We start from the raw sequence: 71714 nt of genomic DNA on the forward strand, positions 1-71714 counted from the left end.
ACAAATATAAAAGATCAATATTATAGAAATAGATATTAAAAACATGTAAAACAAGGGTTTAATTGTTTTTTATTTGGTTAGAGGCTTAGAGGCAGGGCTTTTAAATGATTAATATAGAAATGAAAATATACACATCTATAATAAAGAAATGTATATAGGCTGATAGATAGGGAGATATATAGATAGGGAGATATAGAGATAGGGAGATAGATAGGGGGATAAATAGATAGGTAGATAGATAGATAGATAGATAGATAGATAGATAGATAGATAGATAGATAGATAGATAGATAGATAGAGAGAGCCATAAAAGAAGAAATGAATACCAGTAATCCAAATCTGGACAAGTTAATTAATGATCAGTATGAAAACTATATAGATAGATGGTTATGTGCTTTAATATCTGTTATGCATTATATCTGTGTGTATAAATATAGAAGGTCAATATTATAGGAAAATATATTAATTTTTTTATACAAGGGGCTTTTCTTTTTTTATTTAATTAAAGGCATGGCATTTAAATGAATAATATAGAAATGAAAATATACACATCTATAAGAAAGAAATATATGTAGTGAGATACATAGATAGATAGATAGATAGATAGATAGATAGATAGATAGATAGATAGATAGAGCCATAAAAGAAGAAATGAATTCCAGTAATCCAAATCTGGACAAGTAAATTAATGATCAGTATGAAAACTATATTGATAGATGGTGATCTACTTTAATATCTGTTATGCATTGTGTCTGTGTGTACAAATATAGAAGATTAATATTATAGAAATAGATATTAAAAACATTTAAAACAAGGGTTTAATTGTTTTTTATTTGGTTAGAGGCTTAGAGGCAGGGTTTTTAAATGATTAATATAGAAATGAAAATATACACATCTCTAATAAAGAAACGTATATAGGGTGATAGAGAGATATATTGATAGGGAGATACATAGATAGAGAGATAGATAGACAGATAGATAGATAGATAGATAGATAGATAGATAGATAGATAGATAGATAGACAGAGAGATAGAGAGATAGAGAGAGATATAGCCATAAATAAGAAATAAACACAAATTATCTATATCTAGACAAGCTGGTTAATATTCAATATGAAAAATATACGGATAGATGGTAATGTATTTTAATATCTGTTGTGCATTATATCTCTGTGTGTATAAATAAAGAAAATCAATATTATAGAAATAGATATTATAAATCTTTCAATCAAGGGAATTACTGGTTTTTATTTGGTTACAGGCATGGCATTTAAATGAATAATATAGAAATGAAAATATAAACATCTATAATAAAGAAATAAATATAGGGAGATAGATAGATAGATAGATAGATAGATAGATAGATAGATAGATAGATAGATAGATAGATAGAGCCATAAAAGAAGAAATGAATTCCAGTAATCCAAATCTGGACAAGTAAATTAATGATCAGTATGAAAACTATATAGATAGATGGTAATGTGCTTTAATATCTGTTATGCATTATATCTGTGTGTATAAATATAGAAGGTCAATATTATAGGAAAATATATTAATTTTTTTATACAAGGGCCTTTTCTTTTTTTATTTAATTAAAGGCATGGCATTTAAATGAATAATATAGAAATGAAAATATGCACATCTATAAGAAAGAAATATAGATAGATAGATAGATAGATAGATAGATAGATAGATAGATAGATAGATAGATAGATAGAGCCATAAAAGAAGAAATGAATTCCAGTAATCCAAATCTGGACAAGTAAATTTATGATCAGTATGAAAACTATAGGGATAGATGGTGATGTACTTTAATATCTGTTATGCATTGTGTCTGTGTGTACAAATATAGAAGATTAATATTATAGAAATAGATATTAAAAACTTGTAAAACAAGGGTTTAATTGTTTTTTATTTGGTTAGAGGCTTAGAGGCAGGGCTTTTAAATGATTAATATAGAAATGAAAATATACACATCTATAATAAAGAAACGTATATAGGGTGATAGAGAGATATATTGATAGGGAGATACATAGATAGATAGATAGATAGACAGACAGATAGATAGGTAGATAGATAGATTGATAGATAGATAGACAGAGAGATAGAGAGATAGAGAGAGATATAGCCATAAATAAGAAATAAACACAAATTATCTATATCTAGACAAGCTGGTTAATATTCAATTTGAAAAATATACGGATAGATGGTAATGTATTTTAATATCTGTAGTGCATTATATCTCTGTGTGTATAAATAAAGAAAATCAATATTATAGAAATAGATATTATAAATCTTTCAATCAAGGGAATTACTGGTTTTTATTTGGTTACAGGCATGGCATTTAAATGAATAATATAGAAATGAAAATATAAACATCTATAATAAAGAAATAAATATAGGGAGATAGATAGATAGATAGATAGATAGATAGATAGATAGATAGATAGATAGATAGATAGATAGAGCCATAAAAGAAGAAATGAATTCCAGTAATCCAAATCTGGACAAGTTAATTAATGATCAGTATGAAAACTATATAGATAGATGGTAATGTGCTTTAATATCTGTTATGCATTATATCTGTGTGTATAAATATAGAAGGTCAATATTATAGGAAAATATATTAATTTTTTTATACAAGGGGCTTTTCTATTTTTATTTAATTAAAGGCATGGCATTTAAATGAATAATATAGAAATGAAAATATACACATCTATAAGAAAGAAATTTATGTAGTGAGATAGATAGATAGATAGATAGATAGATAGATAGATAGATAGAGCCATAAAAGAAGAAATGAATTCCAGTAATCCAAATCTGGACAAGTAAATTAATGATCAGTATGAAAACTATAGGGATAGATGGTGATGTACTTTAATATCTGTTATGCATTGTGTCTGTGTGTACAAATATAAAAGATCAATATTATAGAAATAGATATTAAAAACATTTAAAACAAGGGTTTAATTGTTTTTTATTTGGTTAGAGGCTTAGAGGCAGGGCTTTTAAATGATTAATATAGAAATGAAAATATACACATCTATAATAAAGAAACGTATATAGGGTGATAGAGAGATATATTGATAGGGAGATACATAGATAGATAGATAGATAGATAGATAGATAGATAGATAGATAGACAGAGAGATAGAGAGATAGAGAGATAGAGAGATATAGCCATAAATAAGAAATAAACACAAATTATCTATATCTAGACAAGCTGGTTAATATTCAATATGAAAAATATACGGATAGATGGTAATGTATTTTAATATCTGTTGTGCATTATATCCCTGTGTGTATAAATAAAGAAAATCAATATTATAGAAATAGATATTATAAATCTTTCAATCAAGGGAATTACTGGTTTTTATTTGGTTACAGGCATGGCATTTAAATGAATAATATAGAAATGAAAATATACACATCTATAATAAAGAAATAAATATAGGGAGATAGATAGATAGATAGATAGATAGATAGATAGATAGATAGATAGATAGATAGATAGATAGAGCCATAAAAGAAGAAATGAATACCAGTAATCCAAATCTGGACAAGTTAATTAATGATCAGTATGAAAACTATATAGATAGATGGTAATGTGCTTTAATATCTGTTATGCATTATATCTGTGTGTATAAAGATAGAAGGTCAATATTATAGGAAAATATATTAATTTTTTTATACAAGGGGCTTTTCTTTTTTTATTTAATTAAAGGCATGGCATTTGAATGAATCATATAGAAATGAAAATATACACATCTATAAGAAAGAAATATATGTAGTGAGATAGATAGATAGATAGATAGATAGATAGATAGATAGATAGATGGATAGAGCCATAAAAGAAGAAATAAATACCAGTAATCTAAATCTGGACAAGTAAATTAATGATCAGTATGAAAACTATAGGGATAGATGGTGATGTACTTTAATATCTGTTATGCATTGTGTCTGTGTGTACAAATATAAAAGATCAATATTATAGAAATAGATATTAAAAACATTTAAAACAAGGGTTTAATTGTTTTTTATTTGGTTAGAGGCTTAGAGGCAGGGCTTTTAAATGATTAATATAGAAATGAAAATATACACATCTATAATAAAGAAACGTATATAGGGTGATAGAGAGATATATTGATAGGGAGATACATAGATAGATAGATAGATAGATAGATAGATAGATAGATAGATAGATAGAGATAGAGAGATAGAGAGAGAGATAGAGAGATATAGCCATAAATAAGAAATAAACACAAATTATCCATACCTAGACAAGCTGGTTAATATTCAATATGAAAAATATACGGATAGATGGTAATGTATTTTAATATCTGTTGTGCATTATATCTCTGTGTGTATAAATAAAGAAAATCAATATTATAGAAATAGATATTATAAATCTTTCAATCAAGGGAATTACTGGCTTTTATTTGGTTACAGGCATGGCATTTAAATGAATAATATAGAAATGAAAATATAAACATCTATAATAAAGAAATAAATATAGGGAGATATATAGATAGATAGATAGATAGATAGATAGATAGATAGATAGATAGATAGATAGAGCCATAAAAGAAGAAATGAATACCAGTAATCCAAATCTGGACAAGTTAATTAATGATCAGTATGAAAACTATATAGATAGATGGTAATGTGCTTTAATATCTGTTATGCATTATATCTGTGTGTATACATATAGAAGGTCAATATTATAGGAAAATATATTAATTTTTTTATACAAGGGGCTTTTCTTTTTTTATTTAATTAAAGGCATGGCATTTAAATGAATAATATAGAAATGAAAATATGCACATCTATAAGAAAGAAATATAGATAGATAGATAGATAGATAGATAGATAGATAGATAGATAGATAGATAGATAGATAGATAGATAGAGCCATAAAAGAAGAAATGAATTCCAGTAATCCAAATCTGGACAAGTAAATTAATGATCAGCATGAAAACTATAGGGATAGATGGTGATGTACTTTAATATCTGTTATGCATTGTGTCTGTGTGTACAATTATAAAAGATCAATATTATAGAAATAGATATTAAAAACATGTAAAACAAGGGTTTAATTGTTTTTTATTTGGTTAGAGGCTTAGAGGCAGGGCTTTTAAATGATTAATATAGAAATGAAAATATACACATCTATAATAAAGAAATAAATATAGGGAGATAGATAGGGAGATATATAGATAGGGAGATATATAGATAGGGAGATAGATAGGGGGATAAATAGATAGATAGATAGATAGATAGATAGATAGATAGATAGATAGATAGATAGATAGATAGATAGATAGAGCCATAAAAGAAGAAATGAATTCCAGTAATCCAAATCTGGACAAGTAAATTAATGATCAGTATGAAAACTATATAGATAGATGGTAATGTGCTTTAATATCTGTTATGCATTATATCTGTGTGTATAAATATAGAAGGTCAATATTATAGGAAAATATATTACTTTTTTTATACTAGGGGCTTTTCTTTTTTTATTTAATTAAAGGCATGGCATTTAAATGAATAATATAGAAATGAAAATATACACATCTATAAGAAAGAAATGTATGTAGTGAGATAGATAGATAGATAGATAGATAGATAGATAGATAGATAGATAGAGCCATAAAAGAAGAAATGAATTCCAGTAATCCAAATCTGGACAAGTAAATTAATGATCAGTATGAAAACTATAGGTATAGATGGTGATGTACTTTAATATCTGTTATGCATTGTGTCTGTGTGTACAAATATAAAAGATCAATATTATAGAAATAGATATTAAAAACATTTAAAACAAGGGTTTAATTGTTTTTTATTTGGTTAGAGGCTTAGAGGCAGGGCTTTTAAATGATTAATATAGAAATGAAAATATACACATCTATAATAAAGAAACGTATATAGGGTGATAGAGAGATATATTGATAGGGAGATACATAGATAGATAGATAGATAGATAGATAGATAGATAGATAGATAGATAGACAGAGAGATAGAGAGATAGAGAGATAGAGAGATATAGCCATAAATAAGAAATAAACACAAATTATCTATATCTAGATAAGCTGGTTAATATTCAATATGAAAAATATACGGATAGATGGTAATGTATTTTAATATCTGTTGTGCATTATATCCCTGTGTGTATAAATAAAGAAAATCAATATTATAGAAATAGATATTATAAATCTTTCAATCAAGGGAATTACTGGTTTTTATTTGGTTACAGGCATGGCATTTAAATGAATAATATAGAAATGAAAATATACACATCTATAATAAAGAAATAAATGTAGGGAGATAGAGAGATAGATAGATAGATAGATAGATAGATAGATAGATAGATAGATAGATAGATAGATAGAGCCATAAAAGAAGAAATGAATACCAGTAATCCAAATCTGGACAAGTTAATTAATGATCAGTATGAAAACTATATAGATAGATGGTAATGTGCTTTAATATCTGTTATGCATTATATCTGTGTGTATAAATATAGAAGGTCAATATTATAGGAAAATATATTAATTTTTTTATACAAGGGGCTTTTCTTTTTTTATTTAATTAAAGGCATGGCATTTGAATGAATCATATAGAAATGAAAATATACACATCTATAAGAAAGAAATATATGTAGTGAGATAGATAGATAGATAGATAGATAGATAGATAGATAGATGGATAGAGCCATAAAAGAAGAAATAAATACCAGTAATCTAAATCTGGACAAGTAAATTAATGATCAGTATGAAAACTATAGGGATAGATGGTGATGTACTTTAATATCTGTTATGCATTGTGTCTGTGTGTACAAATATAAAAGATCAATATTATAGAAATAGATATTAAAAACATTTAAAACAAGGGTTTAATTGTTTTTTATTTGGTTAGAGGCTTAGAGGCAGGGCTTTTAAATGATTAATATAGAAATGAAAATATACACATCTATAATAAAGAAACGTATATAGGGTGATAGAGAGATATATTGATAGGGAGATACATAGATAGATAGATAGATAGATAGATAGATAGATAGATAGATAGATAGATAGATAGAGATAGAGAGATAGAGAGAGAGATAGAGAGATATAGCCATAAATAAGAAATAAACACAAATTATCCATACCTAGACAAGCTGGTTAATATTCAATATGAAAAATATACGGATAGATGGTAATGTATTTTAATATCTGTTGTGCATTATATCTCTGTGTGTATAAATAAAGAAAATCAATATTATAGAAATAGATATTATAAATCTTTCAATCAAGGGAATTACTGGCTTTTATTTGGTTACAGGCATGGCATTTAAATGAATAATATAGAAATGAAAATATAAACATCTATAATAAAGAAATAAATATAGGGAGATATATAGATAGATAGATAGATAGATAGATAGATAGATAGATAGATAGATAGATAGAGCCATAAAAGAAGAAATGAATACCAGTAATCCAAATCTGGACAAGTAAATTAATGATCAGTATGAAAACTATATAGATAGATGGTAATGTGCTTTAATATCTGTTATGCATTATATCTGTGTGTATAAATATAGAAGGTCAATATTATAGGAAAATATATTACTTTTTTTATACTAGGGGCTTTTCTTTTTTTATTTAATTAAAGGCATGGCATTTAAATGAATAATATAGAAATGAAAATATACACATCTATAAGAAAGAAATGTATGTAGTGAGATAGATAGATAGATAGATAGATAGATAGATAGATAGATAGAGCCATAAAAGAAGAAATGAATTCCAGTAATCCAAATCTGGACAAGTAAATTAATGATCAGTATGAAAACTATAGGTATAGATGGTGATGTACTTTAATATCTGTTATGCATTGTGTCTGTGTGTACAAATATAAAAGATCAATATTATAGAAATAGATATTAAAAACATTTAAAACAAGGGTTTAATTGTTTTTTATTTGATTAGAGGCTTAGAGGCAGGGCTTTTAAATGATTAATATAGAAATGAAAATATACACATCTATAATAAAGAAACGTATATAGGGTGATAGAGAGATATATTGATAGGGAGATACATAGATAGATAGATAGATAGATAGATAGATAGATAGATAGATAGACAGAGAGATAGAGAGATAGAGAGATAGAGAGATATAGCCATAAATAAGAAATAAACACAAATTATCTATATCTAGATAAGCTGGTTAATATTCAATATGAAAAATATACGGATAGATGGTAATGTATTTTAATATCTGTTGTGCATTATATCCCTGTGTGTATAAATAAAGAAAATCAATATTATAGAAATAGATATTATAAATCTTTCAATCAAGGGAATTACTGGTTTTTATTTGGTTACAGGCATGGCATTTAAATGAATAATATAGAAATGAAAATATACACATCTATAATAAAGAAATAAATGTAGGGAGATAGAGAGATAGATAGATAGATAGATAGATAGATAGATAGATAGATAGATAGAGCCATAAAAGAAGAAATGAATACCAGTAATCCAAATCTGGACAAGTTAATTAATGATCAGTATGAAAACTATATAGATAGATGGTAATGTGCTTTAATATCTGTTATGCATTATATCTGTGTGTATAAATATAGAAGGTCAATATTATAGGAAAATATATTAATTTTTTTATACAAGGGGCTTTTCTTTTTTTATTTAATTAAAGGCATGGCATTTGAATGAATCATATAGAAATGAAAATATACACATCTATAAGAAAGAAATATATGTAGTGAGATAGATAGATAGATAGATAGATAGATAGATAGATAGATAGATAGATGGATAGAGCCATAAAAGAAGAAATAAATACCAGTAATCTAAATCTGGACAAGTAAATTAATGATCAGTATGAAAACTATAGGGATAGATGGTGATGTACTTTAATATCTGTTATGCATTGTGTCTGTGTGTACAAATATAAAAGATCAATATTATAGAAATAGATATTAAAAACATTTAAAACAAGGGTTTAATTGTTTTTTATTTGGTTAGAGGCTTAGAGGCAGGGCTTTTAAATGATTAATATAGAAATGAAAATATACACATCTATAATAAAGAAACGTATATAGGGTGATAGAGAGATATATTGATAGGGAGATACATAGATAGATAGATAGATAGATAGATAGATAGATAGATAGATAGATAGATAGAGATAGAGAGATAGAGAGAGAGATAGAGAGATATAGCCATAAATAAGAAATAAACACAAATTATCCATACCTAGACAAGCTGGTTAATATTCAATATGAAAAATATACGGATAGATGGTAATGTATTTTAATATCTGTTGTGCATTATATCTCTGTGTGTATAAATAAAGAAAATCAATATTATAGAAATAGATATTATAAATCTTTCAATCAAGGGAATTACTGGCTTTTATTTGGTTACAGGCATGGCATTTAAATGAATAATATAGAAATGAAAATATAAACATCTATAATAAAGAAATAAATATAGGGAGATATATAGATAGATAGATAGATAGATAGATAGATAGATAGATAGATAGATAGATAGATAGAGCCATAAAAGAAGAAATGAATACCAGTAATCCAAATCTGGACAAGTTAATTAATGATCAGTATGAAAACTATATAGATAGATGGTAATGTGCTTTAATATCTGTTATGCATTATATCTGTGTGTATAAATATAGAAGGTCAATATTATAGGAAAATATATTAATTTTTTTATACAAGGGGCTTTTCTTTTTTTATTTAATTAAAGGCATGGCATTTAAATGAATAATATAGAAATGAAAATATGCACATCTATAAGAAAGAAATATAGATAGATAGATAGATAGATAGATAGATAGATAGATAGATAGATAGAGCCATAAAAGAAGAAATGAATTCCAGTAATCCAAATCTGGACAAGTAAATTAATGATCAGCATGAAAACTATAGGGATAGATGGTGATGTACTTTAATATCTGTTATGCATTGTGTCTGTGTGTACAAATATAAAAGATCAATATTATAGAAATAGATATTAAAAACATGTAAAACAAGGGTTTAATTGTTTTTTATTTGGTTAGAGGCTTAGAGGCAGGGCTTTTAAATGATTAATATAGAAATGAAAATATACACATCTATAATAAAGAAATGTATATAGGGTGATAGATAGGGAGATATATAGATAGGGAGATATATAGATAGGGAGATAGATAGGGGGATAAATAGATAGATAGATAGATAGATAGATAGATAGATAGATAGATAGATAGATAGATAGATAGATAGATAGATAGATAGATAGAGCCATAAAAGAAGAAATGAATTCCAGTAATCCAAATCTGGACAAGTAAATTAATGATCAGTATGAAAACTATATAGATAGATGGTAATGTGCTTTAATATCTGTTATGCATTATATCTGTGTGTATAAATATAGAAGGTCAATATTATAGGAAAATATATTACTTTTTTTATACTAGGGGCTTTTCTTTTTTTATTTAATTAAAGGCATGGCATTTAAATGAATAATATAGAAATGAAAATATACACATCTATAAGAAAGAAATGTATGTAGTGAGATAGATAGATAGATAGATAGATAGATAGATAGATAGATAGATAGAGCCATAAAAGAAGAAATGAATTCCAGTAATCCAAATCTGGACAAGTAAATTAATGATCAGTATGAAAACTATAGGGATAGATGGTGATGTACTTTAATATCTGTTATGCATTGTGTCTGTGTGTACAAATATAAAAGATCAATATTATAGAAATAGATATTAAAAACATTTAAAACAAGGGTTTAATTGTTTTTTATTTGGTTAGAGGCTTAGAGGCAGGGCTTTTCAATGATTAATATAGAAATGAAAATATACACATCTATAATAAAGAAACGTATATAGGGTGATAGAGAGATATATTGATAGGGAGATACATAGATAGATAGATAGATAGATAGATAGATAGATAGATAGATAGACAGAGAGATAGAGAGATAGAGAGATAGAGAGATATAGCCATAAATAAGAAATAAACACAAATTATCTATATCTAGATAAGCTGGTTAATATTCAATATGAAAAATATACGGATAGATGGTAATGTATTTTAATATCTGTTGTGCATTATATCCCTGTGTGTATAAATAAAGAAAATCAATATTATAGAAATAGATATTATAAATCTTTCAATCAAGGGAATTACTGGTTTTTATTTGGTTACAGGCATGGCATTTAAATGAATAATATAGAAATGAAAATATACACATCTATAATAAAGAAATAAATATAGGGAGATAGAGAGATAGATAGATAGATAGATAGATAGATAGATAGATAGATAGATAGATAGATAGAGCCATAAAAGAAGAAATGAATACCAGTAATCCAAATCTGGACAAGTTAATTAATGATCAGTATGAAAACTATATAGATAGATGGTAATGTGCTTTAATATCTGTTATGCATTATATCTGTGTGTATAAATATAGAAGGTCAATATTATAGGAAAATATATTAATTTTTTTATACAAGGGGCTTTTCTTTTTTTATTTAATTAAAGGCATGGCATTTGAATGAATCATATAGAAATGAAAATATACACATCTATAAGAAAGAAATATATGTAGTGAGATAGATAGATAGATAGATAGATAGATAGATAGATAGATAGATAGATGGATAGAGCCATAACAGAAGAAATAAATACCAGTAATCTAAATCTGGACAAGTAAATTAATGATCAGTATGAAAACTATAGGGATAGATGGTGATGTACTTTAATATCTGTTATGCATTGTGTCTGTGTGTACAAATATAAAAGATCAATATTATAGAAATAGATATTAAAAACATTTAAAACAAGGGTTTAATTGTTTTTTATTTGGTTAGAGGCTTAGAGGCAGGGCTTTTAAATGATTAATATAGAAATGAAAATATACACATCTATAATAAAGAAACGTATATAGGGTGATAGAGAGATATATTGATAGGGAGATACATAGATAGATAGATAGATAGATAGATAGATAGATAGATAGATAGATAGAGATAGAGAGATAGAGAGAGAGATAGAGAGAGAGATAGAGAGATATAGCCATAAATAAGAAATAAACACAAATTATCTATACCTAGACAAGCTGGTTAATATTCAATATGAAAAATATACGGATAGATGGTAATGTATTTTAATATCTGTTGTGCATTATATCTCTGTGTGTATAAATAAAGAAAATCAATATTATAGAAATAGATATTATAAATCTTTCAATCAAGGGAATTACTGGTTTTTATTTGGTTACAGGCATGGCATTTAAATGAATAATATAGAAATGAAAATATACACATCTATAATAGAGAAATAAATATAGGGAGATATATAGATAGATAGATAGATAGATAGATAGATAGATAGATAGATAGATAGATAGATAGATAGATAGATAGAGCCATAAAAGAAGAAATGAATACCAGTAATCCAAATCTGGACAAGTAAATTAATGATCAGTATGAAAACTATATAGATAGATGGTAATGTGCTTTAATATCTGTTATGCATTATATCTGTGTGTATAAATATAGAAGGTCAATATTATAGGAAAATATATTAATTTTTTTATACTAGGGGCTTTTCTTTTTTTATTTAATTAAAGGCATGGCATTCAAATGAATAATATAGAAATGAAAATATACACATCTATAAGAAAGAAATATATGTAGTGAGATAGATAGATAGATAGATAGATAGATAGATAGATAGAGCCATAAAAGAAGAAATGAATTCCAGTAATCCAAATCTGGACAAGTAAATTAATGATCAGTATGAAAACTATAGGGATAGATGGTGATGTACTTTAATATCTGTTATGCATTGTGTCTGTGTGTACAAATATAAAAGATTAATATTATAGAAATAGATATTAAAAACATGTAAAACAAGGGTTTAATTGTTTTTTATTTGGTTAGTGGCTTAGAGGCAGGGCTTTTAAATTATTAATATAGAAATGAAAATATACACATCTATAATAAAGAAACGTATATAGGGTGATAGAGAGATATATAGATAGGGCGCTACATAGATAGATAGATAGATAGATAGATAGATAGATAGATAGATAGATAGATAGACAGAGAGATAGAGTGATAGAGAGATAGAGAGATATAGCCATAAATAAGAAATAAACACAAATTATCTATATCTAGACAAGCTGGTTAATATTCAATATGAAAAATATACGGATAGATGGTAATGTATTTTAATATCTGTTGTGCATTATATCTCTGTGTGTATAAATAAAGAAAATCAATATTATAGAAATAGATATTATAAATCTTTCAATCAAGGGAATTACTGGTTATTATTTGGTTACAGGCATGGCATTTAAATGAATAATATAGAAATGAAAATATACACATCTATAAGAAAGAAATGTATATAGGGTGATAGATAGGGAGATATATAGATAGGGAGATATAGAGATAGGGAGATAGATAGGGGGATAGATAGATAGATAGATAGATAGATAGATAGATAGATAGATAGATAGATAGATAGATAGATAGAGCCATAAAAGAAGAAATGAATTCCAGTAATCCAAATCTGGACAAGTAAATTAATGATCAGCATGAAAACTATAGGAATAGATGGTGATGTACTTTAATATCTGTTATGCATTGTGTCTGTGTGTACAAATATAAAAGATCAATATTATAGAAATAGATATTAAAAACATGTAAAACAAGGGTTTAATTGTTTTTTATTTGGTTAGAGGCTTAGAGGCAGGGCTTTTAAATGATTAATATAGAAATGAAAATATACACATCTATAATAAAGAAATGTATATAGGGTGATAGGGAGATATATAGATAGGGAGATATATAGATAGGGAGATAGATAGGGGGATAAATAGATAGATAGATAGATAGATAGATAGATAGATAGATAGATAGATAGATAGATAAATAGATAGATAGATAGATAGATAGATAGATAGATAGATAGATAGATAGATAGATAGATAGATAGATAGATAGATAGATAGATAGATAGATAGATAGAGCCATAAAAGAAGAAATGAATTCCAGTAATCCAAATCTGGACAAGTAAATTAATGATCAGTATGAAAACTATATAGATAGATGGTAATGTGCTTTAATATCTGTTATGCATTATATCTGTGTGTATAAATATAGAAGGTCAATATTATAGGAAAATATATTAATTTTTTTATACTAGGGGCTTTTCTTTTTTTATTTAATTAAAGGCATGGCATTTGAATGAATCATATAGAAATGAAAATATACACATCTATAAGAAAGAAATATATGTAGTGAGATAGATAGATAGATAGATAGATAGATAGATAGATAGATAGATAGATAGATGGATAGAGCCATAACAGAAGAAATAAATACCAGTAATCTAAATCTGGACAAGTAAATTAATGATCAGTATGAAAACTATAGGGATAGATGGTGATGTACTTTAATATCTGTTATGCATTGTGTCTGTGTGTACAAATATAAAAGATCAATATTATAGAAATAGATATTAAAAACATTTAAAACAAGGGTTTAATTGTTTTTTATTTGGTTAGAGGCTTAGAGGCAGGGCTTTTAAATGATTAATATAGAAATGAAAATATACACATCTATAATAAAGAAACGTATATAGGGTGATAGAGAGATATATTGATAGGGAGATACATAGATAGATAGATAGATAGATAGATAGATAGATAGATAGATAGATAGATAGAGATAGAGAGATAGAGATAGAGAGATAGAGAGAGAGAAAGAGAGATATAGCCATAAATAAGAAATAAACACAAATTATCTATACCTAGATAAGCTGGTTAATATTCAATATGAAAAATATACGGATAGATGGTAATGTATTTTAACATCTGTTGTGCATTATATCTCTGTGTGTATAAATAAAGAAAATCAATATTATAGAAATAGATATTATAAATCTTTCAATCAAGGGAATTACTGGTTTTTATTTGGTTACAGGCATGGCATTTAAATGAATAATATAGAAATGAAAATATACACATCTATAATAAAGAAATAAATATAGGGAGATATATAGATAGATAGATAGATAGATAGATAGATAGATAGATAGATAGATAGATAGATGGATAGATAAAGCCATAAAAGAAGAAATAAATACCAGTAATCTAAATCTGGACAAGTAAATTAATGATCAGTATGAAAACTATAGGGATAGATGGTGATGTACTTTAATATCTGTTATGCATTGTGTCTGTGTGTACAAATATAAAAGATCAATATTATAGAAGTAGATATTAAAAACATTTAAAACAAGGGTTTAATTGTTTTTTATTTGGTTAGCGGCTTAGAGGCAGGGCTTTTAAATGATTAATATAGAAATGAAAATATACACATCTATAATAAAGAAATGTATATAGGGTGATAGGGAGATATATAGATAGGGAGATATATAGATAGGGAGATAGATAGGGGGATAAATAGATAGATAGATAGATAGATAGATAGATAGATAGATAGATAGATAGATAAATAGATAGATAGATAGATAGATAGATAGATAGATAGATAGATAGATAGATAGATAGATAGATAGATAGATAGATAGAGCCATAAAAGAAGAAATGAATTCCAGTAATCCAAATCTGGACAAGTAAATTAATGATCAGTATGAAAACTATATAGATAGATGGTAATGTGCTTTAATATCTGTTATGCATTATATCTGTGTGTATAAATATAGAAGGTCAATATTATAGGAAAATATATTAATTTTTTTATACTAGGGGCTTTTCTTTTTTTATTTAATTAAAGGCATGGCATTTGAATGAATAATATAGAAATGAAAATATACACATCTATAAGAAAGAAATGTATGTAGTGAGATAGATAGATAGATAGATAGATAGATAGATAGATAGATAGATAGAGCCATAAAAGAAGAAATGAATTCCAGTAATCCAAATCTGGACAAGTAAATTAATGATCAGTATGAAAACTATAGGGATAGATGGTGATGTACTTTAATATCTGTTATGCATTGTGTCTGTGTGTACAAATATAAAAGATCAATATTATAGAAATAGATATTAAAAACATTTAAAACAAGGGTTTAATTGTTTTTTATTTGGTTAGAGGCTTAGAGGCAGGGCTTTTAAATGATTAATATAGAAATGAAAATATACACATCTATAATAAAGAAACGTATATAGGGTGATAGAGAGATATATTGATAGGGAGATACATAGATAGATAGATAGATAGATAGATAGATAGATAGATAGATAGATAGATAGACAGAGAGATAGAGAGATAGAGAGATAGAGAGATATAGCCATAAATAAGAAATAAACACAAATTATCTATATCTAGATAAGCTGGTTAATATTCAATATGAAAAATATACGGATAGATGGTAATGTATTTTAATATCTGTTGTGCATTATATCCCTGTGTGTATAAATAAAGAAAATCAATATTATAGAAATAGATATTATAAATCTTTCAATCAAGGGAATTACTGGTTTTTATTTGGTTACAGGCATGGCATTTAAATGAATAATATAGAAATGAAAATATACACATCTATAATAAAGAAATAAATATAGGGAGATAGAGAGATAGATAGATAGATAGATAGATAGATAGATAGATAGATAGATAGATAGATAGAGCCATAAAAGAAGAAATGAATACCAGTAATCCAAATCTGGACAAGTTAATTAATGATCAGTATGAAAACTATATAGATAGATGGTAATGTGCTTTAATATCTGTTATGCATTATATCTGTGTGTATAAATATAGAAGGTCAATATTATAGGAAAATATATTAATTTTTTTATACAAGGGGCTTTTCTTTTTTTATTTAATTAAAGGCATGGCATTTGAATGAATCATATAGAAATGAAAATATACACATCTATAAGAAAGAAATATATGTAGTGAGATAGATAGATAGATAGATAGATAGATAGATAGATAGATAGATAGATGGATAGAGCCATAACAGAAGAAATAAATACCAGTAATCTAAATCTGGACAAGTAAATTAATGATCAGTATGAAAACTATAGGGATAGATGGTGATGTACTTTAATATCTGTTATGCATTGTGTCTGTGTGTACAAATATAAAAGATCAATATTATAGAAATAGATATTAAAAACATTTAAAACAAGGGTTTAATTGTTTTTTATTTGGTTAGAGGCTTAGAGGCAGGGCTTTTAAATGATTAATATAGAAATGAAAATATACACATCTATAATAAAGAAACGTATATAGGGTGATAGAGAGATATATTGATAGGGAGATACATAGATAGATAGATAGATAGATAGATAGATAGATAGATAGATAGATAGATAGATAGATAGATAGAGATAGAGAGATAGAGATAGAGAGATAGAGAGAGAGAAAGAGAGATATAGCCATAAATAAGAAATAAACACAAATTATCTATACCTAGATAAGCTGGTTAATATTCAATATGAAAAATATACGGATAGATGGTAATGTATTTTAATATCTGTTGTGCATTATATCTCTGTGTGTATAAATAAAGAAAATCAATATTATAGAAATAGATATTATAAATCTTTCAATCAAGGGAATTACTGGTTTTTATTTGGTTACAGGCATGGCATTTAAATGAATAATATAGAAATGAAAATATACACATCTATAATAGAGAAATAAATATAGGGAGATATATAGATAGATAGATAGATAGATAGATAGATAGATAGATAGATAGATAGAGCCATAAAAGAAGAAATGAATACCAGTAATCCAAATCTGGACAAGTAAATTAATGATCAGTATGAAAACTATATTGATAGATGGTAATGTGCTTTAATATCTGTTATGCATTATATCTGTGTGTATAAATATAGAAGGTCAATATTATAGGAAAATATATTAATTTTTTTATACAAGGGGCTTTTCTTTTTTTATTTAATTAAAGGCATGGCATTCAAATGAATAATATAGAAATGAAAATATACACATCTATAAGAAAGAAATATATGTAGTGAGATAGATAGATAGATAGATAGATAGATAGATAGAGCCATAAAAGAAGAAATGAATTCCAGTAATCCAAATCTGGACAAGTAAATTAATGATCAGCATGAAAACTATAGGAATAGATGGTGATGTACTTTAATATCTGTTATGCATTGTGTCTGTGTGTACAAATATAAAAGATCAATATTATAGAAATAGATATTAAAAACATGTAAAACAAGGGTTTAATTGTTTTTTATTTGGTTAGTGGCTTAGAGGCAGGGCTTTTAAATGATTAATATAGAAATGAAAATATACACATCTATAATAAAGAAATGTATATAGGGTGATAGATAGGGAGATATATAGATAGGGAGATATAGAGATAGGGAGATAGATAGGGGGATAGATAGATAGATAGATAGATAGATAGATAGATAGATAGATAGATAGATAGATAGATAGATAGATAGATAGATGGAGCCATAAAAGAAGATATAAATACCAGTAATCCAAATCTGGACAAGTAAATTAATGATTAGTTTGAAAACTATAGGGATAGATGGTGATGTACTTTAATATCTGTTATGCATTGTATCTGTGTGTACAAATATAAAAGATCAATATTATAGAAATAGATATTAAAAACATTTAAAACAAGGGTTTAATTGTTTTTTATTTGGTTAGAGGCTGAGATGCAGGGCTTTTCAATGATTAATATAGAAATGAAAATATACACATCTATAAAAAAGAAATAAATATAGGGAGCTATATATATATAAATTGAAATAAAAACAAATAAATACAAGTAATCTAAAACTAGACAAGTAGATTAATATTCAATATGAAAAATATGTGGATAGACGTTCATTTTATATTTATATATAAATATATATAAATATTTACATTATTTATATTTTAATTTTTATATTGATTATGCATTATGTCTATGTGTATAAATATAGATCAATATGATAGAAATAAATATTAAATACAATTAAATGAGGGGGTATTTTGTTTTTTATTTGGTTAGCGGCAGGGCTTGCTAAGTTTCGATGCGGGGGTTTTTGGGGGAGTTCCTTGGAGAGGAGTTTTTGGAAGGGGGTTGCACACGTGGTTTCTTGCCTCGCTTCTCTGCACGTGCTGGGGCGCCCCCCCGCCCACCCCAGGCTGAGCTGTGCGGCAGTGCTGTTGCCTTGTGGGCACAGAGCGGTACTGCAGCTGTGCTCCTAGCCAGGTGGGACCGGGCGGGGCCGAGCCCAGCCGAAGCGTGCGGGCCCGAACCGAGCCGAAGCGGGCTGGAAAGAGCCGAACTGAGCGGAGCTGCGTCGGGACCCCACCCCGCAGGAGCCGGCCGGGAGGACCCCAGCAGAGGCGTTGACTCCAATGCCTGCCGCCGCAGGCGGGGCCGCCACCCAGCTACGGAGCCACTGAGCCCCGCTGCCATCATCCTCGCCCCGGGAAAGGCGGCGGAAAATCGGGCGGAGTGCTCGGAATCGGTCGGCGTCGGCAGGTTTTTCGTTCACACAAGTTAGACGTGCTGAGAGCAGCGGGGGCCTTAATTGTGCCATAACAAAGCTGGCCGCTCAGCCGGAAGTGGCTTCAGCCACAACAAAGATGGTGGCGAGGAAGGGCGGAAGTGATGTCATGACACACACAGGATGGCTGCCCGGTCGTGGCTGGCTTGACCTTCCAAGGATGGCGGCCAAAAAGGCGGGAAAATGGAAGGACCCTGGGCAGTGGGTGCATGCTTTCGACTGCCTGACAAACACCCCGGCGCCGACGCCGCTCCGGTGCAATTTTCCATGGCTTTTCTGGCCGTGCGGACACGGGCTGTGCGCTCGGCAGTGCCCGGGCCAGGCGCGAGCCGGTCGGGCACCGACAGGCAGCGGTGAAGACGCCTCTCTCTGCCGGGGTCCTTGCCGCGGCCGTGTTCTGGGGCTTCTGGCACTCGTGACGACCCGTACGTTGCTGCCGCTCCTCTCGCTCCGTTCTCTCCCCCACGGCCCGGGGAAATGGCGGAAACCCCAATGGCATCGGGACCGAACGGTCGCTCCCCGGCCCTGGCACCGAAGCAGCCCGAGGAGGCGGCTGCTCTGTGTGCCGGAACAGTGAGAGCGGCGGGTGGGGCGGGGGCAGGTTAGCAACCGAGTATATACCTGTAAGTATAAAGATGATCACAATAGATATTAAAAAATATTGAAGATAAAGGGGCTGCTTGGTTTTTATTTAGTTAGAGGCAGGGCTTTTAAATAAATAAGAAAAATACAAATAAATAAAATATTTAAAGAATGAATATATAAAGGTATAGAGAAATATATATATATAGACATATATATATATATGTAGGTGTAAAAATAAGTAATAGCAATATATACATATATATTGATTTATAATCTATAATATGATTTCTGTACGTATAGATGGTAATATGATATCTTTTAGGATATGTTATGTGTTATGTATATCAACAAGGTATATAAATATGATAAAAATTGTATATTAAAATATTTTTAAATACCGTTTAAGATAAAGGGACTGTTTGGTTTTTATTAGGTTAGCTTCGGGGCTTTTAAATAAATACAACAAAAATAAAAACATAGAAATGTATATTAAATATATAAAGATATAGACATACGTGCAACCAGAAAAGTAAAGATATATAAGTAATGCCAATATATACAAACAGATTTATATTTAATATATATTATTTATATTTATTTAATATATGTATTATATATATAATAAATATATATCATTAAAATGTATATAATATATTTAATATATAATAACATACGTATACATGTTAAAATAATATATTTTGATACTTTATATATTGCTTGTCATATATAAATGAATATAGTATATAAATTTAAACATGTGTGGTGGAAATAGATGTTAATTTGTTTTTTTTAAATTTTCATTGTTTTGATATGTTTCTCGGAGGCAATCCTCCCCTTGCAGCTGCTGACAGCACTGAAAACCTGTGTGCTTCGTGGTGTCTATTGCCCAGCTGTCTACAATTCCATTGTGTTTGGTGCATTAAGTCACACCCAGCTGTGTGGGATGGCAGGTGAGCACATTGCCCGACCCTTTTAGCTTTTCTGGCTCATGCACAACTTCCTTTCCTTTTGGATATGGAAAACAGGGAAGAGAGGGTAGTGTGACATTAGCACTAATTTCTAGCAGATTTTTAACTGCCCCTGATGCTCGTTCATCTTTGCAGTGTGGGTTTTCATGCTGACAAATCCTCTGCTTTGCCTTCTGCTCACAGTCAGCTGGGCCCTTTATTGAACAGATTTATCTGCTACAAGGCTACGCAGAAGGATGGAAAGGAGGAACACAGGGGGAAAAAAAATAGATTCAAGGCCGTGCATTGATCATCTGATGTACTCTAGAGACAAACGTGGCTATCAGGGGTAAAATGGAGCAGCCCTTCTGGCCTTTTCAGTTGTATTCAGAGAGATGTTTGTCTTCTGTGAATATCTGGGTGCTTGGAGTTCACTCTGATTTCAACAAGCCCATCAATAATAAAACATTGTATTGATAGAACAAGATCTACTTCTGTGAAGTTGTGGCTCCACAGAAAAGCGGCATAAAGAAGGTAGCTGGTTTATTTGTATGATATGTAGCTTTTTTAGGATGTTTTGTTCTTTATATGGCGTTAATTCCAAATACAAGCCTGTGAACTTTGTGTTCCCCTTTAGGGGCTGGTTCTGGGGTAATGAGGAAACACAAGGCCTAAACACCTCTGGCTTGTCTGTCCAAGGATCTGCCTCAATTGTGGCTTCCATCCTTCTGAAGAACTCTTCAGCACAGTGAGTTACCTTCTATAACTATTCATTGTTGTATTGTTGTTGTGAGACCTCATTGCTGGGTGAGAGGACCAGGGGAAATGAAAGGCTGTATGCCACTGTTACTTCATCACTGAATTCTTGCACTCTGTTAAAATCAAAACAAAAGGGATTTACACTGTTAGAAACACTTAACTGTAAGTTAAGGTAAAGGTCACAGTGCTAAAATGTAAGAGCAGATAGCGTTGAGCTCTTTTCTATTCCCTCTCCGGCCTCCAAGGTATCATCAGATATCCTCTAGATCTTGCAGTAGAAGAGATGCTGAACCATCAGCTGTTCCATATTCTACACCATGTGTCTTTTTACCATGCTCCTCTGAGAAGCATCTCTCCCTTCTCTGTTTCTTTGCAGACAAAAAGGGAGAAATTGGGATTGCCTTTGTTCTTTTGCCTGTTAATAAAATGGCCGCTTGTGGCTGTGTGCAGCGGCAACTGCATCACAGAATCTTAGAGGGGATTATTCACAGGTTAAGGAAATAATTCCTTTTTTTTGTCACTGCTGCACTGAATTTCATAGGCGTGTCTGTGGCTTGATGCCTAAGATATTTAGAGCAGGTTTTATTCTTACAGGGCTTTTGCACACTAAAGTGTGTGCCCAGGTTTTGTTTCCAAAAGTGAGGTATAGTGCTGGGTGTTTAATTTGGTATGTTACTTGTTCTGTTGTGTAAATAACTGCAGCTCCCTCCCTGTGCCTGTGTATTGCAGGGGCAGGTGAGCGCTGGTTCTAAAGGTGGTGATAATTAGGAATAAGCTGTTTAAGCTTGGATAAATGTTTAGAAATCATTGATTAGATATTGCTGTGTAAAATGCTCGCTTGCGGTGAGAGACTTCTCCAGGGTCAAGCTGTTCAGGTATAAGCAATTTATTATAAGGGTAAAGAGAGGGGACACCTCTGTCCACCACCAGCCTCGGCATCCACGTGGTCCAGGGGAGGGGGGAGAGCAGGGAGAGCAGGGGAGGAGAGGTTGGAAAAGGGGAGGGAGGGAGTAAGAGCAACAGAGGGAGAGCGGGGGAAACCAGGGAGGCTTAGGAGAGGGGGGAGACAAGAGAGGGGTAAGAGGGGAAAAACCAAGAGGGTAAGAGTAAGAGAGGGAAAGAGTGGAAGAGGTAAGAGAGGGGGAGAGGGGAGCTGAGAGAGGAGTAAAGGGGTAAGAGAGAAGAGCCAAGAGGTACGAGAGAGGTTAAGAGGTACGAGAGAGGTTAAGAGAGAGAGGTTTAAGAGTGAAAAGCTAAGAGAGCAAAGTTCTTGTCACAATCCAATGTATCTTTTTCTACAGTGAATATTCTAATTCCCAGTATCCAATCACTATGAGATACACCCACTAAAGACTTTACATACAGTGTTGCATTTGAGGCTCTACAAGCTTTACAAGTTCTTTCCTTGCTTCTTGGCCTTTGGGCTTTCTGTCAGCAGAAGGGCATTGTTTTATCAGCAGGGATTTTCCTTTAGCTGGCTTGGCTATTGTTCTCTGGTCATATAGTAACCAGTACTCTGTATCTTATGACTCAAAGCAGGCTTTCATTTCTACTTCGATTCTAGCCTTCTTTTTTCAGAATGTTCTGCCAAACAATCACATTCATAAGGTTTCTCTGTTTCACCCTCCTCAACAGGCAGCGAGTTGTGCTGCGCTCTGATAATTCCATACTCAACCTGTTCCTCATTTCTTAAAGGTTCACTTCAGCCTTGAATCAGCAGGTCCCTAGGTCCTGCTTCCACAGGATCATCTGGGCCCAGCACCAGAGAAAAGGACTCGTGCCACTCCCGGTCTTCGTTGGACACGATCTCCACCTTAAACATGATGTGGGCCACACCTGACAACAGTTCAGAGACACGGGGGTTACTGTGCAAGTCAGAGCCTCAGCCACCACGTCACCAGCTCGGCTCCCTTCGGCTCTGCTGGCACCAAGGGCAGAGTTTGCAGGGAGGGGAAGAAGCAAAGACGTGACTGAGAACATTCAGTCAGCATCTCAGTCCCCCCCTGCCCCGAGAGGAGGCAGATCCCTGTGAGCTCCCAAGGCCCTCTCCCATCCCTTCTCCTGCCTGACCTTCTTCCCTCCCTCCTGCACCACGAAGAGGGGGCTGGTGCCGTCGGAGACGGTGAGGGTGAAGCGGTCCCTGAGCGCGCTGCCGCCGCGGTGCCTGTAGCTGCCGCGCTTCTGGTAGATGTGAAGTCATCCATGGTGAAGGTGGTGGCCTGCAGAGGACGCTGCCCATGGCCGCTGCGTTCCATAAGCCCGTGCCGGGGTGGCTGCACCACCCCGAACGTCAGGGACTCCACCTGTGCCCGGACATGGAGGGGCAAAGCTGGGGACACGACCTCAGGACACTGCCCTTCCAGCTCAGGAGGCCCGGACAGGGATTCTGGCCAGGCCGCTCCCCTGCGTTGGTGTTCCCAACACAAGGGTTAGCACAGAACATTCCTGGTTCCCCCTAAGCCCCGCCCTGTCCTTGTCCCTCTCCCAAGGGATTTTGTTTTGTAGGTGTCTCCCTATAAAACAAGGCACATCCTACTGAATTCCTGCTTCAGCTGGTCTGAGACAGCTCCCACCCACCCCTGTGCCTGCTCCACGAACACAAGAGCAGCCCCCAGTCCTGCAGCCATTCTGGGCAGCGTGTCCCTTGCCACTTCTGCCAGGGCAAAAACCTTGGGGGCAGGATTTTGGCTCAGGCAGCCAGATCTCTTGCTGCAGGGGAAACAGCAGTGAGATAGAGCCAGTGTTAGACAGCTCAGCCTCTGGCCAGACCCAGGAAGAAGAGGAAGTGCCATTTCCATCCATGCTGAGCATAAATTCAGCGTTAAGTCTTTAAACACAAGCCCAGATGTGCAGCACAAGAGGGGAGCAAGGAGGCTGGGGGTGGTCCTGCCTTACCTCTGTGTCAGCATCTGTCGCTTTGAGCTCAAACTCCGTGATGGTTTTTCTCACCCCTTCCTGAACTGTCATCCCAAAGATTTGCACGATGGGCAAGGAGTCATCCACGGCGTTTATGGTGATGTCAAATGTCTGGCTCACCTCGGACAGGAAGAAAAGCTTCCCTTGCCGAATTCAGCCTTCCAAGAGTGTGACTTCATCGCAAGAGCACAGCGATCCCCAGTTTGGGTCTCTTCATTTCAGCCTTGTCTGAGCTGCTAAGCCCAGATCACTTCTTTATCCCTCCCCACTCATTAATTCTCCCTCTTTCTGTGATATTTACGGACATCCACTTTCCCTCCCTCTCTCACTCAGTTTTGCCCCTCTCCCTCTATGTGCAGCTAGACTTCTTCTCTTTCAGGAAGCAGGAAAAAGGCATTTCTCCAGGGGCTGGCTGTCGTCACTACGCTGTCAGTGCACTGGATCAAAGCCGAGCTCCAGCAACAGTTGGCAAGCAGCTGAAAACCAGGCACCCAGCTCTTGGTGAGCCCACAGGGCAGGTGGCTCCCTGTTCCCTGCACAGGCCTTCCTCCCTCCCTGACCTGAGCGATGTGGGAAATCCCACAGCAGGAGAAGGAGGAACAGCCACATCTGCCCACTCAGGCAAAAGTCAGGCTGGGACTGACCTCGTTTGTCCCATCAGACACAGAAAAGGTGAAGGCATCCGTGTGCTTTTCCTCCTCACTGGTGTGGACGTACTGGATGCTGCCAGAGGCCAAGTCTGCCTGGCTGAAGGAACTAATTCTTGTCCCTGGAAAATGAACAACAGGGAGGAAATGTGCAGCAGAAAGAGCAAGGCAGGGAAAAACTACAGGAAGCAGGACATATTTAGGCATGAAGACTCGGTTTTGGCTGGTTCTGATCCAAGGCAGGCTGCCCCGTGAACCCTCAGCTGAGCCAGGGATTTAGCTGGCACAGAGCCTCCTAAAATTTCCTTCTCAAAAAGAAGTCCAGGCTTCTTTTCATCTCCTCCTGTTGGGAGTGGGCCTCCTGGGGCAGAGAAGCTGGGAGAAAAACTGTCCATGTAACACTTGGATTGTCGCTGCTGGGCAGGACTAAGCCAACCGTGGCATCACTGGGGATGAACCGAAGGCCTCCTGGCCTCACAGCAGTTTTCCAAAATGCCTTCCAAGGATCTCTTCTCTCTGCCCTTCCTTATACCCCTGCATTTAGTACCCAGTCCCATTTTCAGCACTGATTTATAGTGACATCTTTACAGCCCATTAGGTGTGACATAGCCACAGAAAGGTACCTGACAAGCATTTTAAAAAACACTTGAGCATTTTTAAATCTCTTTGCTGCGTTCAACAGTTTTTACTGCTGCTGTCAACCAACATCCTGACAAGAAGTTTGACACCAATATATCACACTAAATGGCTGCTGACAAGTGCTGGCCACACTACAGAAGACACCAGGATCTGATTTAAATAAACGAGCCACAATGGAATGATCAGCTAATATTTCCTCCGAGCTCATCAGCTGGAAAGGTTTGGGTTCTCTTTTGAACACTTCAGTACTCTCTCCTTAGGCTTAGGTCATTTGAATCATTACAGCTACTTCTCAGTCTGTGACTCGGTAGCCTTATTGGTTCCTCACAGACATGAAAAAGCAGAGAAATCAGAATCATCATCAGATTTTAAATAACAGGAGGAATAAAGCCCTTAATTCAAGTCTCCAAAGTACAAGATTCGCTGGTTAGTTTGCAATTTAGACAAAGATACTGCAAGTTTTTAATTTACTCTCACAGCATGGAGTAGTTTGCTTATTATAACTCATTCACTATTCCTGCCCTTTCAACATGTTTTTGTGAGAAGATGAGGCAAACCACACACCCAAACTGAGCTGTACAGGGACCGTCTGCATCTTGAAAACACAGAGCAGATATTTCCGCTTTCATCTCACGTTAACGAGAAATCTAAAGCTAAGAAGAAATACAACCTTAGATGAATATAATAAAATCAGAAGAGCGTATTTTATGACACCGCAGATCAAGATTAATTCATCAGGGAGAGGCAGCACACTCACACAGTCAGCAGAATAACAGCAGGGTGGAGCTGCTCCCACTCCAAGGCAAGAGCCTGCAAGGCCCATCCTTTGGGGACTCGTCTTTTGTGTGAAGGCACATTGTCTAGCAGAGGAAGAGGTTGGTACCTGGTGGAGCAGGGCCAAGATTCCATTTTCCCCAGGCAGCTCCCTCCTCTGCCTGCTGTAGCGCTGGCCAGGGCTGGGAGAGGAGGGGGAGTGTGTTCAGCACTGCTGCTGGAACGGAGTGGCCCTCTCAGGAGGATCCCGGTTGCTTCAGGACCTTGCTTTTGCACTGGTTTGTGTCCACAAAGGAAAGGCATGCAGAAGGCAGCACCATCACCCCAGCCCTGCAGTCAGGAGTCCATCAGCTTTCCCCACAGTGAATGTGGTTAAGGTCTCCTTAACCAAAGGAAAACTCAGCACCACTACAGATGTACAGAACATGTTCTTGGTCAGGGTTCTAGATTATGGTTCTAGGTCAGGGTTCTAGGTCAGGGTTCTAGATTATGGTTCTAGGTCAGGGTTCTAGGTCAGGGTTCTAGGTCATAGTTCTAGGTCAGGGTTCTAGGTCATGGTTCTAGATTATGGTTCTAGGTCAGGGGTCTAGGTTATGGTTCTAGGTCAGGGTTCTAGGTCAGGGTTCTAGGTCAGGGTTCTAGATTATGGTTCTAGGTCACGGTTCTAGGTCATGGTTCTAGATTATGGTTCTAGGTCATGGTTCTAGATTATGGTTCTAGGTCAGGGTTCTAGATTATGGTTCTAGGTCAGGGTTCTAGATTATGGTTCTAGGTTATGGTTCTAGGTCAGGGTTCTAGGTCATGTTCTAGGTCAGGGTTCTAGATTATGGTTCTAGGTCAGGGTTCTAGGTCAGGGTTCTAGGTTATGGTTCTAGGTCAGGGTTCTAGGTCATGTTCTAGGTCAGGGTTCTAGGTGGCCAATCACTGCCGCCCTTTGAATCCAGGAGCGGTCTCGCCAAGCTCAGCCTGCTGAGTCGTGGCCCGTTCCCGCTCCCCCGTTTTGCTGGGGTGCCGCTCCGGCCGCTGTCGCTTTGGGAGCCGGCGGAGCCGAGCTGCCGCAGCCCCGAGAGGTGCTGCTGGGTCCCGGGAAGGGTGGGCGGGGGCTCCCCGTTCAGGTCCCGGCCGTAACTTCGCCCAAAGAAACGGGGAGAAGGGGGGGAGCGGGCGGGATCGCGGGAGCGAGGCCTGAGGGGACAGCGGGGGGTCGCGGAGACGAGCGCGGCGGGAACGGGCGGGCTGGGATTGGCGGGCCCGGCGCTGCCTCGGGCTGTGATTGGCTGGGCTGGCCGGTGTGGGCTATAAATAGTGTGAGCTGGAGGGGTGCGGGCCTTAGTTCGGCGGCGAGCGGTGGAGAGGCGGGCGGTAGCGGGAGGTGCGCGGGCGCGATCCAGGGAGCGCCGGTGCGCCAGGACGGGAGCCCTGCGCTCGCTGATCCGGGGAGCGCCGGTGAGGTCGGGTGCCATGCCCGCGTCTGCTGGGGCCAGCATCTGGGGGCCGGCGGTGTCCTGGGGCGGCGGGGCTGGTCGTGGCCAATTCTTTCTGCCACGTCCTGGGCTTTTCGGGCGGCCGGAGGCGGGTGCGGGGTCTGGAGTGGCACAGGGAGATGAGCTGTTGTTTCTGTGGGACAGAGAGGATCTGTTTTGTAGTTTCTGGATCGAAGATAATGTTTAAAATATCGAGAATAAAGCTGGGTTTTTTAGTTTTTATTATTTTAGTTTGATTTTATTTAAAATAATAACGATTTTCTTTATTACGTTGCTTTGTTTTGCTAGTTTTATTAAAATAATAAAATTATTATTAATTATAATTACTTTTAACAAGATATATTGTTATCCTTATATGTATTAGTTTAACTAAGTATTAATAAATAATGATTAAATATTATCTACTATTATTAAATACTATTTGTTAATCATTATTTAATTCAATATTTATTATTTATTAGTTTGTTATTTACTAATTATTTAATACTATTAAATAATAAATATTTATTAATAATTATTTAATTAAATATTTATTATTTATTAGTTAGCTAATATTTATTAGTTATTATTTATTGATTATTAATTAAATATTAAATAAATATAAATTATTAATTAGTAAAATATTGATTATTTACTAGTTCATTATTATTTATGATTTAATTATTAATTAAATGTTATTTATTAATTAATTCTTAAAATTAATTACTTTAGGGGCTTTTTTGCTGGATAGCTGATGTTAATTCAGTAGAGATTGTGGGGCTGGGGCTGAAACACCCATTGTGGGACCAGTGGAGACATAAAGCCCCAGAGTGTGGAATAAAGACCTTGGCACTTGAATCATGCCTAAACCAATGTGGGGCAATGGAAATACTGAGGCTGGAGCTGGATAAATGCCATGGGGGAAGGGGATGGAGCTGCAGCTCAGGGCCTGCAGGAGGTGCCTGGGGGATTAGCAGCCCCTGTCTGCTGGTACCAAGGAGAGTCTGAGGGTCTGGGGGCTGGGAGGGCCCAAGGGCACCTTTTGGGATGGGGGAGCAGGGGCCCAATGGCTATTCCCAGCCCCTGGTAATGCCTGGGGGGGGTGAGGGGGGGCCTTTGGGCAAGTGCTGGGCTGAGACCCAGGGGGAGGGGGAAGGTACCTGTTGGGCTAGAGGCCTCAAGTGTCCCCAAAGTTGGGCTCCCATTAGGGTGGGTAGGACAGTATCTAGAGACATTGAAGTGATAGTAATAACTGACTTGTGGCCTGATCAACAGCCCTGGGTTGCAGTGAGAAGCGGGAGCAACTTTCAGCCACCAGAAGTGGGAAGCTGAGGAGCAGGAACTCAGGAAGCAGAGCTGGAGCAGACAGAAACATGGTAGGGTTTAGGGTAAAACTGTTGTGGGGCTGGGATAAGGAATATGGAGCTGGGATGCGAACTGCGTGGCTGGAGCTGAAATCAGTGTAAGGGCGGGGATAGGGCCTTGCAGAGCTGTTCCTCCAGTAAGGATGGTCAGGTTGGGGCTGGAATGTGGGTTCAAGAGCTAAGCTCAAACCACAGAGAGCTAGAGCTAAAACAGAGATCCTGCCTGGAGAGCCAGAAAGCAGCATGATGTGGCACTGCTGGGAAGATGAGGAGGCAGAAGGATAGCACAAGAGCTGGCAGTCAAATAAAGCTTGTGGGACTGAAGCTGAAGTCACTGGGGCTGGGATGGGGACTGCTGCAAACACTGTTCTGAGGGGATAGTGACTGTACATGTGGGAAGCAAGCATAGAATGGTACACAACGGGGCAGGCTGTAAATACAGTAAAGATTGCTTTGGGGTTGGGATGGGGTTGGAGTGGCATTTCTCGGCCTTAAGGTGAAACCTCAGAGCTGGAACCAAGAACAAAAATCCTTTGTCTCAACCTGGAGCAGCTTCACCTAGCAGAGCGGAGGGAAAAGGAAGTGGATGTGGAGCTGGAAGAAGAGAGCTTGCAGTGAAATAAAGCTCGTGGGCCAAGAGCTGAAATCACTGGGGCAGGGAAGGGATCACTAGGGCTGGAGCTATAATCACTGGGGCTGGGATAGAGACTGATAGTGGTATTGACACGGCTGGGTGAGATAACTGTGGTAGCATTCATATGCTGAAATCACTGTAGGTCAGTAATATTGATGTTGGGGCAGGGTCAAAGGGCTGAGGTCAAGTGCAAAAGGTCAGGGGTCAATGGTTAAATTGGAAAGTCAGGGATTCAAACTTCAAGGGTCACATGTGAATGGTCAGTGTTCAAAGATCAAGAGTAAAGGGTCCCAGGTGCAATGTTATGGGTTAATTTTCCAAGGTTATGTGGTTCAAGGTCAATTATCAGGGAATCAAACTTCAGAGAGCTAAAGTCAAGAGTCAAAGGTCAAAATTCAGAGGTTAAGAGTAAAAGGTCAATGGGAGGTTGCCAGGGATTTGCAGGGAAGAGGAGTATTTATAAACTTTATCCATATTTCCCTGTAATTCTGGGTGTTTGGATTTCATTTGTGCTCGTCAGGATAAGCCATAAACAAGCCCCTGAACTCTGCATCCATGCGTCAAGCACTTCCACAGAAAGGCAAATCAGCAGTGATTCTAGAGGAAAAATTAGAGGTGATGGCTTATGATCCATGGGGAATTACATTGGGAATTGTGAAACTCAAACACATGGACTTGTGGAGGTGGAATTCCATTTTCAGCCTTGGGCACCAGGAGGAGAAGTGTCCTGATCCATAGCAAGGAAAGCCTGGTGCCCCAGTGTGTCAGGTGCAGACAATGTCCTGTCCAGGGAATGAGCGACAAGTCCCTTCTGCCCCTCCCCTCACCCGTAGGATGGCAACAGCACAAACTGAACTGTGAGGTTGATGAGCTCTCAGAGCAGCCCCAGGTGTGAGCAGTTATGGTAAAGAATGGGTGGGTCCTGCCCGGGGCTATTTTAGGGGGAGGGTTTCTGTCACTTCGCTTGAGCATGGAGTGTGGAGCAGTTGGAGCAGAGGGATTTTTGGTGAGCTCCTGGGGGGTATTTCATGGAATAATACTGGGAGTGTCTCATAGGATCTGGGAGAACAGCTGGATACACCTGGACATGGAGCATTGTTTAAAGCAGCATCTGAGCCAAGTAAGCCTGTGCGGGTTCGCAGGGATTTGCAAAAGGGATTTTCCCTTTTGATTTCATTTTGCCGTTTGCTCCCCAATTCCCCCCGGAAGAAATGGGTATTATGAGGACAAAAGGGGGGCATAAATTGAGGGAAGAAACTCCTGTTATTATCTATTTTTACACTGGGGGGGAGTCCACCTGTGAAAAATGAAGTTCACTCCTGTAAAATTTTAAAAATGTTTAATAAAGACAATAAGAGACATAAAGTAAAGCAAAGAGATACGGCCGGGTGCCTTGGCGCGCTGCCAAGAGCACACCTGGTATCTCAGGAGTGTCCTTTTTATCCCATCCTTGCTGCGAGAGGTTAATGCATATTCAAGCATGTCCCCTCCCTGGTTCCACCTTCTTGGATCATATTTTTTTTCAATTTTATTTTCTGTTGGTCAGCATAATTTTTGCTGGTCTAGCTGGTCAGCATTATTTCGGAGTTTTTGGTTTCCTTTCTGCTGCAGATGGTCACTTGTTGATAAGAGTCCAGGCCCCTTATACTTCCTCAGAGAGCAGATGGGCTTCATATCTTTCCCCCTTGCCAACGTCCTGGTACCGGCTTTTTGGTAACAGTTTGCTCTCCATTTCCTGCTGCTGATAACAGCCTGTTTTCCACAGCTTGATCCTCCCATTGTCTTGCCTGTTGGAGTTATCTTGCCTTCTCCAGATGAGACATATCCTTACCATTCAGAATTCCTATCTAAGCCTATAACTTGCTAAGAGAGAAAAGAATATAGTGAAAGCATATAATATATTTATCAGAATAATTGTGGAAAGCCAATATTTACAACATGAATTCACAACACACCTATGATTTAAAGGGTGCTGATTGGAGGAAAACCTGCCTTTTCCAGGGTGTTAGGGGTATCAGTGAACAGTGAATCCCCATGTTCCATTTTAAATGGAAGGGGGGAAATATTGTTGCTATTTTATGGGTTTGACTTGAGGGGAACCCCCCACTTTCCATCATCCTGAGGTTTAAATTGAGAAGGAAGCCTTATAGTCACTACTTTTTAAGGGTCTGATTGAGTGTTCCCCTTTTCCTATCATTTGAGAGATTTCAATCAAGGGAAAAACAACTTTTTACTTTTAGGGGATTAAATTGAAGGGGGGGAGCACTCATTTATTTGCTATCGTGTTGGTTTAAAAAGGCACGAACACCCCCCCCCCCCCCCCCCCCGTTGCCTCAGTTTCCGGGGTTCAATTGACAGAAACACCGGCTTTTCCAGCAGGGGTCACATGGAGCCGTGGCGCTGCTTTTGAGAGCGATTCTGACCCCTTACAGCCCTGCACGGCAGCGCTTCTGGCATTCCCTGGGGAATTTGGCGGCTGGGCAGCCCCCGAGGAGTGACAGAGCCGTGCTGAGGCCGGGCGGGCAGGCGGGAGCCGCGGCGCGGAGCTGTGTCTGTCCCGGCTGCTCTGTCCGCTCCGGGCGCGGGGCTCGGGCACCGCCGGGGCCCCTTCGGGCCGGTCCCGGTGCCGCTGGGCGGGCCGGGCTCTCCCGGGGCCGGAGCTGCCCCCGCCCGCCGGAGGAGCCGCTTTCCGGCCGGGAGCGTGGGGCCGCCCCCGGGTGCCGAGTGCCGCCGCTGCCGGGGCTCGCGTGGCTCCCCCGGTCCCCCCGCACCTGGAGCGGCGCCAGCCCGGGAGCGAGTCCCGGCGGGGGCCACTGGGGAACACTTGTGGCTTGTCAGCTTCCGAGTGCGCTGGCAAAAGCCGCTGGGAGGAGGGGAGGGGGAAAAGCCCGACCTGCCGGGCTTTTTGTCTCGGGGCTTTGTCGATATTGCTCTTTAGCCGAGCTGTGCCTTTAAATAACGATGTGGTGCCTTCTAGAAACTGTGTCCAATACCTTTTGTACCCTTGCAGGAGGGCTTCGAGCTCAGGTTTTTCCATTGCCGAGTTAACTGCAGGTCCGAGCTGGCAGCGTCCCGTGCATCTGGGGTGCGTGAATCTGTTTGTGATGTTCATTTCCCCTGGATGCAGAGCTGGGCTTTTCGGGCAGACTGTATTTCTCAAGCCTCGGGGTTTATTTAAGCCTTGCACGCGATTTTCTGGAGACGCGGGCCGAGTGAGAACTTTGTCTTGGTGCTGTACTGGGGAATGGAATGCAGGGGGTCCCCGCAATATCCCCGTGGAAGCTGGAATGTCCGAGGGAATGGATGTGACAATTCTCGGGGCTGAACCTGGCTCCCAGCGCTCTGCAGCGTAGGATGCGAGAGAGCAGGGCCGGGGGACAGCAGGGTAGGGACAGCGAGGGGCTTCGTGCTCTGGGTTTGGTGTTGATGTTTCCAGAGCCAGAGCAGGTTGATTTGGTTCAGGTGCACTGGAACAGGATCCAAACCTTGGAAAGGTCTGAGATCAATTGGGAGGAAATGTTTTAACATGAATGTGTTTCTTGATAGAAATCAGGTTTCAGTTAGTTTTTTAATAGATTTTAAAGGAAATTTTTTTTTGAGGAAAAGTGAAAAAAATGTTTATTTTAATAAGTAGGGCGTCGGAAGAAGAATGAATAACATTAGATAGTTTATTTGTTGTGGAGTAGAGATCAGGAGGTTTAGAAGGTTTTGTGTTTTTTTCACGTGTGTTTGGGATGTGGCGTGGGTCTTTTTGAGCCGTGGGGTGTTTTGGTGGTAGCTTGGGTTTTGGGATTGGAGTAAAGTTGAACAGTTTTAGAAGAAGTTACTATGGTTTTGGCAATTATTTTGTATTCACTAATCAATGATGTCAGGAAAATTAATCCACAAACACCAGAGGTTTATGTCCAAAAAGGAGACAGAGGAGTCCTTTTACTTTATTCGAATAAAGGGAGAGGCCATGGGGCATTCCCCTGGGGTTTCTCAAATTTTCGGAGGGCCGGCTGCTTGTCCCTTCTCCCTTTCCCCATAGGCTGAGGTACTTGAGAGGTACAGGCTTCCCGGAATGCCTGACACCTGGGGTACCTTTCCCCCCACCACGCATAATCCCTTCTTAATTCTTAGCTTTTGTGGAATTCATGATACTCTTTCAGTGCCTCTTTGATCTTTTAGTGGAATCCATCCCATTGTTTCTGTTGTCTCTCACTGATAGCTGCATCTTATCAGCAGACCCACAGCTTGTTTGTAAAGACAAACCCGTCATTCCTCTCTATGAGAAGTTATTTTCAAAAAAGTACAAAATGGATTTTTTGTTGTCTCGGTTAAACAATAGAGCTGAGAGAGAATTTGGGGTAGACTGCATTAGTATTGTATACAGATTGTACGTTAAAAGTTTTTTTTTTCTTTGTTAGTTTTGAAGTTACAGAATTTGCTTAAGCATAAAGCAGATGGTGGGGATATAATATAATGTAATTTTAGGACATCTTGATTTTTATTGTATATCTTTGGCTTAATGGTCAAATTATTTTTTACTTTTAGATATACTTTTATAGAGATACAGGTAAATATAAATAGTGGTAGTAATATCGAGTAAGCAGAGTTATTTATGTGGTTTTTATTCAATATTAGTTTTTGTGGTGGCACATAGTGTGTTGTTTCATTTTTTTGTGTTCACTACGTGAAATTTGGTTTTTGAATAAAGATGATTTTTATGAATGGGTTGGTTTGTATTTTAGGTAGAACCAATTAAAATAGATTTTGATATGTATTATTTGGTTTTGTTTATTGTATGTACGGGTTCAGATTGGGTAGGGTTTGTTTGGTTAGCTGAGTTTTGGGTGTTAATTAGGTGGCTTTTGTTAGATGCAGTTTTTAATTTTTGGCAGTTTTTTGAGTGGTTTTAAGGTGATTTTTAGTAATTGATTGTATCTTTTTTTTGGTTTGTAGTTGGTGTATAATAATGTATATGTTCTATTTATTTAATGTTGTGTTTTTTAGTTTAGGTGTTGATGATAAGTTTGGATTCCTTTCTGTTGTGGTGTTTCTTATTAGCTTCATTTCTGGGGACACAGGCATTTATATGGTGGCTTTTTATAGGTATATTTTTGGGGGTGGTGTTTTTTAACTTGTTGTAGTTTAGGTTGGTTTTTTGTTTTTAATTAGTTATTAAAATTTTTTATAGAGTCTTGGTAATTATTCAGGTATTACTATAAATGTAGAGCTTTGGGGTTTTTTTACTGATGTCTAGGGTTAGTTGAATGGCTTTGAGTTCAGTGACTTGGTTTGATTTTTTTTTTTAATAGTTGGTGTTGTCAGGAAAATTACTCCACGAACACCAGAGGTTTATATCCAAAAAGGAGACAGAGGAGTCCTTTTACTTTATTCAAATAAAGGGAGAGGCCATGGGGCATTCCCCTGGGGTTTCTCAAATTTTTGGAGGGCACAGCCTCCTTTTTTATCCTAATTCCCGGCCGCTTGTCCCTTCTCCCTTTCCCCATAGGCTGAGGTACTTGACAGGTACAGACTGCCCGGAACGCCTGACACCTGGGGTACCTTTTCCCCCTCCACCCCCAATGCATAATCCCTTCTTAACTTTTATGGAACTCATAGTGTTCTTTCAGTGCCTCTTTGATCTTCTACTGGAATTCATCCCATTGTTTCTGTCGTCTGTCACTGATAGCTACATCTTATCAACTGACCCACAGCTTGTTTGTAAAGACAAGCTCATCATTCCTTTCAGTGTGATGTGTGGAGTTCAATAGGGTTGCTTTTTATTTATGTTTAACTTTGCTGATGTGATAAGAACTGTTAGTGAAAGAGCATAGCATCTGTTTTTGCTGGTGGTTGTATGGCGTGGCTTTTGTTTGTTACCTGTTTTGGGTTTTTTTTTGTTAGTGAGATTAAACTTTATTTTGGGGTTAATTTGTGATTATTTTAAAGATTTTAGTGCAATTTAGGTTTTTGATTTGGGGGTGCTGTGATGAGACTGCTTTATTTGTTTTATGTGGTATTGGTGGTGTGGATAGAGGGAATACTTGTTTTTAAAATTTATTTTAGTATTGTTAGTTGAAGTGTTAGGATGCATTGTGTTTCAGTGTTGAATCTTTTTGAGGTGGTTTGGATTTTTTCTAGGTTAAGATTTTTTTCCCTTGGCTGGTTCTATTGATCATATGGGTGGGAATTTGATGCTGTTTGTTTTTTTGTTTTTGTTTTTTTTTTTAGGAATTGGATTTTTGCAGTACACCCGGAAGAATTTACTTTATTTCAAAACATACTAGTTTAATCACATAAAGATTCCCATATTAACTCGTCAGTCTTTTAGATTCTTTTTCTCATTTAGGTTTTCCAGAATTTACTGTTGATTTAGCAATCAAGCAGGGATGGCACTTCGTTCTTGAAAAGATGGCTATGGAAAAACCTGTGTCTAACAACATGTGCCTGACAGAGGGCAATGATTTTGCTGTTATTACAGGGCCAAATACGAGTGGCAAATCAACTTTGGCATGGAACTGCTGAAGGAGAGGAGTTTCTGGTGGGCTCCCAGTGGCATCTGATGGAGTGACGGTGAGAGCATCTCATAGGGTCTGGGGGAGCACGTGGATGCAACTGGACGTGGAGCACTGCTTAAAGGAGGTGGTGATGGACAAAGCTTTTTGCCAGGAAGCAGCACCTGAACAGCTGAGCCAGTGTGGAGTTGCAGGGGTGACCTTTCCCCTTTTGATTTAATCTTGACAGTCCCTCCCTGGTGCCCTCAATCTGTCACAAGAATTCCAAAAATAAAAAGGCTGAGTGAACAGTGAAAAGAAGGGGTATAGGTAAGGTGGAGTTCAGGTGTACCCCACCCCAAACCCTAAACAGCAGCCCTCACAGCGCTCCCGTTTCCTTGAGACAGCTGCAGGCAGGAACCCTAAAGCAGCAGAGTGCCAGAACCCACGAGAGGTGCAGGCAGTTCCCTGGTGCTAGGGCCAGCCAGGAAGAGATAGTGGGGGGACGATCCGCAGGGTTGGGGAAACAGGGGGTTTCCCGCCCCGCCCCACCCTGGGCTCTCTGTCCCTCCGCAGCCGGGGATTGCTCCCACCCCTCCTCGAGGCGGCGGTTGGTAAGGCTTCGTGCCTGGCCTCCGCAAAGAGTTCGGCTCTGTCAGCCTCTGCCCTGTCTCAGGGCCAAACTTAGGTAGGGTAGGGAGCAACTGTGGATTGCCTGGTCCGGGCTAAGGGACATCTCTTGGGGCCTATGGATAAGGAGCATCCCCGGTTGCAAGCGTAGGGTTGTAAGTTTGTAGGGTTCAGCGGGGCAGCTTGGCAGTGACACGGAGAGGCTGAGGGAGGGCTTCAGAGGTCAAGGGCTCGAGGGCTGGAGACAAACAGAGAAAATAAAAGGGGTATAGGTTGGGATATAAGGTAGAGTACAGGACTATTCAAACCCTAAACAGCAGCCCTAACAGCGCTCCCGTTTCCTTGAGACAGCTGCAGGCAGGAACCCGAAAGCAGCAGAGTGCCAGAACCCCCGAGAGGTGCAGGCAGTACCCCTGGTGCTAGGGCCAGCCAGGAAGCGATAGTGAGTGCTCGGGCCTACTGCTGTCGTATAAGCTGGGGTTTCTATCCTTGGGGTACCCTGGGCTCCCTGGCCCTCACTGACTGGAGAGTCTTCCTCCCCTCCTTGAGGTGGTGGTCATTTGGCTGTCAGCCAATACTGCTGTGAAGCAAGCCTCTGCCTCCCTGTGGGGTGAAGTGTGCAGCCCATGAACCTGGGCATTCTCTAGAGAAGGTAAGTGCTGGGTTTTCACAGATGTGCCACTAAGATCCTGCATTGATATTTGGTCTTCTTGGTTGTAGCTGACCAGGAGACGACATCCTGGCAATGGCAGGAGCTTCCCAGATGGCGAGGAGGCCTTCCTTCACGCCCCATGTGGATCCACCCCACCAAGCATCCGAGAGCTGAGTCGAAGGCTACCACCCGCAGAGGGGGGATGAAAGCGGGGTGCCGGGTCGGGGCTCGTGACCTGGGATTTTTGAGTCAGCTTTGGGGACGGGGAGGTCCAGGCTGTGGCCCCTTAGGCCACACGGTGGGAGAGCCTCACTTTTGTTCACAGTGCTGAGGTGTGCAGGACAGAGCAGCCTCGGGGCGTGGCGTGTCACTTGTCCGTCGTGCCTTTTGTGTCTTTTGTGCCTCTTGTGTTGTACGTGCCTTGCCCTATCTCTTCTGGGGGCTTACCAGAAACCCCAGCATCACTTATAGCATCTCCAATCTCTGGGCTCCTCGGCTTGGCTGCTCTCAGAGGCCTTGGAATCGCGTCTCTTTTGAAAAGCATCCGATCGGATGTCTTTTAGACCTCTTGTTCCGAGCTGTGTCAACAGCCGTGCGCCGCGAGGATCCATTGTTGCGGCTTAGGACTTGAAGAAACGCAAAGATAGGTAGGGGACTGCGGCCATAAGATTCTTGGGCCTCCGTCTTGGCGGTTCCTGGAGTTTGCCATTCCATCAGCATCTTCTTCCTCCCGGGTTCTGTGAGCTTCATCAGCTCGCCTTCATTCTCACCCGGCTCATCTCGTTCCGCATTCTCTCAGTCCTTGCGGCCGTCCTTGTGGCCCAGAGTTTTGTTTCCCCATTGTGTCCCCTCGTCGGGTGTCTGGTGTGTCACGGGTGTCTGGGTGTAGTTGTCCCGGAGCTGCTCTGCCCTGCTGCCCAGCCTGGCTGTAGGTGTACAAGGCCAAGTCCCAGGCCCCTGTAATTTGAACTTTGTGATGTAGGGTGTAGTTGGGGTCTAGAACATATTCCTCGATCAACACAAGATGTCTGGAGCTGTGAAGTTACCCTGCAGCACTTTGACTTTTGTCTCAGCTCTCTTTCAGATGCGGATGGATGAAATCAGTGGCAGAGCGCCCCATCCAGGGTAAGGGGGTTCCCCCGAGAAGGTAAGTCAGTGTTTGTCTTTGCAGGGCAACTGGAACCGGTCCCTGTGTTACAGGTCTCCTCTTTGTCTTTATTTTTAGGAAATAGAGCCATCTAGCAGCAGTCAAGGTGAAGCGGGCAAGGTGAGCGTTGACCGGTGGAGGGAGGCTGTTGTTATCGCTGGGCTCTCAGTTTCTGGTGCAACGCCAAGCGTCCCTCCTTGTTTGCGTGCTTTAGGCGGTCCAGTCGCGTTTCGTCGAGACCCCGTCGCCAGCCGGCCGGCACGCCTGCTTCGCCGCTCCGGTGAGCCCTGCGGAAGCGTCACAGGGACCGCGTGACGGAGCCTTTTCCACGTAAAGGGGCCTTGTGGCTGGCCTTCAGGAAGGGGCCGAGGGCTTCCCGTGAGTTGGGGATGTCGGGGGGAGGAGCGAGGGCCTGTTCAAGTCTCAGCAACGCCGCATCACTTTTTCTTCTCTTAACTCAGGCGTGCCCTGTGCTGATGGCGTCCGGCACCCGGCATGTCCGTAGCATGTGGCCTCAGGACACAGCCATTCATAGGAGACCGTGAGTAGCGGAATTGTCGGGTTTTGGCCGACGCCCTGCACAGATCAGCTGCTGATTTTCTGTTTTATTTTTTGTAGCTGACCTGGAGATGATATCCTGGAGATGGCAGGAACTTTCTGGATGGCGAGGCGGCCTTCCTTGGCGCTCCACATGGATCCTTCCCACCGGGCATTCGAGAGCATAGTCGATGACTGAGATCCGCAGAGTGGATGAAAGTTGGGACTCGTCGGGACTCGTGACCCGGGATATTTGAGTCAGCTTTGGGGACGGGGAGGTCCAGGCTGTGGCCCCTTAGGCCGCACGGTCGGAGAGCCTCACTTTTGTTCACAGTGCTGAGGTGTGCAGGACAGAGCAGCCTCGGGGTGCGTCGTTTCACTTGTCCGTCGTGCCTTCTGTGTCTTTTGTGCCTCTCGTGTTGTATGTGCCTTCCCTTATCCCTTCTGGGGGCTTACCAGAAACCCTGACGCCGTTCTTAACATCTCCAATCTCTGGGCTCCTCGGCTCGGCTGCTCTCAGAGGCCTTGGAATCGCGTCTCTTTTGAAAAACATCCGATCGGATGTCTTGGAGACGTCTTCTTCCGAGCTGTGTCAACAGCCGTGCGCCGCGAGGATCCATTGTTGCGGCTTAGGACTTGAAGAAACGCAAGGATAGGTAGGGGACTGCGGCCCTCAGGTTCTTGAGCATCTGTCTTGGCAGTTCCTGGAGTTAATTGTTCCATCAGCATCTTCTTCCTCCCGGGTTCTGTGAGCTTCATCAGCTCGCCTTCATTCTCACCCGGCTCATCTCGTTCCGCATTCTCTCAGTCCTTGCGGCCGTCCTTGTGGCCCAGAGTTTTGTCTCCCCATTGTGTCCCCTCGTCTGTTGTCTGGTGTGTCACGGGTGTCTGGGTGTAGTTGTCCCGGAGCTGCTCTGCCCTGCTGCCCAGCCTGGCTGTAGGTGTACAAGGCCAAGTCCCAGGCCCCTGTAATTTGAACTTTGTGATGTAGGGTGTAGTTGGGGTCTAGAACATATTCCTCGATCAACCAAGATGTCTGGAGCTGTGAAGTTACCCTGCAGCACTTTGACTTTTGTCTCAGCTCTCTTTCAGATGCGGATGGATGAAATCAGTGGCAGAGCGCCCCATCCAGGGTAAGGGGGTTCCCCCGAGAAGGTAAGTCAGTGTTTGTCTTTGCAGGGCAACTGGAACCGGTCCCTGTGTTACAGGTCTCCTCTTTGTCTTTATTTTTAGGAAATAGAGCCATCTAGCAGCAGTCAAGGTGAAGCGGGCAAGGTGAGCGTTGACCGGTGGAGGGAGGTTGTTGTTATCGCTGGGCTCTCAGTTTCTGGTGCAACGCCAAGCGTCCCTTCTTGTTTGCGTGCTTTAGGCGGTCCAGTCGCGTTTCGTCGAGACCCCGTCGCCAGCCGGCCGGCACGCCTGCTTCGCCGCTCCCGTGAGCCCTGCGGAAGCGTCACAGGGACCGCGTGACGGAGCCTTTTCCACGTAAAGGGGCCTTGTGGCTGGCCTTCAGGAAGGGGCCGAGGGCTTCCCGTGAGTTGGGGATGTCGGGGGGAGGAGCGAGGGCCTGTTCAAGTCTCAGCAATGCCTCATCACTTTTTCTTCTCTTAACTCAGGCGTGCCCTGCGACGACGCTGCCTGGTCCCGGCGTGGCCGTATTGTGCGGCCTCAGGACACGGCCGTTCGCAGGAGACCGTGAGTAGCGGAATTGTCGGGTTTTGGCCGACGCCCTGCACAGATCAGCTGCTGATTTTCTGTTTTATTTTTTGTAGCTGACGGAGAGACGACAGCCTGGCGATGGCAGGAACTTCCCGGATAGCCAGGTGGCCTTCCTTGGCTCTCCGTGTGGATCCTCCCCAGCGGGCATCCGAGAGCTGAGTCGAAGGCTACGACCCGCAGAGGGGATGAAAGTGGGGTGCCGGGTCGGGACTTGTGACCTGGGATATTTGAGTCAGCTTTGGGGACGGGGAGGTCCAGGCTGTGGCCCCTTAGGCCGCACGGTGGGAGAGCCTCACTTTTGTTCACAGTGCTGAGGTGTGCAGGACAGAGCAGCCTCGGGGCGTGGCGTGTCACTCGTCCATCGTGCCTTCTGTGTCTTTTGTGCCTCCTGTGTTGTATGTGCCTTCCCTTATCCCTTCTGGGGGCTTACCAGAAACCCCAGCGTCACTTATAGCATCTGCGATCTCTGGGCTCCTTGGCTCGGCTGCTCTCAGAGGCCTTGGAATCGCGTCTCTTTTGAAAAACATCCGATCGGATGTCTTGTAGATGTCTTCTTCCGAGCTGTGTCAACAGCCGTGCGCCGCGAGGATCCATTGTTGCGGCTTAGGACTTGAAGAAACGCAAAGATAGGTAGGGGACTGCGGCCCTCAGGTTCTTGAGCATCTGTCTTGGCAGTTCCTGGAGTTAATTGTTCCATCAGCATCTTCTTCCTCCCGGGTTCTGTGAGCTTCATCAGCTCGCCTTCATTCTCACCCGGCTCATCTCGTTCCGCATTCTCTCAGTCCTTGCGGCCGTCCTTGTGGCCCAGAGTTTTGTCTCCCCATTGTGTCCCCTCGTCTGTTGTCTGGTGTGTCACGGGTGTCTGGGTGTAGTTGCCCCGGAGCTGCTCTGCCCTGCTGCCCAGCCTGGCTGTAGGTGTAAAAGGCCAAGTCCCAGGCCCCTGTAATTTGAAATTTGTGACATAGGTTTTACTTTGGAATCTAGAGGCTTTTCCTAGATCAACACAAGATGTCTGCATCTGTGAAGTTATCCTGCAGTGCTTTGAGTTGTGTCTTAGCTTCCTAAGCATTTTATTATTTGCTGCCGAATGTGGGGTTCAGAAGAGTAAGGAAAACCCATGCTGATTATATTGTATTGGTGCTTACTGTGTGCTGGGATAAAGGACTTTGTAATGGTGTTACTTAAGTTCATGTCTCTCAGGGTGGAGGCCTTTATGTTGTTCTAGTCTCTGAGCTTTTTGGAGGTTTTAATGCCTTTCTTGTCCCTAAGTTTATTTTCTTATCCAAAAATAACTCCAATACTGTCCCTACTACATAACTTTCACAGTAAAAGAGAACAGATTACTATAGCTGTTATGCTAAGGTCAGTAATAATGATGGATAAAAACTTTATAAAAGTACTGAAATTTGTACCAAATAGCTTTAGTTTATTTTTTCTTTGGCCTACCCTACATCCCAATCCCAGTAACATGTTTTAAAAGTGTATTAGTAATTATACCCTGTTTATTAGAGGAGGAGCAAAAAAACCCCACTACACTCTTTTTACTAATAATTCATACCCCATCATAAAAGTAAAACAAAACACAAAAAGCTATATAAAACCTAACACAACCCAATCTGCTTAAAAAAACCTCAACAGCTTACTAAACTGAAAACCATTCAATGAGCCCTAAGCATTACTAAAAACAACCTAACCACATCTCTACCTTCTAATTCATAAATAATAATCAATGCTCTAGAAAAATAACTAAAGATTAACATTAACAATAAAAAAAATTAAACTACTAAAAAATAAGAAATCACTACAAAAACAAACTAACTGTAAAAATCCATCATATAATATATTCATATCCATCATATATATATTCATATCTCAAAAAATACAACTAATAAAAACCACCAAAGCAATAAACAGGTACATGCAACTACAAAAAGAAAAGATCAAAAATAAACTGCAATTAACCAAACAAAACCAAATTGTTCCTAACTCAATAATCTCATAATACCTTGAATCATCAAAATAAAAATACTATCTCCAAATAAACACAAAACCAAAAAATAAATTTAACCATAAACAATATTTTTCACATTAGCCATGAGTTTAAAACATACTACAATCAAACAAATGAACCCCCTCTAAGAAACAATAATCCAAATAGAAATATAAGAAACCTAACAAATTAGCTACATTACTGTACCCCAAACATACATAAGCACTACATACTCACAATAATAAAAATACATCAATAAATAAAAAACTACCCTATACCTCACACTGCTACTCAAAACATCATCCTTAACCTTAAAAAACAAGCCCTTTAAAAACATAATGCCCCTAAAAAATTAAATCAAACCATAAAACTCATTTCAAAAACAACCTTATCAACACCTCAACTAAAAAACATAATATTCAGTAAATATACCATATCCCCTACCATGCACCAAGTACAAAAAAACAACCCAACAAAACTATTAAAAACCATTTTAAAAACATTAAATAAAAAAGTCTTTCAAATATTAAAAAACATCTAGCAAAAGCCACCTAATTCATTAACACCCCAAACTCCACCAAGCAAACTAACCCTACCCAATCTAAACCCTGACATATCATTAACAAAACCAAAATCCCAGTAACAAATAAAAAAATGTATTTAAAAAAGCAATTAAAATCAATTCCAGGTTAAATAGAAAAAAATCCGTAAAATTGTCTTAACTCAAAAACCAAATGACACATGATAAATAATATGAAAAAATAACACAATGTATACCTCAAAAACTATATACCTCAAAAAAATCTAAGCATTAAATAAAAAATACGTATAAACCTCACTTTTTACTCAATATCTCTACTCTTATCTGTCTATATATATAACTAATTTCCAAAAGAAACAAAACACCCCCACAAGTTATTTTCAAAAACAACACTCATTCCCTCACATCCTTCTCCTAACGATATTCTGTACAACAAAACAAAAGTCTCCCTTACTTTGAATTAATTTTTAACAAACTAAAACAAAAAAATTCTCCAAACTATATATATTTTTTTCTTTCTCTTAAATCTATTCAAATGTACTCTAAACTAAAAACCCAAACACCAAAAACTCACACATCCAGCCCTCGGGGGTCTGGGCCTCAACGCTTTGCAACACCAAAAAAACTGATATATAACTAAACAAAGAAAACTATACTTCCCAACAAGAACTTTCTAAATTGACCATCTCTTCAAACAACAAATAATTTTATTATTTATTATTCATTTGTTTATAATTATAAATACTTTACTCATTAAATAAACATTTTTTTCAATTTTCCTCCAAAGAAATCTTTTCCCAAACCAATTAAACAAAATAAAAAAAACACTTAAATTTTCTTTATTAAAAACCCTTTTCAAAACTTTTCTCCCAAATTTACCCTAAACCAGGAAAAATATCTCTTGTGCATTATACATATATCAATGTAGTATATAAATATATATTTGATAAAAATAGACATTAAAAAAATGTTTGATTACCATTTCAGGTAAAGGGGCTGTTTGGTGTTTATTAGGTTAGAGGTAGAGCTTTTAAATAAATAATGTAGAAATTAAAATGCACAAATCTATAATAAATACATTAAGATATAGACATAAAAAAGAAATATAAGTAATATAAACATAGACATGTAGATTAATATTAAATAAGATATATATAGATGTTATATATGCTTATATGTTATATATGCTGCTTCATCCCCTACTGCAAGGTCACCAATGACAACAACACCCCTCCATGTTCACCAAAATCATATTGCCAATATTTCCAATAGATAGTACATACATCACGGCAGCCATGTAAATCCACCACACCTCGTCAGCACATGCACACTGCTGTACCATCCACTAACCAACCCACACAGCCCTCCAAATAAACCACACCACACAAGCCCACCAAAACACGTGTGGCACAGCATCCGGAAACCACACAAATGTACAGCACCGCGTTTGGCCAGAAATGCATGAGCACAACCATTTTTAACCACAAATAAATGCACATCACCATATTCAACCCAAAATGCATCTGCAGACCACCATATCGAACCAGAAATACACATGAACCACCATAGTTACCTAAAAATAAATGCACAGCACCAAATGTGAACCAGAAAAACACAACCACCACCATTCCACTGCTGCTGGAATGGAGTGGCCCTCTCAGGAGGATCCCGGTTGCTTCAGGGCTTTGCGTCCACAAAGGAAAGGCATGCAGAAGGCAGCACCATCACCCCAGCCCTGTAGTCTGGACCTAGAAAGGCTTCCAATAAAGCAAGGTGCTGCTGTCCAGGGCAGTTGGAGTTGTTCTGTGCCTTCTTTGGGGGGGAAGAGCAAAGGCTGGGGGGGACGGGATGGAGACTGGGGGGCTCCCGTGTCCCTTGGGGCACGCCGAGGCCCCACCAGAGGGAGGGACACGCTGCGCTGGAGGAGCAAGGTGAGCGGGGAATGGGGAGGGCTGGTGCTGGGTACCCTTGCCCAGAGGGGACCCCGAGCTGCCAGGAAATTCCCTGGGAGGGCTGGGTGCAGAATCCAAAAACCTGTGGAGTTGTTCTGGTTTTTACGGTAGGTATTGGCAAGGGACAGGAATTGACCTCTCTAAATCCCCTTGGAAAGGAACCCCCTCTCTGTGCACTCCGTCGTTAGGGTTTTGTTATGTCAGGAACGGCTTAGGGTTAAGAAAGTGGGTTTTGTCTTTCCACCTCTTACTTCCCTGTAAAATGGGAGTGTATAAAACACATGTGTGCATCCCTGAGGTATTAAAATGCACCGAGAGAAATTTCTGGGCCTAAGGTCCATAGAGACGAGCGCGTTCTGCGCTCGGGGTTGAGTAGGGATTTATATTTTTGTCATTCTGACCTGTTAGCTGAAAGAATTGGGAGAGTTTCCAAGAGAAAGAAATGCAAATTTCAAAAAGCAGAACATTAGAAAGAGAAATATATAAATGTATACATGTAAAAATAAATATAGGGAAAGCTAGGTAGATCTATATATAGAGAGAGAGCCATAAAAAAGAAAGAAATACAAGTAATCCAAGTCTAGACAAGTAGACTAATATTCAGTATGAAAACTATATGGATAGATGCTAATATAATATATTTTAATATCAGTTCTGTATGATATCTCTGTATAGATAAAGAAGATCAATATGATAAACATAAATATTACAAAAATTTAAATGTAGAGTCCTTTTGTTATTTATTTGGATAGGGGCATGGCATATAAATGAATAATATAGAAGTGAAAATATACACATCTATAATAAAGAAATAAATATAGGGAGAAAGATTGGGAGATAGATAGATAGATAGATAGAGAGATAGAGAGATAGATAGATAGATAGATAGATAGATAGATAGATAGATAGATAGAGAGATAGATAGATAGATAGATAGAGAGATAGAGAAAGAGACAGAAAGATAGAGAGATATAGCCATAGAAAAGAAATAAACACAAATTATCTATATCTAGACAAGCTGGTTAATATTCAATATGAAAAATATACGGATAGATGGTAATGTATTTTAATATCTGTTGTGCATTATATCTCTGTGTGTATAAATAAAGAAAATCAATATTATAGAAAGAGATATTATAAATCTTTCAATCAAGGGATTTACTGGTTTTTATTTGGTTACAGGCATGGCATTTAAGTGAATAATATAGAAATGAAAATATACACATCTATAATAAAGAAACAGATATAGGGAGATATATATAGAGAGAGATAGAGCCATAAAAAAAAAGTAAATACAGATAATCTAAATCTAGAAAAGTCGATTTATATTCAGTATGAAAACTATATGGATAGATGCTAATATAATATATTTTAATATCAATTATGTCTGATTTTTATGTGTATAGATAAAGAAGACCAATGTGATAGAAATAAATATTACAAATATTTAAATGTAGGGGCTTTTTGTTTTTTATTTGGATAGAGGCATGGCATTTAAATGAATAATATAGAAATCAAAATATACACATCTATAATAAAGAAATGTATATAGGGTGATAGATATGGAGATATATAGATAGGGAGATAGATAGATAGATAGATAGATAGATAGATAGATAGATAGATAGATAGATAGAGCCATAAAAGAAGAAATAAATACCAGTAATACAAATTTGGACAAGTAAATTAATGATCAGTATGAAAACTATATAGATAGATGGTAATGTACATTAATATCTGTTATGCATTGTATCTGTGTGTATAAATATAGAAGATCAATATTTTAGAAAAATATTTTAATTTTTTTAAACAAGGGGCTTTTCTTTTTTTATTTAATTAAAGACATGGCATTTAAATGAATAATATAGAAATGAAAATATACACATCTATAAGAAAGAAATATATGTAGTGAGATAGATAGATAGATAGATAGATAGATAGAGAGAAAGAGAGAGAGAGAGAGAGAGATAAAGAGATAGAGCCATAAAAAAGAAATAAACACCAATTATCTATATCTAGACAAGCTGGTTAATATTCAATATGAAAAATATACGGATAGATGGTAATGTATTTTAATATCTGTTGTGCATTTTATCTCTGTGTGTATAAATAAAGAAAATCAATATTATAGAAATAGGTATTTTAAATCTTTCAATCAAGGGAATTACTGGTTTTTATTTGGTTACAGGCATGGCATTTAAGTGAATAATATAGAAATGAAAATATACACATCTATAATAAAGAAATAGAAATATAGAAATGAAAATATACACATCTATAATAAAGAAATAAATATAGGGAGATAGATAGATAGATAGATAGATAGATAGATAGATAGATAGATAGATAGATAGATAGAGCCATAAAAAAGAAATAAATACCAGTAATCCAAAGCTGGACAAGTTAATTAATGATCAGTATGAAAGCTATACAGATAGATATACAGATAGGTAATGTACTTTAATATCTGTTATGCATTATATCTGTTCGTACAAATATAGAAAATCAGTATAATAGAAATAGATATTAAAAACATTTAAAACAAGGGTTTAATTGTTTTTGATTTGGTTAGAGGTTTAGAGGCAGGGCTTTTAAATGATTAATATAGAAATGAAAATATACAGGTCTATAATAAAGGAATAAATATAGGGAGATATATCTATATGTAATTTTAAATAAAAAGCAAAAAACACCAAGTAATCTAAAACTAGACAAGTAGATTAATATTCAATATGAAAAATATATGGATAGACGTTCATATATTTTTATATTGATTATGCATTATATCTATGTGTATAAATATAGCTCAATTTGATAGAAATAAATATTAATTACATTTAAGTGAAGGGGTATTTTGTTTTTTATTTGGTTAGAGGCAGGGCTTGCTAAGTTTCGATGGGGGGTGGGTTTTGGGGCGTTCCTCGGAGAAGAGTTTTTGGAAGGGGGTTGCACACGTGGTTTCTTGCCTCGCTTCTCTGCACGTGCAGGGGCGCCCCCCCGCCCGCCCCGGGCTGAGCTGTGCGGCAGTGCTGCCGCCTTGTGGGCACAGAGCGGTACTGCAGCTGTGCGCCGAGGCGGGCGGGGCCGGGTCGAGCGGGGGCCGAGCAGGGCCGAGCCGAGCCGAAGCGGGCGGGGCCGAACCGAGCCGAAGCGGGACGGAAAGAGCCGAGCCGAAGCAGGACGGAAAGAGCCGAACCGAGCCGAGCCGCGTCGGGCCCCCCCCACTCCGGAGCCGGCCGGGAGGACCCCGGCAGAGGCGTTGACTCCAATGCCTGCCGCCGCAGGTGCGGCCGCCGCCCGGCTACGGAGCCGCTGCGCCCCGCCGCCATCGTCCTCGCCCCGGGAAAGGCGGCGGACAATCGGGCGGAGTGCTCGGAGTCGGTCGGCGTCGGCAGGTTTTTCGTTCAGGCAAGTAAGTTAGACAGACGCGTTGAGAGCAGCGGGGGCCTTAATCTTGCCTCAACAAAGATGGCCGCTCTGCCGGAAGTGGCTTCAGCCACAACAAAGATGGCGGCGAGGAAGGGCGGAAGTGACGTCACGCCACGCACAACATGGCTGCCCGGTCGTGCCCGGCTTGACCTCCCAAGGATGGCGGCCAAAAAGGCGGGAAAATGGAAGGACCCCCGGGCGGTGGGTGCATGCTTTCGACTGCCTGACAAACACTCCGGCGCCGACGCCGCTCCGGCGCAATTTTCCGCGGCTTTTCCGGCCGTGCGGACACGGGCTGTGCGCTCGGCGGCGCCGGGGCCGGGCGCCAGCAGGTCGGTCGCCGACAGGCAGCGGTGACGACGCCTCACTCTGCCGGGGTCCTTACCGCGGCCGCGTTCTGGGGCTTCTGGCACTCGCGACGACCCGTACCTCGCCGCCGCTGCTCTCGCTCCGTTCTCTCCCCCTCGGCCCCCCCACGGGAAATGGCGGAAACCCCAATGGCATCGGGAACCAAACGGTCGCTCCCCGGCCCTGGCACCGAAGCAGCCCAAGGAGGCGGCTGCTCTGTGTGTCGGAACGGTGAGAGCGGGGGCCGGGGCTGGGGCAGGTTATCAACCGAGTATATACCTGTAAGTATAAAGATGATCAAAATAGATATTAAAAAATATTGAAGAAAAAGGGGCTGCTTGGTTTTTATTTAGTTAGAGGCAGGGCTTTTAGATAAATAGGAAAAATACAAATAAATAAAATATTGAAAGAATGAATATATAAAGAAAAATATATATAAATCTATATATCTATAAATATATAGAGAAAAAAAATATATATATATGTAGGCGTAAAAATATATATATAGAAAAAAAATATATATATATGTAGGCGTAAAAATAAGTAATAGAAATATATACATATATGTTGATTTATAATCTATAATATGATTTCTGTACGTATAGATGGTAATATGATATCTTTTAGGATATGTTATGTGTTTTGTATATCAAGAAGGTATATAAATATGATAAAAAATATATATTAAAATATTTTTAAATACCGTTTAAGATAAAGGGACTGTTTGGTTTTTATTAGGTTAGCTTCGGGGCTTTTAAATAAATACAACAAAAATAAAAACATAGAAATGTATATTAAGTATATAAAGATATAGACGTATGTGCAACCAGAAAAGTAAAGAAATAGAAGTAATGCCAATATATACAAACAGATTTATATTTAATATATATGTTATATATATTTATTTTATATATGTATTATATACATAATGAATATATATCATTAAAATATATATAATATATTTAATATATAATAACATACGTATACACGTTAAAATAATATCTTTTGATACTTTATATATTGCTTGTCATATATAAATGAATATAGTATATAAATTTAAACATGTGTGGTGGAAATAGATGTTAATTTGGTTTTTTTTAATTTTCATTGTTTTGATATGTTTCTCCGAGGCAATCCTCCCCTTGCAACTGCTGACAGCACTGAAAACCTGTGTGCTTCGTGGTGTCTATTGCCCAGCTGTCTACAATTCCATTGTGTTTGGTGCATTAAGTCACACCCAGCTGTGTGGGATGGCAGGTGAGCACATTGCCCGACCCTTTTAGCTTTTCTGGCTCATGCACAACTTCCTTTCCTTTTGGATATGGAAAACAGGGAAGAGAGGGTAGTGTGACATTAGCACTAATTTCTAGCAGATTTTTAACTGCCCCTGATGCTCGTTCATCTTTGCAGTGTGGGTTTTCATGCTGACAAATCCTCTGCTTTGCCTTCTGCTCACAGTCAGCTGGGCCCTTTATTGAACAGATTTATCTGCTACAAGGCTACGCAGAAGGATGGAAAGGAGGAACACAGGGGGGAAAAAAAATAGATTCAAGGCATAGAGAAGGTAGCTGGTTTATTTGTATGATATGTAGCTTTTTTAGGATGTTTTGTTCTTTATATGGCGTTAATTTCAAAGAGAAGCTTGTGAACTTTGTGTTCCCCTTTTGGGGCTGGTTCTGGGGTAAGGGGGAAACACGAGGCCTAAGCACCTCTGGCTTATCTGTCCAAGGGTCTGCCTCAGTTGTGGCTCCCATCCTTCTGAAGGACTCTTCAGCGCAGTGAGTTACCTTCTATAACTATTTATTGTTGTATTGTTGTTGTGAGACCTCATTGCTGGGTGAGAGGACCAGGGGAAATGAAAGGCTGTATGCCACTGTTACTTCATCACTGAATTCTTGCACTCTGTTAAAATCAAAACAAAAGGGATTTACACTGTCAGAAACACTTAACTGTAAGTTAAGGTAAAGGTCACAGTGCTAAAACTTAAGAGCAGATAGGGTTGAGCTCCTTTGTCTTCCCTCTCCGGCAGCTTTTGTGACTCCTGCCTCCAAGGTATCATCAGCTATCCCCTGGATCTTGCAGTGCAAGAGATGCTGAACCACCAGCTGTTCCATATTCTACACCATGTGTCTTTTTACCATGTTCCTCTGAGAAGCATCTCTCCCGTCTCTGTTTCTTTGCAGACCAGAAGGGATAAACTGGGATTCCTTTGTTCTTTTGCCTGTTAATAAAAAGGCCGCTTGTGGCTGTGTGCAGTGGCAACTGCATCACAGAATCTTAGAGGTGATTATTCACAGGTTAAGGAAATAATTCCTTTTTTTTGTCACTGCTGCACTGAATTTCATAGGCGTGTCTGTGGCTTGATGCCTAAGATATTTAAAGCAGGTTTTATTCTTACAGGGGTTTTGCACACTAAAGTGTGTGCCCAGGTTTTGTTTCCAAAAGTGAGGTATAGTGCTGGGTGTTTAATTTGGTATGTTACTTGTTCTGTTGTGTAAATAACTGCAGCTCCCTCCCTGTGCCTGTGTATTGCAGGGGCAAGCGAGCGCTGGTTATAAAGGTGGCGATAATTAGGAAGAAGCTGTTTAAGCTTGGATAAATGTTTAGAAATCATTGCTTAGGGTACTGCATAGATGTACCAGAAGGAACTGCACCCTGGAAGTGCTGTGTGTCTGAAACCGACTGCACCTGCTCATTTTTAGCTCCTCTTTCTGACTCTGACTCTGCTCCTATTCCGACAGACCCGTCCGAGCCTGGCGTTCGCTACAGGCCTCCGCGTGGTGGGAGATGAGTCTAGGAGGAAATACCTTCAATCCACAGACGAGGCAGAAAGGACTCAGTACAAGGAGGACTGGACTCAGATGAAGGTAAAGTCCTTAACAGTCTATTTCTTCCCCATAACAAGTACTTCATTAGTGCATTCCTGGCCGTGTGCTGCAGGGCACGTTGGAAGTTACACGTGAGCGACGCTTCCGCTCGCGTCGAGGCGCACGCACGCGTTCCTCGTGCACCTTCTCCCTGCCTGACACGAGCTAACAGAGTCTGCCGAGGTGTGCCTGACCGGTTGTGAGGGCCAGATCTTTGTTGCCCTCATTTCAGTGAAGGAAACTGGAATTCCTTCTTGTATTCAGCACCACGTGTGGGTGTAAAGTTGAGCTGCCACGTGCCAGTTGAGAGCTGATTTGGTCAAGGAGAGGAATTCTTGCCTAGGAAGATTTGGCACTCTAGTTTCTCTTGCATGGCAGAGGCCACCCGAGATCGAAATGTTGCTACAAGTGTCCCGAGCTATTTCCAGTACGTACTTAAAAATGTCTGTCTGCAACTGGAGCGATTCTGTGCCTTATCCAGAGATGGTGCATTCTGGCTTTTCAGCGTGCACAGTGACGCTCCCGAGTTTTTAAGTGTCGATCTTTCTCTCATAGGTTAAGATGGGCACAGCTCTAGGTGGCCCATAGCTTGGGGTTCATCTCAGAAGGAGGGACTTCATTTGGTCACAGAGAAGACCTGCCTTCCCTGCAAGGAGCAGCAAAGATAATGCACAGCCTCTCGGAGAGGCTTAAACTTGAGTAAATTTTTGTAGCCACTGATGCTGTTGAGGAAGGTACGTGGATTGCAGTCACCTGAGGATTGGTAACTTTTGACAGTGAGTGCAGCACTTGCCACTGGCTCCCCTCCCTGGCTGCCGTGCTGTGGGTTTTGGCAGCTGCATTGTAAAATTTGTTGGTAGATTTTGGAGTCGCTTCCCCTGTAAGCGTTCAGCCAGGGTTCCCTTTAACAAACACACTGTGTGGCAGCAGCGCGTTGCTCTTCATAAAGTAGAGATAAATTTCTGTGCTTCCTTTTTTAAGCGACTGAACTGCTCAAGAAACTGCTGCCCGAGATGGTGAGGTTTGAAGCCTCTCTGGAGGAGCTGGAACTCTCTAAGGACGGGGGCTCGTGATTCACCCGTGGATTTGCGCACATGCAATGTAGCAAACCTGACTTTTATTTCAGCCAAAGCTTAATGTCACTGTCAGAAAACTGAGTATGATTTTTGGCCCATAGTTGTTTACGAATGGTGTAAGCCATTATATAATCAAGTATATCATTGAGATGTGTCTAGTAGATGTATTACGGTTATAGTGTGTGTGTGTGTGTGTGTGTGTGTGATGATTTCATTATCATACCATTTCACTGAACAGTCAAGTTCATTGGAGTGAAATCTGATTACTTGCATTTTAAAAACTTGCCCACCCCAACCCTTTTTGATTTTTTTTTCACAGGTATTTTATAGGCATATTTCAACATTTTCCTTCCTAATCCACGAGTAAAGGGAGATGTTGGGATTTGATCCAAAAGATCTTACAACCGATTTTGTGGTGAAACAGAGAAAAACCGTGAGCAGCCAACTCACTGGAAACCTGCATGTTAAACGCAGAGAAGCACAAAGTGTTTGATGCTGTTAGAGTTCAAAATAACAAGGAAAAATGGTGGGGAATTTACCTGCCTTGGAACAAAGTATGACCCCATCCCATACTCTCAGCTCCCGCTCCCCTTCCAGCGTGGCTGTGACCCGGGCTGGCCGTACCGCTCGGTGTGTCTGGACCTCACAGCATTTCTACGTGGCTGCTGCACCCGGGTCCCCAGTACGTCCTGCTCTGGCTGCCTTCCCCGAGCGGTCCCACGTGCACCAAGCGGGTGCTACAGACCACAGGGGCCTCTTGGCTGCAGAGCTGGGTGATGGGAGACAACAAAGCAATGCCCAGGATGCAGCTGTTCAAGCCAGCCTCGCCTCACGGAGCATTTCTTTCTCACCTGTCCATGGTTCTCTCTCTGTGTGTGTCTGTGCTCCTTTTTAAACTGCAGGGCTGGGAGGCCTGGCCATTCCACCGGGAGTGCTCACCCTGGGAGCACCAGTCTCTACCTTGGGAGGAAGCAAGCTGCCACCAGAATAAAAGCAGGGTGGAGCTGCTCCCACTCCAAGGCAAGAGCCTGCAAGGCCCATCCTTTGGGGACTCGTCTTTTGTGTGAAGGCACATTGTCTAGCAGAGGAAGAGGTTGGTACCTGGTGGAGCAGGGCCAAGATTCCATTTTCCCCAGGCAGCTCCCTCCTCTGCCTGCTGTAGCGCTGGCCAGGGCTGGGAGAGGAGGGGGAGTGTGTTCAGCACTGCTGCTGGAACGGAGTGGCCCTCTCAGGAGGATCCCGGTTGCTTCAGGACCTTGCTTTTGCACTGGTTTGTGTCCACAAAGGAAAGGCATGCAGAAGGCAGCACCATCACCCCAGCCCTGCAGTCAGGAGTCCATCAGCTTTCCCCACAGTGAACGTGGTTAAGGTCTCCTTAACCAAAGGAAAACTCAGCACCACTACAGATGTACAGAACAGCAATTTATCCACTGGGGCCCTCCGACACACTTTGCCCATTATGTGTCCAGAGGACTCCAAGTACTGACTTTACATGTCCACAAGCGTGGCCAAAGCCACACATACAGAGGAACACCAAGTTCTCACTGTGTACCAAGAGAAACAAAGATTTAATAACAGTATTTCTTAGACAACTGTTGGGGATGAAGTCAAATGTAAAGAAAAAATGGAAATGTAAAAAATCATGGATGTTAGTGCACATGGATACAGAGTTTCTGCTTTTGAGCTCCGCAGATGTTTTTTTCTTTCCTCTTTCCCTTCTTGTGTGAGCTGCCTTTGAGTCAGTTATGTTATGTTGAGCTCTTGTGGGCACAGAGCGGTACTGTCGCTGTGCCCCGACCGGGGCCCTGCCCCGCTCCGCTGGGTGACGGGGGGGAGGCGGCAGCGGGAGCTACGGCAGTTCCGCTGCTGCCGAGCCTGGGGAGGGAGTGAGCGGGGCGGTGTCTGTAAATAGCAGGGAGGGGTGAAATAGCGTTAAGTGTGTAAAGTGACACGGCTGGGAGCAGGGACACTGCGCTAAAAGGAGCGGGGGCCGTGCAGGCCGGCGGCTAAGAATAGCAGCAGTGGCGGGCGGCAGATCAGTTTCAGCTTCACGGACGGACTGCGGGGGAAGGACGGTGAGCAGCGGACCCGCAGCAGGCGAGGGGCGGGCACTTAGGTATTTTGCTAAGGTGTTTACCTCGGCCAGCACCTAATCGGGCAGTCCAAGTCCCCGCAGAAGAGGAACCGCTGCGAGGGAAGAGGCGCTCAGAGCCCGCAGCGAGCTGTGCACGCCTTCCCCACCGCCGCTCCCTGCTCCGCGCTGCCATCGCAGCTTTGCGAGCTGGCACCACACCCGGGCGAGTTGGCGGCTACGCCCCTCCCCGCCCCCTGCCCCGAGTGCCGCTGGGGCGCTCCGATAGAGGCTCTGCGGGGGCCTTTTAGGCGGGACCAGGGCAATAGAGAGGGCCGGAGAAGGGGACGGGAGTCTGGCGAGAGGGGCCCAGGGCGACCGCGGACCCTGCGAGCACCCCTGGCTCTGCCTAACTGAGCACCTCGCGCTCCCATGGGCCGCAGCCTCAAAGCTTCCGCTAATCCCGGTGGATTGGTTCTAGGTTATGGTTCTAGGTCAGGGTTCTAGGTCAGGGTTCTAGGTTATGGTTCTAGGTCAGGGTTCTAGGTTAGGGTTCTAGGTCAGGGTTCTAGGTCAGGGTTCTAGGTGGCCAATCACAGCCGCCCTTTGAATCCAGGCGCGGTCCCGCCAAGCTCAGCCCGCTCAGTCGTGGCCCGTTCCCGCTCCCCCGTTTTGCTGGGGTGCCGCTCCGGCCGCTGTCGCTTTGGGAGCCGGCGGAGCCGAGCTGCCGCAGCCCCAAGAGGTGCTGTTGGGTCCCGGGAAGGGTGGGCGGGGGCTCCTCGTTCAGGTCCCGGCCGTAACTTCACCCAAAGAAACGGGGAGAAGGGGGGGAGCGGGCGGGATCGCGGGAGCGGGGCCTGAGGGGACAGCGGGGGGTCGCGGAGACGAGCGCGGCGGGAACGGGCGGGCTGGGATTGGCGGGCCCGGCGCTGCCTCGGGCTGTGATTGGCTGGGCTGGCCGGTGTGGGCTATAAATAGCGTGAGCTGGAGGGGTGCGGGCCTTAGTTCGGCGGCGAGCGGTGGAGAGGCGGCGGCGGAGAGGCGGCGGCGGGCGGCAGCGGCGAGCGGCGGCGTGAGCGATCCAGGGAGCGCCGGTGCGCCAGGACGGGAGCCCTGTGCTCACTGAACTGGGGAGCGCCGGTGAGGTCGGGCGCCATGCCCGCGTCTGCTGGGGCCAGCATCTGGGGGCCGGCGGTGTCCTGGGGCGGTGGGGCCGGTCGTGGCCACTTCTTTCTGCCACGTCCTGGGCTTTTCGGGCGGCCGGAGGCGGGTGCGGGGTCTGGAGTGGCACAGGGAGACGAGCTGTTGTTTCTGCGGGACAGAGAGGAGCTGTTTTGTAGTTTCTGGATTGAAGATAATGTTTAAAATATCGAGAATAAAGCTGGGTTTTTTTCGTTTTTATTATTTTAGTTTGATTTTATTTAAAATAATAACGATTTTCTTTATTACATTGCTTTATTTTGCTCGTTTTATTAAAATAATAAAATTATTATTAATTATAATTACTTTTAACAAGATATTTTGTTATCCTTATATGTATTAGTTTAACGAAGTATTAATAAATCATGATTAAATATTATCTACTATTATTAAATACTATTTGTTAATCATTATATAATTAAATATTTTTTATTTATTAGATTGTTATCATTTACTAATTATAATTTAATACTATTAAATATTAATTATCATTATTTAATTAAATACTTATTATTTATTCGTTAGCTAATACTTATTAATTTTCATTTATTGATTATTAATTAAATATTTATTATTATTTATTAATTATTAAGTAAATATTGATTAATTATTTATTAGCTCGTTATTATTTATTATTAAATTATTAATTCAAACTCTAGGTGATTTCCAGGAGCAAAAAAAAGGCGATAGTCAAGGTGCTTGTGAACTGGTGTTAAAAGACAAATTCTTCATTGTCAATCCAGCTACCATCCTTGTTCAGTTAAACTCTGCAACAGATCTCCCACAAAGGTAATTTTCTGCTTCTCTGGCTTAATTCTATTCATCTTTTAGAGAGTAATTAGCACTGCTTGGTGTTCTTTTAAGCCCAACTAATTGCACCTTGTTTTAGGAGAGAAAGTTAATGCCTCTCCATGTAGGTTGGTGCAGCAATTTATGATGAGAGCTGGGACCAGGCAGAGGTGTCGACCAGGGGCACCATTGCTGCTGCTGCTGCTGCCGCCGCCGCCACCAGAAGCATGGTGCTTGCTCCATTGCAAAGGTTTCCCAGTTTTAATTTGAGCTGTTTTCTGGATGCTGTGGCTAGCAGCAGTGAGCCCACATTGCCAGCGGCTGCCTCTGCTACTCAGCAATGGTCAGAGGGTTGCAGGACAGACTTGATTGCGCCTGGAAGTGTGTGGCAGCAGAAGGGTGCCCACAGCACACCATGGTCACATGGTTATAGAGTCATAGGGGATGGTGACAGGGCCACCACCTGCCACACAGTCAGAGGGGCGCAGCCAGGACCAGCTCTAGTGCCACCAGGGAGGCAGAAGGGGCTGGATGTGGCTGTGAGGCAGTGGTGTGACCCTTACAGGGAAGTCCTCCTCTGGGATAGTCACTTTGTAGTGATATCTGTAGGTCAAGACTCCTGCTACAGTAGCATTTACCAAATTGTTCTTTGCTCAGTTGTGTCCTGCTGTTGCTGCTTCTGAAGGATCATGGAATCACAGAATGGTTTGAGTTGGAAGTGACTTTAAAGCTCATCTCATTCCACCCTTGCCATGAGGAGGGACACCTTCACTAGACCAGGTTGCTTCGTCCTGGCCTTGAATACTTCTAGGGATGGAGCACTTCCACGATGGCTGTTTGACTTCCTTTCCCTGTAATGGCAAATGCCTTTGCTGGGGTTCCTCTGCTGAAATCACACCCTGACCAAATGTAACACCAACAAAAATCTGGACTTGTGCCAGACTGCCATCATCAGAGCTCAGCCAGCAAACAGTGCTCAGCAAAAGGCAAGTAGATATTGTGTTTGGAGGCCTCATTTATGGAGCTGCTGATGAGGCATCAGTGACTTTGATAATGTCAAGGACTAGAAAGCAAATGCTTCCACGATAAATCTTGTCTACTTTGAAAGTAGGTTATACTTTGAAAGCGCTTTCGTTCTTAGGAATTTAATATTTCTATGTCAATTGTAAGACAAGTAATTGGATGGGGAGAAGGTTGTTACCGGAACCTGAGATCAAAGGCAGGATTTGAAATGATGTGCAGGTGGGTGTCTTTGTTCACTGCAAATGTGACTCTGGAGGTTTTGCAGGCACCACTTGTGTTTGAAATCATGGAAGCACATATTCTGAGGTGGAAGGGATCTGCATGGATCAACTCCTGGCCCTGCACAGAACACCAAAATCCACCCTGTGCCTGAGAGCATTGTCCAGATGCTTCTTGAGCTCTAGCAGCCTTGGGGCCATGACCATTCCCTGGGGACCCTGTTCAAGTGCTCAACCACCTGCTGTGGGAATACCCTTTACCTAATATCCAGGCTAAACCTCTCTGCACGCATGGCAGAGAAGACCACTGTCCCAGCACCTGCCATGCCCAGGGTACTCATCCACAGACTGGTGTGTCCATGGAGGGAGGGGCTCCAGACCTGGGCTTAATCCTCCCTGGGAGCAATGCTTTCCCTTCCATGAGAGCGGGTTGTTTTAATCGCACTAAGCAGTTTATATTGAGGTTATCGAAAACTCTTTCTGCCCATGCTGGGAGATACTTGGGTTGTTTCTAGAAAAAACTCTGCCTCCTCCTGCCCTCACTCACCCCTTCCTCTCTAGGGAAGGAGTTTTCCACATCCCATATGCAACATTTCCCTGATCTGTCCCTTTCCAAATTGCAAGCTGCACAACTGTGAGCTGGCATCAAGACTCTGAGGTAAGCACAAACTGCCTGAATCCGAGCCCTCCCTGTGGGGTTGCAACCCCAGAGCCCCTGGACATGGAGCATAGCTGCAACATCATGGCTGTGGATTTCCCTGAAAGGATGAAGCAGCACGGTGGAAGTCCCGGGGCACTGTCTGAGGAATTGCCCTCCCTGTGCCGTGCTCTCACCTGGGGACAGCAAGAATTGTACAGCCCTGTCCCAGAGCTCTATGCCCAGCCTGCCTGAGCAGTGAGCAAAATGGGATCAGTTTAATTATAATTTGATATTCCAGCCTTAAACTTTCTGTAAACCAGTGGCTGCTGGACAGGTGAGCTGGACTCCTGTGCCTAATGTAGATTGATAGCAGATCAGCTTTTCTGTCTCAATTTGCTTATGACCTAGAGAATTAGCAGAGAGGATCTGTTATCCTGCCAGTGCACTAATGGCTTTGGCAAGAGAAGAGCTCCCGAGGGAAGCAGCGGTATTTGCTAACCTTTCCGCAATTTGCTTTACATAATAACACACTCCTCCAAACGTCCACAGCGTGACTGGCCATTCCCCTTCGCCTGCACGTGCCTTGATACTTCACTTTTTAAATTTCACAACTAGTGCACAGTAAGAAAAGGTGCTGAATGCCTCATGTCATTCATCTTCCCTCTCCCTTCAGAGGCTATTCTTAGCCATGCCATCGGTTTAGCAATTCAGAGGGAAGTACTTTTCCTTTTCAAGGTCTCTAAAGGTTTCCTATTTCTCTATGTCCAGCTAGAAAAGAAAAACAATCTGAATCTGCCTGCCAATCTGCCCTTCAGCTCACTGGTTTTCTCCAAAATGTCTTGCAAGGCTGGGAGCATAGCAGAAACCCTCTCTGGGGGCACTTCTAAAGGCAGTAGGACAACTGAGCACACAGTGTGCTGAGGATCAGGCAGGACACTCCAATGACACACCATCCTAATGAGCGTCTGAAAATTAGTTTTTCAGGAACAGGCAATGGGAGTGGAAGCAGGAGCCCAAAAGGGGGAATGAAATTGCTAGTGGTGAACCAGAGAAAATGCAAGTTAATTCTCCTTCTCCACATACCATTGTGGAGTGGGAATTGCAGCCTGTCTACTGAGAAGCAGAGATCAGCACATCTCCTTTGCTTGGAAATGGCTTTGCCTAATATCCCAGTGCCCACGGACTGAGCTCAGTGCCCTGTGAGGAGGCACATGCTGCAGGAGGTAGCTGCTTGGACCCTGTGGCTGTGGGATCTTCTGCCCCAAGCACTGTCAGACTCATTCGTGGAAGGGGCACAGCTGATAGGCCTTTCTCAGACCTGGTCCATGGCAAGCATTTCTCCAGGGATGCAGCAGTCACAGCTGTGCCTCACCCAGGTAGGACAAAACAATGGAAAACTGATCAACTAACTAAATTAATTAACTAATTAAAATTAACTGAGTACACATGCACCAGCCCAGTCTCCTTCTCTTCCCACTCGCAAGCAACTCTCCCCTACATGCAGTACTCAGGGGTGGGAGCTATACAACTGGGGATGATAAATGCAGTTAGTCCAAGCTGCCACCATCACTTCATGTGACAGGTATGTTCAGACACTGTTCTCAGCCCTATAGTCTCCCTGCACACCCACCACCCACCATGCCCTCCCCAGGAATCACATAATTCCTCACCCTGACAGCCCAGTCCAAGTGCCAGCAGCTGCAGCTATTGTTGTTACATGCTGCCATTTATGAGTGTTTTTATTTCAGATTATTACGATTTTTTATTTTATTTTATTTAGATTATTTTATTCAGATAATTATATTAATTATTCAGTTTATTATTATTATTCAGATTCTTGACGTTAAAAGCCCATAATTAAGATAATTAAAACAAAGACATTTGCCTTGTAATCAGCATATATTTCAATAAGAGGTTTTAATTTACAGGTGAAAGTTCTGAGCTTCTTATTTAATGTTATCTATATTGACAACATGCTATATAGATCTGATTGTTTAGGATGTTTATGATACTCCTTTATTTTTAAATCCTTTTTCAATTTGATGAACACACATCAAACCTCCAGGACATGAGAGAGAGTAGCTCCTCAGGGAAGCCAGGTAGACCTGTGTTAGTGGTTGCTGGGATTGCCATGGGGAGGCACTATACAGAGCCACAGCTTGGTCGAGGCACTGCAGTGATTCTGGAATCATGCAGTACAGAACTGGAAGGTATCCACAAGAATCACTGAGTTTAACTCCTGGCCCTGCACAGGACAATTTCCAAAATCCCACCATCTGCTTGAGAGCATTTTCCAAATGCTTCTTTGACTTCGGGTCGGCTCGGGTAGGGTCGGCTCGGGTCGGCGCGGCTCGGGTCGCCTCGGGTAGACATTCGAGTAGGCCCGGCTCGGGTAGACATTCGAGTAGGCCCGGCTCGGGTAGACATCCGAGTAGGCCCGGCTCGGGTAGACATCCGAGTAGGCCCGGCTCGGGTAGACATCCGAGTAGGCCCGGCTCGGGTAGACATTCGAGTAGGCCCGGCTCGGGTAGACATCCGAGTAGGCCCGGCTCGGGTAGACATCCGAGTAGGCCCGGCTCGGGTAGACATCCGAGTAGGCCCGGCTCGGGTAGACATCCGAGTAGGCCCGGCTCGGGTAGACATCCGAGTAGGCACGGCTCGGGTAGACATCCGAGTAGGCCCGGCTCGGGTAGACATCCGAGTAGGCACGGCTCGGGTAGAGACCCGAGTAGGCACGGCTCGGGTAGAGGCGGGTCGGCTCTGGTCTGCTCGGCCCGCCCGGCCCCGCACGGGCCCGCGTTCCCGCTCTGCCTCCGGTACAGTCCCGCACGGCTCCGTACAGGCCATCACGGCACGGTACAGCCCATCACGGTACGGTCCCGCTCGGGGCGGTGCCCGGAGCCGCGCGGCGGGGCCGGGACAGAACTGGAGAAGGGAGCGGGACCGGGCAGAGGCCGAGAGAGGTGCGGGGTCCGGGGGAGCTGAGCGGAGCGGGGACAGCCGGGGACGGGGGGATACTGGTGGGGAGGGGGGCCCGAGCTGGGATCTGGGGGAACTGAGGTCTGGGTTACTGGTTGTGGTGGGGTCTAAGTTACTGGTGGAGTCCGGAGAAACAGGGCTTCGTGGTTACTGCTGGGGCTTGGGGGAACTGGGGTCAGGGTTTCCTTGTCGGGTTTGGAGGGACTGAGATCTGCGTTCCTAATGGGGTGTGGGGTTACTGCCTCTGGTCAGGTATGGGCTTAAAGTTGGGGTTACTGGGGTGTGGGGTCAGTGCAAGGGTGGGGGAATGGGGCATAGGGTGGGTGGCCCAGCTGGGCTGCTGGGTGGGATGCAGTGCGACAGGGTGGGGTGGACGTGCCTGGGCTGGGGGTCCCTGGGTGTGGTGAGGGTGGGTCAGCTGCACTTTCGTTGATGCGGGTTGTCATCCCTTGACGGTGGCCTTGGGCTGTGGGTCCAAAGTTGCTTGGTCTCCCAGGCAGTGTCTGACCTGGGATGGGAGCCTGGGGGCTGCTGCCCCATCCCACATCCATCCCCACAGCCCCTGCTCCAGCAGTGTCCCCATGGACAGCCTTGCTTATGGAGTGGCCGCTCTGTGTTTTCTTCAGAAAAAGGAAAAAAAGTTCCCTTTCTTTACTGCTTAGCTCATTCTTAAACATTTATATTAGGGGGGTTTGCGGGGAGGGGAAATAATTGTGTAATGTCTTAGGAGCAGGGGAGCATTCCAAAAGCATGACTGCGGGGCCTTTTCCAGCACTAGCACTCTGGCAGCCACGTCTCTCAGTGGCCGCCAACCTCCCTAAACCCAGCCCCAGCCTTCCCACCCCTCCGGGAGAACGGGACTGTGATCCCTGGCTTGCATCTGTGTGGAGTGGGCTGCGAGCAGGGGCTTGGCTGAGCCCCCTCAAGCTAATATCCCTGGGAAAGTGTTCCAGTTGGGAAACTGGACACTAGAGGCAGTGGTGTGGCTGGCTGCGTATCATGGGGACTAGTTGCGTTTTGTTTCTATTTTGCCAAGTGCTTTTGGTGTCCAAACAGTTTCAGTTTATGTCCAGCTCCTCCTCCTCAGCTCAGGTAGACACTGCATGAGATTTTATGGACTTCTGCTTGAATCCAGGTTCCTGACAGCTACAGCTTCTCCAGGGAAATATGTAAGTGAAAATAAGCCAAGTCACTATCTTGCTACAGGTTATCAGGAACCTTTAACCAGGGTTACCTTCCGACTTGCTGTTTGCACTGGAGAGGCGCACTGACATGAAAAGTAAGGATTTGTATTAGCAAATAGTGATCGGTGCTGGGGCAGGCAGGCGTTGCACAAGTACAGGCATCTGCTGATATTGTGGCATGTTGTTGGGAGCTTTCAACAAGACATTTGCGCTACCGTGAGGCTGGGAAGGTTGTCACTACTGCAGGAGGTAAAATAAGAACATGGTATGATGTCCTTTGGAAAAAGAGGTAAGGGCAGGCAGCTTTTCCCACACTGCTCAAACACTTGTGGTTTGACCTTTGTTTAGGCTTTCAAATTCTTCTGTTCCAAGTCCCTTTCTCTGTTTTGCTTGTGGATGTTTTCTGGGGGATTTAGCAATGAAAACGATCCACCCCGGACACTTTGCTCCAGGTCTAGGTCTGGGAAGTTGCCCTTTTCCACTGGAGTGTGTGTTAAGCCCAGCCTGCCTGGTTGTGCACAAATATCTCCAAAACTATGGGAAAGGTCTAAACTTGTGCACTGCGTTGAGCTCCTACTTTGACAATCGCTTGTCATTTGGATATAGCAGGTCTGGAGGTCTGAGGAAGGTTTCAGGCAGCTCTCAGTGGTAAATACAGACATTTTCCTTGGTCTTTGCTTCTGGCAGCAGAGGGATCGCAGGTGAGCCAGGAGCAGTGGGCAGCGGTGGTGTGGGTGGGCGTGGGTCAACCCTGGGTGTCGGCGAGGGCTGCTGGCCAGGGTGAGGGCTGCTCTGTGCTGCACAAACTGCACAGCTCGGCCAGCCTGGGGGCTGGATGAGCATGAAATTACAGGTGCTGCTTTGCCAAAGCCAGCGCCACTTGGATGGTCTTGCTGCAATCCCAAGCTCTGCCCTGCCCTTTGTATTTCCCCTCAGCACAGCCGTTTGCTTCCAGCCCTTTTTGGAAATGTTTTCTGCCATTCAGCCTTAATGATTCCATGACTCTGTAGTAAGAGTCCCTCCGGTGCTCGCAACAGTGGCTGAGACACTTGTCCTGTACAACCTTGGCCATGGCTTAGGTATGTCAGCAAATGAAATTCCCCTCAGTGGATATCCCTGTGGGGTTTAATTTGGAAGTTTCCTTACTTTATCATTGTACCAGTGAGTCCAAACTGCTAAAACTATTTCTGTAGTGGAACTGCCCCACAGCACTGGGGGTATCCCTGTGGGCAGTGTCCCTGCCAAGGGGCTGCTCCCAGCACAGCTCTTTGCCCCCCCAGCCCTGCCCAGAGTCAGAGCTGTGCCTCTGGCCAGGGCTGTGATCCCTGGTGTGACTGGTCTGACTGGGGTGGGGCCGTCAGCAGTGCTTGGGAATTTCTGCTTTGGAGCAAAACCCCTCTGTTACCTCTAGGAAGTTGAGTCTGGCCAAGGAGGTTCATTGAAAGATTCCTGCCCCTGGTTGGAGTCCTTCAAAGCACTGACATCTTTGTCTGCTATTCCTGAGTCCCCATAGCGCAGACACTGGATGATGGACACATCCTGCTGCTGGAGGAATCACTGAGTTCAACTCCTGGCCCTGCACAGGACAATTCCCAAAATCCCACCATCTGCTTGAGAGCATTTTCCAAATGCTTCTTTGACTTCTGTCAGGCTTCAGGCTGTGACCACTTCCCTGGGGAGCCAGTTCCAGAGTCCGTGATACTCTACAGCATGAGTTTGGGTGGCCTCAGACCTCTCCAAAACACTCAAAAGAGAGATTCTGGCTCTGGGAAATTATTTCTCACTCTACTGTGTCAGAGGCTGTTGAAAATAGCTGCTGTCAGTATCCAGGAGTTCCTGTGTGTCAGCAGTGGGGTGAGAGATTGTAAGGGGCTGGCTGTTCACCTTGCCAAAGGAGCTGGAGTATCTCTGATGTTCTCTGATTTGCTCTCCATCCCTGGTTCCTGGGGCAGCCTCACAGGCAGCTATCCTTCCTCTGTTCCAACAGGGGCAGGGTACTCCTGGCTGCTTGTGCCTCCATTCCATCTGTGCCTCCATCCTGCCCATGCCCTCATCCTGCCCATGTCTCCATACCGCCAAACATGGTCTTACAGAACAGGCAGCAGCAACAGCAGACCTTGCACCTCCTCTACACCTATTTTCCACCCAGCAATATCTTTTGGAAGGTTTTTCACAGTGACATTGTCCCTGTGAATGTTGGTGTCAGCCCAGTAGCAGGCACGCAGTTCCACTTACCAGGACAGTGCCTGCAGCCAGACTTCTGCCAAGGAGAGGGATGGGGAGGGTGGTGTCACCGATGTCCCTGTGCTGGCTGCTGGGTAACAAGTATCTGCTCTGTTCACCTGACAGTGCTCCAGAATACAATGCACCTTCCCTCAGCTGCAGCTGGCAGCCCTTCATTTCTCAGGCTTAAAAATAGTCACAGGCATTATAAACAGCCCTGCATGGAACACAACAGAAAACTTGTTTTTCATCCTCTCCATGTTCCTTGTGGGAACAAATGCTCTTATCTCCCTTCTGTGCTTGGTTGACTTCTCTGTGCAGGACAGAGACGTGGAATATACAGCACATCCAGCACCATGCCTTGTATAGAGGAAATTATCTGTTTGTTTATTTCTGCTTCTATGATGTTCCAAGTTCTTCAGCGGAACCAGGATGAAGCAGCAGCCACTGGGGAATCATTTGGAGACTGGTGCCCACCAGCCTCTGAGCTTTCAAAAAAAATCTGCTCACAGACTTTGGCTCTTTCTCAAGAGCGCCTTCCAAATCCAAGGGCTGTATGGCATACTCACATTAATGAACACTTGCACGTTAACAGTTATGAAGTTTTTACCTTCTGCTAAAAAGGTATGAATTATGCATCAGGGAAATACATGAGTTAGCGGTGTGTAAAGAGCTTGGAGCGGCCCACGGATCCAGTGTGTGGAGGCGCCACAAGCCCTGGGGTTTTCCTATCTCTGCCAGACCCATTCTGGCTGTCGGCAAGTCAGCGCACGGGCTCCCGTCCCAGTTTGGTGCATGCCCAAAGGCTGGCCTGGGAAGTCTGTGAGTATGTCTGGCTCTGCTCTCCCTGGGAAAGACACAGCTGCTGCTGCTGGCCCTGCCCTTGATATGCCACCAGCTTCACCACATTGGATTTTCCCCACAGAGTGAAAATAATGAAAACCAGAGCCACGTCATTTTGTGGTAATAAGGCATTTTCTGCAATCCTTCACAGCCTGCCCTTCACTGCCACAGGGACAAGCTCTCAGTGGTGCCTTTAAGCCTGGCAGTAGGTTTGGTTTTTGGGAACCGCCACGTATGTTTGCTTCCCGGGGTGGGGAGGGCCCATTGGAGGTTTTCTCCCAAATTTACCCTAAACCATGACAGGGGACCTGACTACATCGGGCTGGGTGTTCATCGCAATCGTGTGCTGCAGCTATGGCAACATTGCCTTCCCAACCTCGTTCCCTAAATTAGCTGCTATTTAGGCTTTGTTTATAGCTCTGATTAACAAACGGAGTGTTGCATGTAAAGGTTCTTATTTATTATTTGGCAGATGGGGATCTGTTAAATTCCAGTTGGAAATGAGTTGTGGGAAGATCAGGGTCTTTGCAGAAACTTCCTTCTAAAACAATGGAACAGGACCAGGGACATGGAACTCACGCACCTATGGCACTGCCCTGGGAATGAAGGACAGCAAAAATTAACTTCATAGAATCATAAAATGGTTTGGATTGGAAGGGCCCTTAAAGCTCATTATCTCAGCCCTGCCGTGGGCAGGGACTCCTTTCCCAGGCCAGGTTGCTCAGCACCATACAGGATTCTGTGCCACAGCTCCCAGGTCCTGTTGTGCCACTCATGCCCTTGATGGTCTCCTGCTTTATGTATGCAGCAAATCTTGTAAGATTTCCTGTCTTTTTTCTCTTCCTTCTCTCCATGCACAGTCCATGAACAGCCGCCTCTCTGCCTGCTGCTCTGTATGGAATTTTTACAGGTGTAATGTACATTTTGACAAGGATTGTGAAGGCCCGAGGGCAACAGAGATATTAATTGCACACTGAATATTCCACTCATTACTAGGACAAAGCTTCCCATTAAATAATTCACAAGTGGAAGACATGCTGAGGAAACTACCTCTCCAGAATAGTGTCCAGGCTCCCATGAGCTGAAGGAGAGAGTTGCAAACAAGCAACAGGCAAACAGTTTGACATAGTTTTATTTTCTCCCAGTACCACTATGATCTATAAGCCATAACAGGCAGATCTTTCCAAAGAAGCTGTAAGAACTCGTTAATATTCATGCTTTTAAATAACAAGGCAGCAACGGCTCAGCAGCGATTATACCCAGTAAGTTTTGATGCACTCAGCTCACATCCCTAGAGGCTCCAGCTCTATCAGCTGGGCTGCTAGGTGAAGGACAAGATGCTCTGCTCCTCTTGTCTTGCTCTGGCTTGTCTCCCACCAATCCAGCCGCTGCTGTTTTCCATCAGTCTGCATCTCTCAGCTAGTGGCTGTGCTCTAGGTAAAACCCCACTGCTGTGTTTACCCATGCAAGCCAATCCTCAAAATCTGGCACCAGGCAGCATTCAACATGAACCTGCAGTTAATTACACCTTCTTGCTAAAATAATTGAGTAGCCTACATTCTGATTGCAGTAATTGCATCCTAATGAACTTACGTGTCAGCTTAGCTTGTTTCACACAACTTTGGCATTCCAATATATATATAAATATATAAATATGTATATAAATACCAAGTTAAGTTCATAGTTCAATCTCGAGGCACCAGGAGTCCAGAACCAACCTCCTGAATGGAGAAGGCTGGACTTGATGTTCTTGGAGGTCTTTTCCAAATTTAATGATTCTATGATTCTATTCTATAGTCACTCCAGGAGCTCAGCTGGGGGACGGCTCTGATCCAGACCTTGTCAGGAACAGAGTTGGGCTTCGCTGGACAAACAGTGGGATGTGGCTCCAGTGCCAGACCAGTGCTGGGCACCCTCCTGCTCTCAGCCCCAGCTGCTGGAAAACACTGCTGATGTTCTGCCAGTCCATGGAAGGAGATCCTGAAGAGTCAGAGAAGAAACTACAAAACCATAAATTAACGTTGCTAACAGAAAAGTGTAATCCTATTGACTTCAGTGAGACTTAAAAGCAAACAGTTATGTTAACTATTAATTGTTATAACTAAGAAGATCAGATCAGAAGCCCAACCTGTGCTTTATGAAGAAAATTAAAGCTTCTACAAAAGTTACTAAAATGATGACATGCTCCCATTATGGCTCTTTACAGATCATTACTTATTGTCAATGTTGTTCAAGTTTGCTACCAAAATACAAATGATAGCTTTCTACAAAACTGTGCATGTTAGTTAACCTCATTAAATCCTAAAGGATTAGTCAGCTGTTCCTCAAAGTTATGTGGCTTGGAAAGTGATTTTCTAATATGCAAACTTCAAAGGAATTTTGAAATCCTGCAGCGTAAGCGAGACAGACAAATGTTAATCCACTGGAGTGCTGCTTAATGGCCTGTTTAATTTTTGTATTGCTTGGTCTCTGTAAGCAGCTGGACATGAAGGCTGCTTGCAATTCAGCTTCCTCTTGAACCACCCCACTCATGGAACATGGATTCCTCTTCCACATGGATGACAGTGCTTGCAGGTATGGCCATGTTCCCGTGTCTTTTCCCCAACCTACAGCTATGCACGGACACAAACCCACCTGGGGAGGGACTCCCCAAGCTCACTGGTGGGTGATCACAGACTCCACAAATGGTTTGGAAGGGACCTAAAAACTCATCTCATTCTAAACCCCCTGCCACGGGCAAGAACCTCTTACCACTATCCCAGGTTCAACCACGGGATTATCCACGTACAACCTGGACTTGGACACTTCCAGAGATGGGGCAGCCACAGCTTCTCTGGGCCGCCTGTGCCAGGGCCTCAGCACCCTCACAGGGAAGAACCACTTCCTAATACCTAACCTAATTGTTTCCTGTTTTAGTTAGTGTTAGGGAGTGCAGGGAGTTTGTGCCTGCCCAGTGTATCATGCAGAATTGGGAACCCACTATCACACAGGCTTGGTGGGGACTACTCTGACTCAAATAAATAATGCTATTAACTGTGAAGTAGTGAAGGAATAAAACACACTGCATTTTGAGAGCAAAGAACTGAAACCCACAAATTAATTAAGGTTCACAGCCCTCCTGTACAATACAGAGATAATTGCTCAGTTCACAGTTCATGTGGGATAAGAGGGAAAGGGATGTGGCACAGTGATAGCAGCTCTGTAATATAATAGAAGAAGCACAAGTGTCACTTCAGCCCCAAGAAGCTTCTCCTTCTTCCCCTGCATCTCCTGGGGCTCACAGGGGACTGGAGGAGCTGGGCTTGTGTACTCCAGTGCCGAGTAGAGTCTGGACAGAGATCCCTGGCTCTAGTCCCATCCCACTGCCTCTCCCCATTACGCCCTGCAGCATCAGCCACGTTCTGCCAGGACACTCAGATAAAGCTTGGGATCCTCACCCGTAAGCGTTGGAAGATGTTGCTGTAATGGAGACTGCCAGCAGTCAAGTCAGCAATCCAGGCTGAATAATGTACTCATCGCTGTGTTATCAGCTGGGAAACCTGTTAGTAGTAAAAATACATGAGAAGAAGAAAGGGCACATGAATGTTTAAAGGGACGAAAGCTTTCTCAAGGATGACACTTAGGCAGGCCCAGCATGAGTCTGGGTGTCAGACATATCAAAAGGCTGCTGTACGGAAGTATTTTGGTATGTCTGATATGCAGGGAGCACAGCTTTGCCTCAGGGATCTTATTTCATTCACCTGAAAATGAAAAGCATCACACCATACCCTGGAGACCAGTGAAAGATCCTGACATTGGACTCAAGGATCTCAAAAGTCTTTTCTAACCTAAATGATTCTCTCTTCTACCAAGTAAAGCAGCAGGATGAGAGGAAATGGCCTCAAGTTGCACCAGGGGAGGTTTACATGAGATACTAGGGAAAATTTCTTCACCAAAAGGGCTGTCCATCATTGGAACAGGCTGCCCAGGGCACTGGTGGAGTAACCATCCTTGGAGGGATTGAAAAAATGGGTGCACGTGGCACTCGAGGACAAGGATTAGCGGTGGCCTTGGCAATCCCGGGTTAATGGTTGGACTTGATGGTCATAAAGGTTTTTTCTGACCTAAAAGATGTCATGATTTTGTTTCCTGACTTTTATGTTAATAACAGATAGTGTCCAAACCCACAGGAGCCATCTAGAAACAGGATACGTGCTTGTTTCTTTCTTTTGTGAAAGTGGTTTTGAGGGCTGACAGTGAAAGATGAAGCACTGTGTACTCCCTCCCGTCATCCTTCAGTGAGGTTGAGCCCAGCAGTGGGACTTGAGAAGTGATATCTATAAAACAGATGCATCAGCAAAGAAAGAAAAGTCCCTGCTTTGTGAGAGGGAAATTAACTTTGATGTCTTAATTAGAAGTCAGAGGAAAGGCTGGTGCTGGAATGGTGAGCTTTGAAGATTATCATATTGTCATTATTCATTAATGATTACAAAAGAAGCTACCCCTAAATGATCATGGTGGAGTATAATAGTAAACCTATGAAGCCTCTAGTAGATACCATTTACTCCCAAACTGTCCCTTACTAATAACTTATTAACAAAACCCAGCAATATTAATCAGGTTTTGGCTACAGTGACACGTGTTGCCATATAAAAACTGCCAGGAGAAAAAAGAATCTAAAAAAACTCTTCCCTTGTGTTTAGAGCAATACTTTAATAACTGAATTATAACAGGACAAGAGTTCCAGAATTGTTAATGTCATAACGTAGCGGGAGGATTTTTATCTGGCTGGGAGGGAAAAAATAACAAAATAACGTAGAGAAAGGTGTCTCACCAGGGTTCTCAGAGGAGAAGTGACATCGGTACATAAGATCTGGTTCTCAGACTGCCTCTGCAATGTGC

At 41.5% G+C, this 71714-nt stretch overlaps 3 protein-coding genes and 3 long non-coding RNA genes across 12 annotated transcripts in view; 4 read left to right on the forward strand and 2 right to left on the reverse strand.

The window, feature by feature from the left end:
• Positions 1 to 19029: 19029 nt before the first annotated feature.
• On the reverse strand, positions 19030 to 24095 carry LOC147653841 (uncharacterized). The gene is made up of 3 exons (XM_086885593.1): positions 23927 to 24095; positions 21855 to 23692; positions 19030 to 20186 (listed from the first exon to the last, which is right to left on the reverse strand). The coding sequence occupies exons 1-2, from the start codon at positions 24093 to 24095 to the stop codon at positions 23559 to 23561; spliced, it is 303 nt and encodes a 100-aa protein (XP_086741719.1). The 3' UTR covers positions 19030 to 20186; positions 21855 to 23558.
• On the forward strand, positions 20114 to 23642 carry LOC147653842 (uncharacterized). The gene is made up of 4 exons (XR_015285829.1): positions 20114 to 20188; positions 20974 to 21100; positions 21735 to 21845; positions 23552 to 23642. It is a non-coding gene; the product is annotated as an uncharacterized LOC147653842 (long non-coding RNA).
• Positions 24096 to 27257: 3162 nt separating the features above from the next.
• LOC147653843 (uncharacterized) lies at positions 27258 to 42876 on the forward strand. Its single transcript, XM_086886300.1, has 10 exons — positions 27258 to 27266; positions 27777 to 28278; positions 29571 to 29671; positions 36763 to 39324; positions 39419 to 39582; positions 39666 to 39745; positions 39823 to 41016; positions 41111 to 41274; positions 41358 to 41436; positions 41514 to 42876. The coding sequence occupies exons 1-4, from the start codon at positions 27258 to 27260 to the stop codon at positions 36850 to 36852; spliced, it is 702 nt and encodes a 233-aa protein (XP_086742426.1). The 3' UTR covers positions 36853 to 39324; positions 39419 to 39582; positions 39666 to 39745; positions 39823 to 41016; positions 41111 to 41274; positions 41358 to 41436; positions 41514 to 42876.
• On the forward strand, positions 39700 to 55346 carry LOC147653844 (uncharacterized). Its single transcript, XM_086886301.1, has 5 exons — positions 39700 to 39745; positions 48993 to 50001; positions 50851 to 50977; positions 52462 to 52587; positions 53143 to 55346. The coding sequence occupies exons 1-2, from the start codon at positions 39700 to 39702 to the stop codon at positions 49727 to 49729; spliced, it is 783 nt and encodes a 260-aa protein (XP_086742427.1). The 3' UTR covers positions 49730 to 50001; positions 50851 to 50977; positions 52462 to 52587; positions 53143 to 55346.
• Positions 55347 to 56727: 1381 nt separating this feature from the next.
• Positions 56728 to 71714, forward strand: part of LOC147653845 (uncharacterized) — a 15990-nt gene continuing 1003 nt past the window's right edge. Inside the window, exons 1-5 of one of the 5 annotated variants that reach the window (XR_015285834.1) lie at positions 56728 to 56874; positions 57594 to 57723; positions 58381 to 59622; positions 60581 to 60980; positions 68631 to 71714. The exon at positions 68631 to 71714 is cut by the window's right edge and continues 1003 nt beyond it. This is a non-coding gene — a long non-coding RNA (uncharacterized LOC147653845). Of the gene's footprint in view, positions 56875 to 57593; positions 57724 to 58380; positions 60981 to 62584; positions 63863 to 68630 lie in introns of those variants that run through there. The other 4 variants (XR_015285835.1, XR_015285833.1, XR_015285836.1 and 1 more) reach the window with 4 other exon arrangements.
• Positions 67948 to 71714, reverse strand: part of LOC147653846 (uncharacterized) — a 5402-nt gene continuing 1635 nt past the window's right edge. For 2 of the 3 annotated variants that reach the window (XR_015285831.1, XR_015285830.1), the window contains exons 3-4: positions 70271 to 70372; positions 67948 to 68833 (exon numbers count right to left, since the gene is read on the reverse strand). This is a non-coding gene — a long non-coding RNA (uncharacterized LOC147653846). The remainder of the gene's footprint in view (positions 68834 to 70270; positions 70373 to 71714) is intronic. The other variant, XR_015285832.1, reaches the window with a different exon arrangement.

This window comes from Cyanistes caeruleus, chromosome 4, assembly GCF_971803275.1.
Source record: "Cyanistes caeruleus chromosome 4, bCyaCae1.hap1.1, whole genome shotgun sequence".
Lineage (NCBI taxonomy): Eukaryota > Metazoa > Chordata > Aves > Passeriformes > Paridae > Cyanistes > Cyanistes caeruleus.

Excerpts from the sequence above, each read along its gene's own strand:
- LOC147653841 (XM_086885593.1), bottom strand. The coding sequence starts at position 24,095 with ATGGGCAGCGTCCTCTGCAGGCCACCACCTTCACCATGGATGACTTCA. Across the intron at positions 23,693-23,926 it reads TGCAGGAGGGAGGGAAGAAG|GTGTGGCCCACATCATGTTT; the intron begins GTCAGGCAGGAG and ends AACTGTTGTCAG.
- LOC147653844 (XM_086886301.1), top strand. The coding sequence starts at position 39,700 with ATGTCCGTAGCATGTGGCCTCAGGACACAGCCATTCATAGGAGACC. Across the intron at positions 39,746-48,992 it reads ACAGCCATTCATAGGAGACC|AGCGGTACTGCAGCTGTGCG; the intron begins GTGAGTAGCGGA and ends TTGTGGGCACAG.
- LOC147653843 (XM_086886300.1), top strand. Across the intron at positions 28,279-29,570 it reads CGCTGATCCGGGGAGCGCCG|CCCTGGGTTGCAGTGAGAAG; the intron begins GTGAGGTCGGGT and ends CCTGATCAACAG. Across the intron at positions 29,672-36,762 it reads CTGGAGCAGACAGAAACATG|GGCCAAATACGAGTGGCAAA; the intron begins GTAGGGTTTAGG and ends CTGTTATTACAG.